This window comes from Oncorhynchus tshawytscha, linkage group LG29 (genome assembly GCF_018296145.1).
Source record: "Oncorhynchus tshawytscha isolate Ot180627B linkage group LG29, Otsh_v2.0, whole genome shotgun sequence".
Classification (NCBI taxonomy): Eukaryota; Metazoa; Chordata; class Actinopteri; order Salmoniformes; family Salmonidae; genus Oncorhynchus; species Oncorhynchus tshawytscha.
Window position 1 is genome coordinate 4,712,553 of NC_056457.1, and position 72,089 is coordinate 4,784,641.

General features: G+C 42.2%; 1 protein-coding gene across 1 annotated transcript; it reads left to right on the forward strand.

The window, feature by feature from the left end:
* The first annotated feature begins 3,097 nt into the window (after nucleotides 1-3,097).
* On the forward strand, nucleotides 3,098-38,624 carry LOC112227595 (piggyBac transposable element-derived protein 4-like). The gene is made up of 6 exons (XM_042308426.1): nucleotides 3,098-3,180; nucleotides 35,592-35,723; nucleotides 35,825-35,914; nucleotides 35,996-36,133; nucleotides 36,707-37,464; nucleotides 37,600-38,624. The coding sequence occupies exons 1-6, from the start codon at nucleotides 3,098-3,100 to the stop codon at nucleotides 38,622-38,624; spliced, it is 2,226 nt and encodes a 741-aa protein (XP_042164360.1).
* The last annotated feature ends 33,465 nt before the right edge of the window (nucleotides 38,625-72,089 follow it).

Sequence of the window (72,089 nt, forward strand, 5' to 3'; positions counted from 1 at the left end):
TTGATGACAGGCATTTTGGATAACTCACTGGGTGCTAATCCTGCATCAAAATCCCACCAAGGCCTCAGGTCAAATATGCCCTAGGTAGACCCATAGTACTGTAACCCTCTGCTGGTTTAAAATGAAGCACTGTTTTGAAATGTTTCAGTGCTGTCTTGTCCATTTAAAATATTAGCTATGTTTAATTTGGAAAACCTTGTGTTTCCAAGGGCTATTTTGATGACAAAAAATATGTTTCCACATGGCACACAGTACACTGGCTTAGGTTAATTGTAGGAGATTGAGCTCACCTGAGGACTGATAATGGTATAGTGACACACATCAATCAATACTCAGTCAGGAAGTACAGGACAGAGGTGCATGTCTAACCTCATTGAGCCTGTTCATACAAATTATTCTGACAAAGACATGTGCACAGATGGAGAGATCATATATGGTCAGACCTTCAGCTCTCCAAAGCATTACTCTTTAGAAACAAAAGCTCTGACTGTTTACGACTGCCTGATGATCTTAAACATGAAAATATGAAACATGAAAAACTATGTACTACTAAAGTGGTTTTCCTATATTAAACATTAATTATGATTACTGGCTGGATCAGACATGCATACATAAACAGCATAAATCATATATATTACCTTCATGTTGTTAGTAACATTGCATAATGCATGGCATACTTTAGAGCTTGGTGATCAACTAGCAGTTTCTTATCTTCTGTTGAGTTCTTCAGCTGTCTGTATTCAGCTCATGTAGAAGAATGAAGGTCGTTTCTTAATGCAGATAAATGTTACATGAGATAAAGAAATGACCCAAGATTAGACATTTTTTGAAAGGTCAAATTTACATTTCCCTACTTGTGGACTTTCATATGACTTTTCCTAAGAACAGCAATCCAATGCATAATTGTACATTTCCTCTCTCTCTCTCTCTCTCTCTCTCTCTCTCTCTCTCTCTCTCTCTCTCTCTCTCTCTCTCTCTCTCTCTCTCTCTCTCTCTCTCTCTCTCTCTCTCTCTCTCTCTCAAGCGTGGGCCTTGAGGACAAAGACATTATACAAGTAAACACAGTTTACACACCTTCTTTAATATGCTCAAGAATTCATCTCAGAAAAATGCATTAAAGTTAGATGGACCATTACTTTATTAACTGTCAACTGTGATTTGCATTTAACCAACCATTTTTGGACCACTACATCACTGACTATATCCTCTAAACTGGTGTATTTTACCTTTTCACAGTTGGATCCTACATTCATCAAATGCTGGAAGGAATTACTGTTTGCTTGCTGCCATTAAGCGCTCAGGCCAGAGATTCAGAGAGAGGGACCTATAAATGAAATATTTTATCTAGGTGTATGCATAATTAACGATAGGGTCATTTTACATTTGAAGCGGAGAGTTATCTTTATCATTGCCCTTGCCAATCACAGTAATGTCACTTCGGCTTCACTAAATTTACGCTCGGCCAATCATCTGGGTCTGACTGACAACGTGTTCGATGACATAAACAACCTGGCACCCTGATAATCTCCATGTATGCAGCCCAAATGGCACTCTTTTCCCTATATAATTCACTACTTTAGACCAGAGCCTTTTGGGGAATAGGTTGCCATTTGGGATGCAGACCATGATACGATGAGGGAAGTAATTTATTTCCAGTTCTATATGAGCTATCGCTCTGCAACCTCCTGGTTATTATTGACTGCATGCATTTCCATGTTCATACCAACGATCCTTTGGGGCCAGATCACATTCAGCAATAACAGGTGCCTTTTTGCGTTTATAAACCGGTTGCCAATACAGTAAGACAAAGAAAGGCACATCTAAATTGAAAAAGTTGCTTTAATAAATCAATTCAAAATAAATACATTCAGCCAGAAAAAGTAGTCGGGACAAAAGTCTTGTTGCTAGACTGGTTGCTATGCAACATAACCCCAGGCTAGCTAGAACGCTTACAATAAATGTATGCAAAAACCAAGCATTAGTGCCACATCTACAGTGACTAACATACACCACTTATTTATTAATTTTGATCTGAATGTTGGCATTTATTGTGTACGAATGAAACAATTGTCCCATGTCATTTTGTTGGCTCCACATTGCTGGAAATGGAAGCCATTCTTTTAGTTGGGGGAGCTGATGCTGTGTTGTCAGAGAGAATAGTGCGCCACCGCTTTCTTGCTTCCTGATTTGGCATCCAGTAACTTTTGAAGCGAGGTTTCTGATCTGTGTCCACTGACAGACATTATTTCTCGTGTCTCTAGTCCAGAATCCGATCATGGTAGTTCGGAGGCTACCGATTATATTGCCAGGGTTAATTAGATTTAGCTAGTTATTAACTAACAATTACATACCATATGGTATCTGTTCACTGCTTTCCATTTCAGGTAGACGTACAACGCCAGGGCGTTGGAGGGGCAGAAACTTCTTAAGGGAAGCTACCGGGCAGAAGGGGTCACCCGGCAGTTCAAACATGAATCCCTGTCCACTCTCCCTGTTCTTCTCCTGGGGGTTCTTGTGTTTTTTTGTGGGTTCGTTGAACGAGAGAGTCACATACTGTAGGCCGTTATTGTCTGTACATATTTTAAATAGGTTTCAGCAGACGGTTTCCCTCATTCCCCCTTCGCCCAAAGTTAAGTTGAACATCAAATCACACTTTGTTCACCAAACACTCAGGCGTTTCAGTGTCCAGAGCCTTGGATTGTTTCATGAGCTGCATGTTGTGGTGAATTACGGCTGCGTTGTGGGCAAACACATTGTTGCTCGTTGTGTATTCGGTGTCATTCTGTATATTCCATGCCAAACAAAGAGGGGGGTCGTTAATATGTCAGCTCAAACCAGCTCTGAGTCCAGCGTAGCTGCTAATCCCACATTCTTCACCATTCATGTTTCTGACTGAACCATAAAAGTCCCCTATTGTTTAGCTCCATTTTTGTTGTATTCTCAAACAATGTATCCCTTTTCTGCACACTGTTGAAATAAGGATGCATAAGCGGAAAAGAACCCCATACCTACAGTGAAATATGGAGATGGATCTTTGATGTTATGGGGCTATTTTGCTTACACTGGTCCGGTGGCCCTTGTTAAGGTGAACTGCATCATGAACTTTCTCCAGGACATTTTAGCCAAAAACCAGTTTGCCTCTGCCAGCAGGCTGAAACTGGGGCACAAGTGGATCTTCCAGTAAGACAATAATGGCAATTACACATCAAAATCCACAAATAAATGGTTTATTTTGCAATGGTCATCTCCGTCTCCGTACTTGAACCCCATTGAAAATCTGTGATTTGAATTGAACAGGGCAGGCCAAAAGCGCAGACGAAGGATATCAAGGATCTGGAAAGATTCGGTATGGAATGGACTAAGATCCCTCCAAATGTGTTCTCCAATCCCAATCCCCAAAAATGTTATACATCTTATCCAAGTAGTCTGCTACCTTCAGTGTATTCAGCCGTAACTTTATATCCAGCAGTCTCCTTTACAATAAGTGCTTACCTTGAAGTTCAACATAAAAACATAAATATTATGGAATAGTACAATACATTGCTATAGGCACTAAATCAACGAAAGCAACTAAAGCAATGTCCCCGTGGAAACTATTATCCATGTTTCTATTGTCTGCGCATCCGTCTCTTCTCTTGATTTATTTTACAAAAAGTTGTCATGGTTCCGTATAACTTCAAATATGAATTACTGAAAATGAGGTGGTGATTGCTGGCCATCCCATTAAGAATCTGTCATGGAAAGTTTCTAGGAGTGACAGAACCAACTGGGAGCTGTCTACTTCTATTTCTGAGCAGCACATGTCTAGAGAGAGAGAGAGAGAGAGCAGGATTGAGCATTGGGAAGGAAGCTAACAGAGCTCTGGTTTACTTCCTAAAATCTAGAATTTCTGAATCCACAGAACTAGAAGGATCCACTATTTTTCTATGTCTGAATCTGAGAATGACATACATGCAGTAATGAATCTTTTTAAATAGCCTGACAAAAAAATGCATGTTGGGACTTCTATGACAAACACACATACTCAGTGCATGAGGATCCCCACGTTCATTGTGGATCAACTGAACTGTTTTCTAACCAGTAATCCTGGCACCTTATGCAATCAATACATCACATGTTCCATTTCAGACAGTTTAAATAAAAAGCCACCACTGAAAATGATTCATATCATCTAATAATAAGACCCTGGATACTCATCAAACACGAGGAGATATTTGTGCATTTCAAAGCTAAACAGAAATATTTCATAAAGGGTTGTGTTTTATTACATCCACACTGTGCAGAATTATTATTGGGTTCTCATCGGTATCCCTAGCTCGTGTGAAATCACCAATACGATTGTGACACCATTATTTGATTTGAACGAAAAAAAAGCACCATGGGCTAAGCTTATTCTAAAAAGCCCCTCCGATTTTATTAGAGAGAGAAAGCCTGAGGAAAATGAGAGCAGTTTGTGGCTTACGCTCCAAGCATCCTTCGCTCTTGCAGGCCCTATTTCAGGGCGCCACTGCCAACCTATTCCAACAACAGCACCACCAACACTCCACCCTCTCATCTCACATTGTTGTCCAATATTACACACTGGTTATGTATTGTATGCCGAATGGGCATGATAGATTCACTAGCTGATTGGTGGTGATGATGGTCATCTTCAAGATACATTGTCCCCACTTTCAGAGAGATGAATTATGATGGCGATGATGATGGTGAAAAAAATAATAATGAAAGGGGTGATGATAAAGGATGATGATGACAATGGTGGACTGTCAACATTGTTCTGTTACTTCTGATTGGTTGGACAACAATGAAAGCTAACATAAGTGGGCAATGTTCAGGCCCTGTACATTCTAATTGTCATTTGATGACATTACCTATGTTTTTTAAAATAGGTAATGCTCCATTTAACATGTACATCCTACCATTTTAGCGTTCCCCTTCTATACCCCATCATAGACTAATTAAACTTGCCAGACCTTTTGCAAAATGACTCTAATTGGACTCATTAGAAACTAAAGTAGGTCAATTAATGGTCTGTAGAGAACAGTGGGCAAACTGTTTTTGCTGTTCGAGATGTTCCATTCTGTACTGGGGGAAAAGATATGACTTAGGCCTCTTTAAGAGCCAAACAACCTGTTTTGGTAGTAGAAGAAGCAGCCAAGAAAAACAAGAAGCAAAACATGAAAATGGTTCATAATGGGAAAGTTACTTGCGACAAAAAGTATTCCGATACCAGCCCAAACACATAAGGAATACATGCAATAGATTTTTGCAAAAAAAACGTTGTAGTTGAATGTTTTTGGCATTTTACCAAAACACCTAATGAGGTTCTTTAGGTAAAAGTGTTGCATGGTGATCCATAAAATGAAGACGGAGGATATTCTACTGATCCAGTTCCAGCCTTTAGGCTAATCGATTCCAATATAGTTATTGCTAAAGTGCTTGCATCATTGACATCATCATCTTTATAATTTCACATAACATATTCCAAAAAACAGATACCATGGGGTAATATCCGCAAATCAAATACTGTCCATCCCTCATCCCCAGCAGATGTATTTATCTGGTTGTGGAGAGACATGGAAGGCATACTGAGCTAAGGCATGAAATATGCTGACCATTAATTGTTAATTACTTTCATAGAAATTGGGATAATCAGCACTTTAAAAAATTGGACTGTCGATCATAAATAAGATGAATGCACTTCTATATTCATCATAATTGGCTATACATTAGTAAACTTAGATCCATGATATACATTACAGGCAGGCCATCCAAAAGTATCAACTAATGAGTACTGTAGACCTCAGTGGCAAAATACAATGTAGTTTAGACACTTACTGAAAAATTACATGATTTCACATATGACATTTCTCCAATTTAGTTTTGTTGTTCATGTGAACTATGTGTTTTTGGAAAACTTCAAATGTGATATTTAAATAGCATGTCGAATGTGAAGTGTTCCAAAAACACATTTTCACATGTGAAATGTCAAATGTGAAGTGTTCCACAAACACGGTTTACATGTGAAATGTCACCTATCAAGTTTTTGGAACAAATGTCATGTGAAATCATGTGCTTTTCCACATGTGAAATCATGTGGTTCAACATGTGATAACATTAAACTACTCTGTTAGCCATTGCTGTATATTTTTTACATAAAATCTCTATAGAGTAATAGTGTTTTGTTATGTATTTACTGTGAATGGCAATGCACTTAAAAGTTGCCCAGAATCAAGTCAAGTCAAGGAAATTATCTGACAACACCGAACAAAAAAGTAGCTGTGCTTAGGAACTCTTGACATTATTTTAAGCTTTCGATTCAATCAGATCAAGCATAAACACCCAATTGTCTGATCTGATAGAATCTAGCCCTAAGTATGAATAAATGCTCTCAGGTTTTGAACTTAAACCTTTTGGTCTGGAGTGCATTATTAATGTCTCACCAGTGTCACAAAAAGGTTAATTTGTTACCAAGAACATATATCACACACTCAAATATAAGAGTAACTTGGTGTACACAAAGGCCAAAGGTACATATAAGGTACCCTCAGAGGTACTCACATGTTACTGGCTACCTTTTATGGTACTTTTATGGATAGAGGATAATCTAGTATAATGATACATTTTTCTGCTGTGTATTAACCATGTGAGAGGTTGGAATTTACCAGTTGTGAAGTTATAAATACCAGTTGGATGCATTCATGTGCATTGAACTTATTGAGAAATGCCAATTGGCTAATGACCAACAAGCTGCATCAACCATAAACTAAAAGTATAGCTATCATTCTTGTTAACACATTATAGAGTTAAATAATATATATTAATGAATTGCTTTTCATAAATAATGTTTTGTTGTTAAATTTAACTGCCGGAAATGCTGTGATCGGGGTCATTGCCTTAGTGGGTGATATCAGAGGTCAGCATGTGTGAGAAGTCAGAGCTCAGGGATGATAGACACATTTCTCACTACTAATTACCAGTTGGAGAGCAATTAAAGTGGATTTTTCCTAGTCTTACATGGTAAATTCCCACTTCCCACTTGGTTATAAACGCACGATTAGGTAAAATCGTTACTGCACTTTGAAATGTAGGTCGGAGCAATGTGCTGGCGGGTCTATTAGCATATTTGGGGGCAATGTTCCAAAATGTGTTGTATTTGTGCCAATAGTCAGTGGAAATGTAATAGCAGTTTAAGTTGTTTTATCGTTATGTTTTATCGTTATGTTGCTGAGAGTTGAGCACCTCTTGACACAGTTTTGGAAACTTTAGAGTGTTTTCTATGCTAATATGTCAATTATATGCATATTCTAGCATCTGGTCCTGAGAAATAGGTAATTTACTTTGGGAACGTTATTTTTCCAAACATAAAAATAGTTCCCCCTGCTTCAAGAGGTTAATTAAGGACTACAAAGTCAAGGTATTGGAGTGTCCATCACAAAGCCCTGACCTTAATCCTAGAAAATTTGTGGGCAGAACTGAAAAATCATGTGCGAGCAAGGAGGCCTGGCCTACAAACCTGACTCAGTTACACCAGCTCTGTCAAGAGGAATGTGCCAAAATTCACCGAACTTATTTTGGGAAGCTTGTGTGAAGACTACCCAAAACGTTTGACCCAATTTAAAGGCAATGCTACCAAATACTAATTGAGTGTATGTAAACTTCTGACCCACTGGGGATGTGATGAAAGAAATCAAAGTTGAAATATATAATTCTCTCAACTATTATTCTGACATTTCAGATTCTTATCATAAAGTGGTGATCCTGACTGACCTAAAACAGGGAATTTTTACTAGGATTAAATGTCAGGAATTGTGAAAAACTGAGTTGAATTGTATTTGGCAAAGGTGTACATAAACTTCTGACTTCAACTGTAAATTAACATAAATGTAAGCTTTCTGCCCATATAATACATTTCTATGTCCCAGAAAGTTGGATGTTGTTTACAGTGTCATTCTTGTCACATTATCACATATTGAGCAACAACTGTCCTGATTTTGGGGCACCAATCTGGTTGAGGTTAATTATGTGAATTTTACATATACACACTTGAATCCAGTTGACAACAAGTTCCTGAAAATTAAACATTAACTTCATGTGAAGCAGCTGCCATTTCACTTTTAACAGAAGCACAACAACCTCTTACAGTAATTTTGAATTTTTTGTCTGCGTTGTCGTGACCGCTCTATCCAGTGGATTCCTGGGCATAACGCACCAAACTAACGGAGGTATTTGGATATAAAAATATTTTTATGGAACAAAAGGAACATTTGTTGTCTAACTGGGAGTCTCGTGAGTGAAAACATCCGAAGATCATCAAAGGTAAATTATTAATTTGATTGCTTTTCGGATTTTCGTGACCAAGTTACCTGATGCTAAGTGTACATATTGTTTTGTCGAGCGATCGATAAACTTACACAAACGCTTGTATTGCTTTCGCTGTAAAGCATGAGAGACGACAAGTGGATTAAAACCTCTTAAGGCTCTTACGCCTGCGTCTCACTTAGCCAACAGGAAATGGAAATGCGCAACGCCAAATGCTAATAGTACTCGCTAAAACTCAAACTTTCATTAAAACACACATGCAGGGTACTCAATTAAAGCTACACTCGTTGTGAATGAAGCCAACATGTCAGATTTTTAAAATGCTTTTCGGCGAAAGCATGAGAAGTTATTATCTGATAGTATGCAACCCCCCGAAATACCTGAAGGGGACGTGAACAAAAGAATTAGCGTAGCCGGCGCTACACAAAACGCAGAAATAAAATATAAAACATTCATTACATTTGACAAGCTTCTTTGTTGGCACTCCTATATGTCCCATAAACATCACAATTGGGTCTTTTTTTCGATTAAATCCGTCCATGTATACCCAAAATGTCCATTTATGAAGCCCGTCTGATCTAGGAAAAAACAGCTTTCCAAAACGCAACGCCATTTTTTAAAATTAAAAAGTTGCCTATAAACTTTGCCAAAACACTTCAAACTACTTTTGTAATCCAACTTTAGGTATTTGTAAACGTTAATAATCGATCAAATTGATCACGGGGCGATCTGTATTCAATAGCAGCAAGTCTTGAAATCATGGTCCTTATTCTCTCTTTCATAACTTCCCCCGGTGTACCCGATGACAGGAAGTGCCTATTTCTCATTTCACCAGGGATTAACTTCAACCCAATTGCCAACACTGGCGACATCGTGTGGAAGATGTAGGAACTGTAAACTGGACGCTATCTATTTTCCCTTGCCATAGACACGGGAAAGGGATAATTTTTTTTCTTTTTTGTGAACAGGTTTTTCTTGGGGTTTTCCCTGCTACACACGTTCTGTTATAGTCACAGACATTTAACCCGTTTTAGAAACTTCAGGGTGTTTTCTATCCACACATACTAATCATATGCATATACTATATTCCTGGCATGAGTAGCAGGATGTTGAAATTCTGCGCAATTTTTAACAAAATGTTGAAAAAATTCACCCGATCTTTAAGAGGATTTATTAACAAAAGGCTAAGCTGTGTTTTGCAATATTGCACTTGTGATTTCATGAATATGAATATTTTCTAGTAATATTATTTGACTGTGGCGCTATGCTATTCAGCGTTGCTGATGACAATTATACCGGATCCGGGATGGGTGGTTTAGAGAGGTTAATTAATCTGTCTGTAAATAATTGTTGACAAAATTACTTGTGTCATGCAAAAAGCATGTCCTAACCGGTTGAAAAACAAGTTTTAATGACTCTAACCTAAGTGTATGTAAACCTCCGACTTCAATTGTGTGTGTATATATATATATATATGATCTATTGATTAGAGGTTGACCGATTAATCGGAATGGCCAGTTAATTAGGGCCGATTTCAAGTTTTCAGAACAATCGGAAATCTGTATTTTTTTTACACCTTTATTTAACTAGGCAAGTCAGATAAGAACACATTCTTATTTTCAATGACGGCCTAGGAACGGTGGGTTAACTGCCTTGTTCAGGGGCAGAACGACAGATTTTTACCTTGCTCAGGGATTCAATATTGCAACCTTACGGTTAACTAGTCCAACGCTCTAACCACCTGCCTCACACGGAGCCTGCCTCACGAGGAGCCTGCCTGTTATGCGCATGCAGTAAGAAGCCAAGGTAAGTTGCTAGCTAGCATTAAACTTAACTTAGAAAAAAGAATCAATCAATCATAATCACTAGTTATAACTACACATGGTTGATGATTACTAGTTTATCTAGCGAATCCTGCGTTGCATATCATCGATGCGGTGCGCATTCGCGAAAAAGGACTGTCGTTGCTCCAACGTGTACCTAAACATAAACATAAATGCCTTTCTTAAAATCAATACACCGAAGTATATACAGTGCCTTGCGAAAGTATTCGGCCCCCTTGAACTTTGCGACCTTTTGCCACATTTCAGGCTTCAAACATAAAGATATAAAACTGTATTTTTTTGTGAAGAATCAACAACAAGTGGGACACAAACATGAAGTGGAACGACATTTATTGGATATTTCAAACTTTTTAACAAATAAAAAACTGAAAAACTGAACGTGCAAAATTATTCAGCCCCTTTGCTTTCAGTTGCAGCAAACTCTCTCCAGAAGTTCAGTGAGGATCTCTGAATGATCCAATGTTGACCTAAATGACTAATGATGATAAATACAATCCACCTGTGTGTAATCAAGTCTCCGTATAAATGCACCTGCACTGTGATAGTCTCAGAGGTCCGTTAAAAGCGCAGAGAGCATCATGAAGAACAAGGAACACACCAGGCAGGTCCGAGATACTGTTGTGAAGAAGTTTAATGCCGGATTTGGATACAAAAAGATTTCCCAAGCTTTAAACATCCCAAGGAGCACTGTGCAAGCGATAATATTGAAATGGAAGGAGTATCAGACCACTGCAAATCTACCAAGACCTGGCCGTCCCTCTAAACTTTCAGCACATACAAGGAGAAGACTGATCAGAGATGCAGCCAAGAGGCCCATGATCACTCTGGATGAACTGCAGAGATCTACAGCTGAGGTGGGAGACTCTGTCCATAGGACAACAATCAGTCGTATATTGCACAAATCTGGCCTTTATGGAAGAGTGGCAAGAAGAAAGCATTTCTTAAAGATATCCATAAAAAGTGTTGTTTAAAGTTTGCCACAAGCCACCTGGGAGACAAACCAAACATGTGGAAGAAGGTGCTCTGATCAGATGAAACCAAAATTGAACTTTTTGGCAACAATGCAAAACGTTATGTTTGGCGTAAAAGCAACACAGCGCATCACCCTGAACACACCATCCCCACTGTCAAACATGGTGGTGGCAGCATCATGGTTTGGGCCTGCTTTTCTTCAGCAGGGACAGGGAAGATGGTTAAAATTGATGGGAAGATGGATGGAGCCAAATACAGGACCATTCTGGAAGAAAACCTGATGGAGTCTGCAAAAGACCTGAGACTGGGACGGAGATTTGTCTTCCAACAAGACAATGATCCAAAACATAAAGCAAAATCTACAATGGAATGGTTCAAAAATAAACAAATTCAGGTGTTAGAATGGCCAAGTCAAAGTCCAGACCTGAATCCAATCGAGAATCTGTGGAAAGAACTGAAAACTGCTGTTCACAAATGCTCTCCATCCAACCTCACTGAGCTCGAGCTGTTTTACAAGGAGGAATGGGAAAAAATTTCAGTCTCTCGATGTGCAAAACTGATAGAGACATACCCCAAGCGACTTACAGTTGTAATCGCAGCAAAAGGTGGCGCTACAAAGTATTAACTTAAGGGGGCTGAATAATTTTGCACGCCCAATTTTTCAGTTTTTGATTTGTTAAAAAAGTTTGAAATATCCAATAAATGTCGTTCCACTTCATGATTGTGTCCCACTTGTTGTTGATTCTTCACAAAAAAATACAGTTTTATATCTTTATGTTTGAAGCCTGAAATGTGGCAAAAAGTCGCAAAGTTCAAGGGGAACGAATACTTTCGCAAGGCACTGTATTTTAAATCTGCATATTTAGCTAAAAGAAAGGTTAGCAGGCAATATTAACCGGTTGAAATTGTTTCACTTCTCTTGCGTTCATTGCAATTATGTCATAACATTGAAGGTTGTGCAATGTAACAGCAATATTTAAATACGGTTTCCGTATTTCACTGAAAGAATGAACGTTTCGTTTTCGAAATGATAGTTTCCAGATTCGACCATGTTAATGAACTAAGGCTCATATTTCTGTATGTTATTATGTTATAATTAAGTCTATGATTTGATAGAGCAGTCTGACTGAGCGATATTAGGCACCAGCAGGCTCGTAAGCATTCATTCAAACAGCACTTTTGTGCATTTTGCCAGCAGCTCTTCGCAATGCTTCATGCATTGAGCTGTTTATCACTTCAAGCCTATCAACTCCCAAAATTAGGCTGGTGTAAACGATGTGAAATGGCTAGCTAGTTAGCGGGTTGCGCGCTAATAGTGTTTCAAACGTCATTTGCTCTGAGACTTGGAGACGGTGTTCCCCTTGCTCTGCAAAGGTCGCAGCTTTTGTGGAGTGATGGGTAACGCTGCTTCGAGGGTGGCTGTTGTTGATGTGGGACGGAAGCTACTGTATAATGTTACACTGGCAATACTAAAGTGCCTATAAGAATATCCAATAGTCAAAGGTATATGAAATATAAATGGTACAACCTAAAATGGTACAACCTACTTCTTACCTGGGAATATTGAAGACTCATGTTAAAAGGAACCACCAGCTTTCATACGTTCTCATATTCTGAGCAAGGAACTTAAACATTAGCTTTCTTACATGGCACATATTGCACTTGTACTTTCTTCTCCAACACTTTGTTTTTGCATTATTTAAACCAAATTGAACATGTTTCATTATTTATTTGAGGCTAAATTGATTTTATTGATGTATTATATTGTAAGTGTTCATTCAGTATTGTTGTAATTGTCATTATTACAATTAAATAAATAAAAATTGGCCGATAAATCGGTATCTGCTTTTTTTGGTCCTCCAATAATCAGTATCAACCAACATTTATTGGGTAACTGGGAGTCCTGTGAGTGCAACCATATGAAGATAATCAAAGGTAAGTGATTAATTGTATCGCTATTTCTGACTTTTGTTACTCCTCTACTTGGCTGGTAACTGTTTAATGTTTTGAGTGCTGGGCGCTGTCCACAGATAATCACATGGTATGCTTTCGCCGCAAAGCCTTTTTGAAATCTGACACAACAGTTGAATTAACCTCTTGATGCTACCCATCCCGGATCCGGGATCGTGACTACGGCTCAAGCTCATTAGCATAACGCAAAATGCGAAAAAATATTCTTAGAAATATTTACCCTCCACACCTACACAAGTCCAATAGCTCAAATGAAAGATAAACACCTTGTTCATCTACCCAGCAAGTCAGATTTCTAAAATGTTTTACGGCGAAAACATAGCACACATTTATATTAGACCACCACCGAAACAAAAGGCAAGCGGCGGCCATTTTGTCCCAGAAAATATAAAATTTAAAAGTAGGATTAAAAAATAAATAATTCACTAACCTTTTGAAAATCTTCATCAGATGACAGTAATATTACATGTTACACAGTACATTTTTTTTTTCAATTATATGCCATTAATATCCATAAATCTCTGTTTACAATGACGACATTTCAAAAAATGCTACTCAAAATGTCCGGAGAAATTATGATAGCTCCGACAGATAACGTCAGATAACAAGCAATAAACATGACTAAATATACATGTTCTACATATAGTTACAAAGATACACTTCTTCTTAATACAACCGCTGTGTTACATTTATTTTTAACGTTACAGAATTCGTTCACTAGTCTATGCTATGAGTCGGCGCTCAGATATTAGCAGTGTCTCCTCTACGTTTGGAGTCCACAGAAACCCAAAATAACCACATAAATATTCCCTTACCTTTGATGTTCTTCGATCAGAAGACGTAGAAGGAGTCATACTTACCCAATACATCGTTTGGTTTCAAGTTGTGCGTCTTTGTATTAGCATATGCTAACAGCTTCAGCTGAAATGCACCCAAAATAACTTCTGCTCCTTCTGGTCCCGCACTCTTGCGCATCAAAACTTCAAAATTACATATTATATGTCGACTAAACTGGTCAAACTAAGTGCAGAATCGAGCAAAATGATGTTTTTATCATGTAAAACAATGATAATCGCGAACAAACGAACCGGCTTCAACTGGTGTCTATTGGAAAAGAACGTTCCCCAAATCGGCCGCGCGCAATAGAGTGCATGTATTTGAGAGTGACCCGGGCATTTTCGCCCGCCAAAGGATGAGGGAGCGCGAAATTCAAACAATGAACGTGCCAATTGAAAGCAGACATCGCGCTGAACAAATACATACTGTTCCCAGATCGGTAGCTGCCTGGGAAGGGTGGGGGCGATGACGTCAAAGTTGACCCAACTTTTCTCTTGACAAGAGAGTTTGGGAGAAAGGCTGCCCTGAGAGTTCTGCTTTACATACAGACATAATTTAAACGGTTTTAGAAACTTTAGAGTGTTTTCCATTCAATAATTATTATTATATGCATATATTAGCAATTTTGGAAAAAAATATTTTCAGTTTACTATGGGCACGCACTTCCTCCAAAGGGGGCAGTATTCAGCCATAAGCTCAAGAGGTTAACAAGAAATTAACCTGTAGTGACACCCCATCCCGTGAACGGGACCGTTGTCATCATCTGACACTAATTAGCATAACGCAATGGACATAAATCTTCCTAGAAAATATTCATATTCATGAAAATCACAAGTGAAATATACTGGAACACAGCTTAGCCTTTTGTTAATCACCCTGTCATCTCAGATTTTCAAAATATGCTTTACAGCCAACGCTAGACAAGCATGTAAGTGTGTAAGTTTATCTTAGCCTAGCATAGCATTATGCCTTGCTAGCAGCAGGCAACCTTGTCACGGAAATCAGAAAAGCAATCAAATTAAATTGTTTACCTTTGATGAACTTCGCATGTTTACACTCACGAGACTCCCAGGTAGACAGCCAAAGTTCATTTTTTCACAAAATATTATTTTGTAGGCGAAATAGCCGAAATCCGTTTGTTCTTCACGTTTGGCTGAGAAATCGCCCGGAAATTGCGGTCACCACAACACCGAAAATTATTACAAATTAGCTCCATAATATCGACAGAAACAATGCAAACGTTGTTTAGAATCCATCCTCAAGGTGTTTTTCTAATATCGATTCGATAATATATCCGTCGGGACAATTCGTTTTTCACTAGGACCGATTGGAGTAATGGCTACCTCTGTATTTTACGCGAGAATCTCTCTCGGAGCCACCATGTGACCACTTACGCAATGTGGCCGCCTACAGCTATTCTTCAACAGAAATGCATAAAACTACTTCACAATGCTGTAGACACCAAGGGGAATACGTAGAAAGTGTAAGCTCGTTGATGGTACATAGACAGCTGAATAGGGAGTCATTGGAACGCTAAGCTTTCAAAACCTGGGGCACTTCCGGATTGGATTTTTTTCTCAGGCTTTCGCCTGCAACATCAGTTCTGTTATACTCACAGACAATATCTTTACAGTTTTGGAAACGTTAGAGTGTTTTCTATCCAAAGCTGTCAATTATATGCATATTCTATCTTTTCCTGACTAAATATCCCGTTTAAAACGGGAACATTTTTTTCCCAAAAATGAAAATACTGCCCCCTAACACCAAGAGGTTGTCAATCTTTAAGCCGATGTATAACACTTGTATGTTTTTTGAATTTTTATTATGAGTATTTCTGTTTTTAAATTTGGCGCTCTGCAATTTCAACGGATGTTGGCCAGGTGGGACGGTAGCGTCCCACACCCCCTAGAGAGGTTAAAACCTCCCCCATAGTTTTATCACACACTTCTCTTCTTTACCTCCAAACAGTTCCGATAAAAATCTTTGACTACCACTTTACCTCCCTCTGAGACTGTTTTTAAAAACCCATCTTTATTTTTTAACCCTGTCATAATCCTACCCTTGCTGACTATTTTCTTTAAAAAGTACCTCTTACAATTCTCATCTTCTTCTAAATCCCTTTTTTGACTTCTTCTGTTCTGCTAAAAATGCAATTTCTTTCTTTACTTCTTTAATTTCATGGTTAAAATCAAAGCCCTGTTGAACAAGATTAAAATACCATTCCAGGCACCTCTGCAGTCCCACCATGGATCTATCTTTTTCTTAGCTTTTTTATCTCTCTAAAGAAGGTCCTCGTCTTACCCTTCACCATTTTCCATCACTATGCTCGTTTCTCAAAGAAGTCCTGTAGCATCTGCCACTGGCTGAACTGCTCCATGTACTGACTAACTACCCTATCATCTTCTAAAAGGGAGCAGATATGTTTCCAGGGTCCTCTTCATACAGTCACACCCGAATTAAGTGAGAGGGTGCACGTCAGAATTACGTGATCTGAGAAGATAGCAGGGGATATTCTAACATCAGTTGGGGGACAGTCATGGGTAGACAGATAGTCAATGCGAAAGGCTCTGGTGCCGTCATCACTGGTCCAGGTGAAGCCCTCCTCTCTTGGATGCAGGGTTTTAAAACAGGACGTAGCGTCCTACCTGGCCAACATCCGGTGAAATTGCAGAGCGTGAAATTCAAAAATACCAAATTCAAATATATAAACATTCTTGAAAATATATGTTATACATCAAAATAAAGCGTAACTTCTTGTTAATCCAGTCGCTGTGTCAGATTTCAAAAAGGCTTTCCCGCGAAAGAAAACCGTGCGATTTTCTGAGGACAGCGCCCCGCATACAAACACATGAAAAGCATACTTCAACCATGCAGGTGCGCCACAAAAATCAGAAATAGCGATATAATTCATGCCTTACCTTTGAAGATCTTCTTCTGTTGGCACTCCAGAATGTCCCAGAAACATCACAAATGGTCCTTTTGTTCGATGTCCTTCTTTATGTCCCAAAATGTCCTTCTTTATGTCCCAAAAATGTCCATTTATTTGTCGGGTTTGATTCAGAAATACACCGGTTTCAACTCGCCCATCATGCCTACAAAGTATCTAATAAGTTACCTGTAAACTTGGTCCAAACATTTCAAACAACGTTCCTAATCCAACCTCAGGTACCCTAAAACGTAAATAATCAATCAAATTTAAAACGGAATAAACTGGTTCCAATAGCGGATAAAAACAACGTGAAGCGATCTCCAGTTCACATGCATCAAGTTCACCTGGTGTGACACTTACAATGAATAGGACTACTTATTCATTTCTCAAAAGAAAACCATCAAACCATTTCTAAAGACTGTTGACATCTAGTGGAAGCCATAGGAACTGCAACCAGGTTGCTAATAATAAGGGTATCCCATAGAAAACAAATGGAATATCCTATGACCTCAATTGTTTTCCCCCTATAGGGTTTGTCCTCTGGGTTTCGCCTGCCATATCAATTCTGTTATACTCACAGACATTACTTTAACAGATTTAGAAACTTTAGAGTGGTTTCTATCCAAATCTAATCTATCTATCTAATTATATGCATTTCCTTGCTTCTGGGCCTGAGTAGCAGGCAGTTTACTTGGGACACACTTTTCATCTGGAGGTGAAAATACTGCCCCTACCCAAGAGAGGTTAAAATCCCTGCACGACCCTAGCAATAAAACACTTGACCTATCTACCTTAAAATCCTCTCCCGCCCCTTTCCTGTCTGCTCAACTTAAAAGTCCCCACCCACTACTAGAGGATCCCTCCCTAGCATTTGGGACTTCAGGTCTTCTAAAAGTGTGCACCGGTCATGTTTGTCGTTAAAACCATAAACATTTAGCACATGAAATCATTCTGGACTGCACAAATTTGAAGGTGTGTTTTTGGTGAGAGATGGAAGGAGAATGACCAAACTCATTTACATACATACTTTAGGGTTCTTATCCTTGCTGGTGTTTTCAGATCCAATGAGGAATCCACATAATCCCTGTGGGATGCAGAAACTGGCAGATAACTGTTCTGTGTAACAATATCTCTGGAAAACTTCCACCTTAGTTCCTTTGTTTGGTCTTTGTTTTAGTATGGTCAGGATGTGATTTAGGGTGGGCAGTCTATGTTCCTTTTTCTATAATTTGGGATTCTGTGTTTGGCCTGGTATGGTTCTCAATCAGAAGCAGCTGTCAATCGTTGTCCCTGATTGAGAACCACACTTAGATAGCCTGGTTTCACTTTTGAGTTGTGGGTGATTATTTTCTGTGTCTGTGTGTTTCCACAAGGAACTGTTTCGGTTTGTTATTTCACGTTGTTATTTTTGTATTTTGTCGTGTTCAGTTTGTTCTACTAAATATGGACACTTACCACGCAGCGCATTGGTCCTCCTCTTCTCCTTCATATGACAGCCGTTACAGTAACTGGCTACAGCTGCAAAATAAGAACCCTACGCTGTCCACTTCTGATATTCTTTAACATTTTAGACTTTTTGTCATACAACGCATTCATTATCTGGATGGCGTGGAAGCCAGATTAGAATGGAGGGAGTCTTTAGAAGAGACTGCTCTTTCTCAAGGAGCTGGGCAAGGCATTGGTAAGACCTCAAATCAAGAGGAGGTAACATATCCCAAGGACCCCATCTTCTGCAGCCATCGTGAGGAGGATTCATGAGGATGAACCACCAACTCCAATACCGGAAGTTAATGTGAGTGATGTTGTTGCACATGTGTGTCTGACTTTCCTACCTTGGCCTGCTGTAACTATATATGTGAATCAGGAAGAAGTTAGTACAATTCCTGAAGTGTTTTCATCATTCTAGCCGGTAGCAACAAGAAGAAGCGCTGTGATGTGTGTGTGTGTGGACAAAAGAAGGACAGGAAGACACAGCACACATGCATCAAGTGCAATAAATGCATTTACAACACACACACAGTAAAACTCTGTACCTCATGTGGTGTGTAGACTGGCCTTATATTTGTGTTCAATGGGGCTCATTTAACATTTCCATAAAATGCTGTGTAAAATTTGTCCTTCCAATTTGTTCAGTTCAAAGCATAAAACATTAATAGTGATGAAACATTGTTTGTTGAAGATAAACAATTTATTCCACCTATGTCTTGATTATAACTGAATTTTGTTTACAACAAAAACATTTTACAATAAAAAAATCTAAAAGCACTTTTATTGATAAATGTGACCTAGCACCTGTAAATGGCATGTATTAACCATGTATTGTGACTTGCGAAAGTATTCACCAACCTTGACAATTTTTCTATTTTGTTACCTTAAAACCTGGAAGTAACATGACTATTTGGGTTGGTTGTATCATTTGATTTACACAACATGTCTGCGACGTTGAAGATGCAAAATATTTTTTATTGTGAAATAAACAGGAAATAATATAAAACAAACATAAATCCTGAGTGAGCTTAACTATTCACCCCCCCAAAGTTAATACTTTTTAGAGCCACCTTTTGCAGCAACTATAGCTGCTAGTCTCTTGGGGTATGTCTCTATAATCTTGTTACATCTAGCCACTGGGATTTTTGCCCATTCTTCAAGGCAAAACTGCTCCAGTTCCTTCAAGTTGGATGGGTTTCCCTGGTGTACAGCACTCTTTAAGTCATACCATAGATTCTCAATTGGATTGAGGTCTGGACTTTGACTAGGCCATTCCAAGACATTTAAATGTTTCCCCTTATCTTCTTAGGGCTGAAATCCCGTTAACGGGATCGATATGACACACAGCCAGTGAAAGTGCAGGGCGCCAAATTCAAAACATCAAATCTCATAATTAAAATTCCTCAAATGTATTTCATACTATTTTAAAGGTTATCTTGTTAATCCCACCACAGGGTCCGATTGCAAATATGCTTTACAGCAAAAGCCCCACAAACGATTATGTTAGGTCACCACCAAATGCCAAACTCAGCCATTTTTTTCCAGCCAAAGATAGCAGTCACAAAAAGCACAAAGAGAAAATTAATCACTAACCTTTGATCTTCAACAGATGACACTCATAGGACTTCATGTTACACAATACATGTATGTTTTGTTTGATAAAGTTCATATTTATCAAAATATGAGTTTACATTGGCGCGTTACATTCACTAGTTCCAAAACATCCAGTGATTTTTGTATAGCCACATCATTCAACAGAAATACTCATAAATGTAGATGATAAAACAAGTTATAGACATGGAATTATAGATAAACCTCTCCTTAATGCAACCGCTGTGTCTGATTTTTTTTTTAAACTACGGAATAAGCAAACCATAAAATAATCTGAGACAGAGCTCAGAAGAAATAGTTACAATAGCCGCCATATTGGCGTCAACATAAACAAGAAATGACATGATAAATATTCCCTTACCTTTGATCTTCATCAGAAAGCACTCCAGGAATCTTAGGTCCACAATAAATGTTTGTTTTGTTCGATAATATCCGTTATTTATGTCCAAATACCTGATTTTGTATACATATCCAAACGCTCATTCTGGTCAGTGTTACGTCGGACAAAAACTTCAAAAAGTTATATTACAGGTCGAAGAAACATTTCAAACTATGTACAGAATCAATCATTAGGATCTTTTTTACCTATAACTTCAATAAAGCTCCAACCGGAGTATTCCGTTGTGTCTTGAAGAGCAATGGAACGCAAGTGGATACCATGAGGAATGCGCATGATCAGAAAATGGCTGACTGACTGATAGATTCTGCTCTCATTCAGTCCCACAACACAGTAGAAGTCTCATTCAAAGTTCTATTGATGGTTGATGTCTAGTGGAACCCCTAGGACGTACAATATCATTAATATCTCTAGCTAATCCAAGTTTATCATTTTAAAAATCTAATTGATCATTAGAAAACCCTTTTGCAATTATGTTAGCACAGCTGAAAACTGTTGCGCTGATTAAAGAAGCAATGAAACTGGCCTTCTTTAGTTGAGTATCTGGAGCATCAGCATTGATGAGTTCGATTACAGGCTCAAAATGGCCAGAAACAAAGTACTTTCTTCTGAAACTCGTCAGTCTATTCCTGTTCTGAGAAATGAAGGCTATTCCATGCGAAAAATTGCCTAGAATCTGAAGATCTTGTACAACGCTGTGTACTACTCCCTTCACAGAACAGCACAACTGGGCAAGAGGAGAAGTACATCAGAGTGTCTAGTTTGAGAAACAGAAACCTCACAGGTCCTCAACTGGAAGCTTCATTAAATAGTACCCACAAAACACCAATCTCTACATCAACAGCGAAGAGGCGAATCCGGGATGGTAGACTTACTCTTATCCAGATGGGATAGGGCAGTGTGCAGCGTGATGGCGATTGCCTTGTCTGTGGATCTATTGGGGGGTAAGCAAATTGAAGTGGGTCTAGGGTGGCAGGTAAGGAAGAGGTGCTATGATCTCTCAAATCACTTCATGATGACAGAGGTGAGTGCTACGGGGCGATAGTCATTAAAGTACAGTTACCTTTGCCTTCTTGGGTACAGGAACCATGGTGGCCATCTTGAAGCATGTGAGGACAGCAGACTGGGATAGGAAGAGATTGAATATACCCGTAAACACACCATCCAGCTGGTCTACGCACGCTCTGAGTACTCGGCTAGGGATCCGTCTGGACTGGCAGCCTTGAGACGGTTAACTTGTTTAAATGTTTTACTCACGTCACGAGTGACGCACCCATTGTCTTTTACCAACAATTTAGGGATGCTTGTTGCCCTTACACGGTCCAGTGGTGAATAATCAATCCTATTGATTTCCCTGTTCCGGTAAAAGAGCACAGGGGTGACTTGATACTCCGTGTGTGTGTGTGTGTGTGTGTGTGTGTCCACAGGAGGCTGCTGAGGGGAGGATGGTATACAATAATGGTTGGAACAGAGAAAATGGGATGGCATCATCAACATGGAAACCATGTCTTTGATGCATTTGAAACCCTTCCACTCATTCCTCTCCAGCCATTAGCACAAGCCAATTACCACAACTCCCCAATTAAGGTGCCTGCAACCTCCTGTGGTGCACACATATCCACATGTGGGTGAGTGTGTGTGCATGCATGTTGTGGAATAGGAAGTAAGCAATAGAGCCTGGGCTCACCAACAACACAATTGATTCCTCTTTAATATACAGTACATTTACCCCACCAGCGGAGAGACAGGAATATCCAAGTAAAATAAATAATCATTATAAAGAGCTCATCTGAGGTCTATTCCTTTTCAATGTTGTCATATCTGTGTTTCATAGTAACTGAATGATACGAATTTGTTCTCAACTGACTTGACTGGTTAAATAAATAAAATAAAGGAGATAAATAGTCATACAACCATAACACCTGCAGTGTGGACAAAGCAATGTACAGCCTCGGTCTGTGGTACCAGACGCTGAAACCCAATTGGATTCCCATTGATTTTATATGCTTTCTACCCTCCGTTGCTTACACATACTTAAAGTCATGAAAAAAGACAGACGTTCTGGAACTGTCGACCACAACTCCAGACTTTTTCACAGGTTGACAGGTTGACTGTTTATTATTGTCTTGCCCTAGAGGCAGAAATGAGCGGGTTCCGCAGAGGGGCCAGCTGCAAAGTCAAAATTGGTTATATCGTAAAAATCCTGAAAACAAACATTTGCTTTTGGTCTTAATTTAAGGTTAGGGTTAGCCATTACAGTTAGCAGTGTGGTTAAAGTAAGGGTTAAGCTTAGAATAAGGTTTCAAATCTGTTTTATTTCTTTGTGGCTATGCCAGCTAGTGAACACTGCAGAACTGCCTCCAGTACACACCAACCTAGGTTTATAAAATATGATAATCTTTATCATCCTTACAATCATTCTAAAACTTATCATGATCAAGGAAAAGAGCCAATACACTACAAGTCAGGTGACTTTTCATGACTACTTGGCAACCAAAACATTTCAGATGTTGGCTTGAATAGCTTTTCAAGCATAAACCATCAGTCTCAGTGCACAATAAATTAACTAATTCTCGTTACGAGCATACATTTATTGTCTGCTTTACACAATTATTGATTGGGCTTATTCTGATGCTGAGACAGGCGCGCCATATGTGTGTGTCTCTGTTATAAGCAGCCGACAAAGTACTAAGGCAGCAGACAGCCAATTCATCAAACAGTAATTATGGGGCCTTATCACGCTACAAAAAAGTAGAGAGAAAGCCTTGAAATAAATGATAATTCATTACACACTTTGTTTGTGGCATTAGGTTGAACTAATTTCATGGCTGTTATTCTCGGAGGGACAAACACCAGATACACCAGCCTCATATTAAGAGCACTGATATGGTCTGGATTATACTGTATCATTCTAGCAATGCCAAATCTGAAAATACAATTAAAATGTAAATGTATTTTAATTGTTAAAAACCTAGCCAGAGGTCCCACACATCTGTGTAGCCCACATGCCTCATTCTTTCTATATCCCCCTATCTTTCTCTCTCTCCTCCTATCGCACACTTCTCCTTCCTCCCTTGCTTTTCCATTGCTGGGTGAATCTGATTGAAAGTCATAGATCACCAGGGACTTTACAATAATTTATATGCAAATCTGATGCCATCTATTAGCCTTTCATAAAATCAGTTTAGATTATTGGAGAAATTGAGTAATGCCTGAGACTGACCTTCAGTACATTGGATTCCCCCAAAGATGGAAGTGTATTGGCATAAAACCCCATTTCAAACCAGCACCTGGAGATGTTTTAACAGATTACTCATGGTCCTGATGCAACATTACATCATAATCCCCATCTCCAGGGCAACTTTGATTGATGTGCCATGGGAATATTGTTTAGAAAACCCTGAATGCCATTGAAATATCTTCACGTGGAGGAGTAATACTAACTAACCCCTTGTAGTTAGTAGACAATCTATGAACTGTAATCTATATCTGTATAGATGGATATGCTATGGATGAAGGATTCACAGTCAAATCAGAAATATGATTTTAACTAACATGTGCACACATGTTCATGGATGCATGATGTACCATGGTCTAGTGGTTCTTTGCAGTTCATGAAAGGGTTTTCTCCTCTTTTAGTGATAATTTAAACACAAGGTCAGCAGCTCATTAAAATATTTTGGGGCATGGTTTGTTCACAGCTCTTTTTGTGCAGCCGTGAGTGTGTCATTCCAGTTAATCTAATGTCTTGTTTTATGGAATGTGGAATTGGAGACAAGTGGGACTGGAGTTGCTGTGAGAGAGAGAGAGAATGATGGTCAAAATATAAAAAAAGGTCAAAATAAAACATAATAAAAATACATTTGAATGACACTAAGTGGCAGTGTATTTACAACTGATGCTGGTTTGCCTGAGGCTGATGCCGTGCAGGTGTTTGTACACATGCATATACACACACTCTCATTCAAATAAACACATACAAGAGCACACACATACATGTAATAGTGCCAGACATGCACACAAACATATAAAGTAGGCATTGCTGTTATGATTTCAGTTGTCCTTGATGTCCTTTGTTTTAAATGTATTATTATTATTTATTTTTTTGCATTGTTTGCTGTTTTCTTCTGTCTTCTCCTTTTTTCTCTTCAGTTCATTCTCTTGGCTGTTGGTGCATTGAGGGGTTCTTGGGGGTGGGGAATGGAATTAATTGTATTTTTATTTATTTTTATGTGGGAGGGGTCTCGAATGGTTGAGGAACAGCTATTGGGGAACTGTGGGGGGGATCTTGGAGGGTTTGGTTTCACAAGAATGTGATCATGAAAAAGGAAACTATGATATATATCACTATCATGCACACCACGCACCCTCACACATAAGGATGCCTCTGTTGCGGAAAGACTGATACATGTTTGATAGTGTCTTGATGCTGTATTGTGTGTCCTTCATGTTCTAATACTTTAATGTTATCCCTTCCTTGTGGTTTTTGTAATAAATAATAATACTTTCTAAAAAGGTACTTTGTAAGATATCTCACAGCTAATATGATTTATACTGACATGAAAGGGTTCTCTCCTCTTTTAGTGATAATTTACACACTAAGACAGCAGCTCATTAAAATATTTTGGGGCGTGGTTAGTTCACAGCTCTTTTTGTGCAGCCGTGAGTGTGTCATTCCAGTTTATCTAATGTCTTGTTTTATGGAATTACATGTCATGTCTGACTATGCCCAGTGACAGGGTCTTGTAAAAGACTCATGTAAGGAATGGTGTCACTTGGAAACCATTGTCAAAGTCAAAGTCAAAGTCATGGCAGTTAAAACAGAATAACAAAAAATGTATGGTTCTACAAATAACCTTTGAGATTGAGAAAGGTTAAGTCAAAGAACCCTGATTTGGCACCATTTATATAGCCATTTGTTTTTAGTGTGTAATCTTTATCTCCAGTTTCAGTGCACCGGCAGAGAGATATAGCATTTGGCTCATCTGCATAGCATGGTAATTTCAGTTATAAATTATGTCAATTTTGGAGGAAGGGAGAGTAATAGCATTGTGTATAGCTTCTCTCATAATTAAATGATGGGGAATAGGCAGATGAGAGAAATGGTTTAATTTTTCAAAGATGACAAGTAACCTAGAATCATTATGAGCCAGATATCAACGTATGTATAACAGGTACAATCAAATGAATTATCATACTTAGCCGACAGGGCCTCTAATGAAAGGTTTATGGTAAAATACATCTTCTCTCTCTGTTGTCAAATTATCTACTCAAATATGAAGAACATTTCAGATCATATGTGCTTGTTGTAATTGTTTGCACTGTTGTAACCCACAAGCAGTCCTTCCAGGATTTCGCAATGTTTTTGATTTTCCTGCAGCATTACAGACATTTTTCAATGCAATTTGTAATTATTTTGGTTTGGTAATGTAGATTTCACATAAGGCAATAAAAAATCATATGTGCTCAGTTCTAGTATGATTTTAAGCAGAATACTTCTCTATGCTCCCTGCAGAATGATCTATTTTCTATTTTCTTCTGCACACACACGATACACAGTTCTCTGAACATGTCTCTGGAGCTGCAGAGCTGGAGGAGAGAATATCTATCCTTCAATGCTATTGATTAATTGTGGCCAGCAAACAAAAAACAATAATGATTCTCAAGTCAGTAAAAAGAGTAATTCAAAAAGAATGAATCATTTGCAAACTGCACATCACTACAAAAGATTTCCCTACTATTGCTTCGGTCACGGTGATCTGCTGCTGCTGTGGTGGCTGTTGTGGCATTCTTTTAACTTGCTTGCTTTGACGATTCAAAGTGACTTTCTCAACATTGCACAGAGTGCCAAAACATTTGCACTATCAGCTTCACACACTGAAAGGGGGAAACACGTTTGTTGACGTGTGGTTTGATTGGACTGTTTACCGCAGTAACAGTGGTCGAAATTGCGACCTCTCTTTTGATTGGAACCTTTTACAATGTAAAAGTGCAGTGATTGTTCAAAATTGCCAACTCATGCTAATATGCATGGTTTGGTTGATTTTGCATTGAATTATACAATAGTAGAATCACGGTATCCTGAGGGTATACTACGAAGCAATCTAAATTAGATTTTGATCCATCAATGCATGTTAAATTGACTTTTTCCTCTCCTCTTTTCTCTGTCAATCCTCCTTATTCCCTAATGAAAATCCAAATACACTACATGACCATAAAGTATGTGGACACCTGCTCATTGAACATCTCATTCTAATTGCTGCTATAACAGCCTCCACTCTTCTGGGAATGCTTTCCACTAGATATTGGAAGATTGCTGCGGGGACTTGCTTCCATTCAGCCACAATTGCATTAGTGAGGTCGGGCACTGATGTACCCGTGCACAAAGCGAGGTCCATACGGAAGAACTTGACTGGCATGCACAGAATCCAGACCTCAACCCGATTGAACACCTTTGGGATGATCTGCAAGTTGCAGTCGGCATTCCAAATCATCCCAAAGGTGTTCAATTGGGTTGAGGTCTGGATTCTGTGCATGCCAGTCAAGTTCTTCCACACCGATCTCAACAAACCATTTCTGTATGGACATCGCTTTGTGCACGGGGGCATTGTCATGCTGAAACATGAAAAGGCCTTCCCCAAACTCTTGCCACAAATTTGGAAGCACATAATCGTCTAGAATGTCATTGTATGCTGTAGCGTTAAGGTTTCCCTTCACTGGAACTAAGGGCCCTAGCCCAAACCATGAAAAACAGCCCCAGAACATTATTCCTCCTGCCCCAAATTTTACAGTTGGCACTATGCATTGGGGTTCTCCTGCCATCCGCCATACCCAGATTTGTCCGTTGGACAGCCAGATGGTGAAGTGTGATTCATCACTCTAGAGAACGTGTTTCCACTGCTCCAGAGTCCAATGGTGGCAGAGTCCAATCACTCCAGCCAATGCTTGGCATTGCGCTTGGTGATCTTAGGCTTGTATGTGGCTGCTCGGCCATGGAAACCATTTCATGAAGCCCCCAATGAACAGTTGATGAAGTTACTTCCAATGCTTCCAGAGGTAGTTGAAACTCAGTAGTGTGTGTTGCAACCGAGGACAGGCAATTTGTACGCACTCAGCGTTGAGCTTGTGTGGCATACCACTTCGTGGCAGAGCTGTTATTGCTCCCACTTCACAAAAACAGCAATTACAGTTAACTGTGCAGTTCTGGCAGGGCAGAAATTTGACTAACTGACTCTTTGGAAAGGTGCCAGGCATCCTATGATGGTGCCTCATTGAAAGTCACTGAGCTCTTAAGGCCATTCTACTGCCAATGTTTGTCTATTGAGATGTCATGGCTGTGTGCTCGATTTTTATACACCTATCAGCAACGGGTGTGGCTGAAATAGGCGAATCCACTAATTTGAAGGGGTGTCTACATAGACAATTTTGTATATATAATGTAGACACCCCTTCAAATTTGTGGAATTTCTTAAATGTCTCCTGAGATGTCGCTTTTTTTACAATGCACATTTTCTATCTATCCTTCCTACAAGAAAACTAGAAAACTGAACTATGCTGCTATGAACTATCTGCTGACAATTTAGGGAATGGAGTTCACAGTTAATAGACTATATATACACAAAACTATCAACTGTGAACTCCATTCCCTAAATTGTTAGCAGATGGTGCATAGTTCAGTTTTCTAGTGTTCTTGTAGGAAGGATGTATAGAAAATGTGCATTATACCAAAAGTGAGATCTCAGGAGAATTTTAAGAGATTCCACTAATTTGTCAACACTGACACTCGAATGACAGAGAAATATTAATTGTGGCCTTCAACTTCCGTTGTCATATTTTAAAAAGTTAGTTAATTTAATTAAAACCAATCTTTTCTCTGCTATCTTTTGCATAAAAATATGAAGGCAAGCTAACTAATTGAATGCGGGTTAACAGGTTAATAATACATTTTTTGGTGAAAGAGAAACAGTAACGAGTAACTAGCTACTTGCAGGAGCTAGCTAGCTAGCTAGCTACACATGTTTTTATCTACACAAGCAAGCTAACATTATATCATGCCAACATTGAAGCTAAACACAGTATAGGTTTTTGTTCTCAGACATATTCAAAATTGAATTCAAGCCAGATAGCCTGCATTTCTATTTGTATTTAGACATCCCCATTAGCTGCTGCCAAACACATTAACGCACTTACATTACATATAAAACCAAAGATAAAACAGTACATCACAACATTATTACACCATTATATACAGTGGGGCAAAAAAGTATTTAGTCAGCCACCAATTGTGCAAGTTCTCCAACTTAAAAAGATGAGAGAGGCCTGTAATTTTCATCATAGGTACACTTCAACTATGACAGACAAATTGAGAAAAAAAATCCAGATAATCACATTGTAGGATTTTTAATGAATTTATTTGCAAATTATGGTGGAAAAAAGTATTTGGTCAATAACAAACGTTTATCTCAATACTTTCTTATATACCCTTTGTTGGCAATGACAGAGGTCAAACGTTTTCACAAAGTGAAAACAAGGTTTTCACACACTGTTGCTGGTATTTTGGCCCATTCCTCCATGCAGATCTCCTCTAGAGCAGTGATGTTTTGGGGCTGTTGCTGGGCAACATGGACTTTCAACTCCCTCCAAAGATTTTCTGTGGGGTTGAGATCTGGAGACTGGCTAGGCCACTCCAGGACCTTGAAATGCTTCTTACGAAGCCACTCCTTCATTGCCCGGGTGTGTTTGGGATCATTGTCATGCTGAAAGACCCAGCCACGTTTCATCTTCAATGCCCTTGCTGATGGAAGGAGGTTTTCACTCAAAATCTCACGATACATGGCCCCATTCATTCTTTCCTTTACACGGATCAGTCGTCCTGGTCCCTTTGCAGAAAAACAGCCCCAAAGCATGATGTTTTCACGCCCATGCTTCACAGTAGGTATGGTGTTCTTTGGATGCAACTCAGCATTCTTTGTCCTCCAAACACGACGAGTTGAGTTTTTACCAAAAAGTTATATTTTGGTTTCATCTGACCATATGACATTCTCCCAATCTTCTTCTGGATCATCCAAATGCTCTCTAGCAAACTTCAGATGGGCCTGGACATGTACTGGCTTAAGAGGAGCCTCTGAAAGAAGAAGTTACAGGTCTGTGAGAGCCAGAAATCTTGCTTGTTTCTAGGTGATCAAATACTTATTATCCACCATAATTTTCAAATAAATTCATTAAAATCTTACAATGTGATTTTCTGGATTTTTCTCTCTCATTTTGTCTACAGGCCTCTCATCTTTTTAAGTGGGTGAACTTGCATAATTGGTGGCTGACTAAATACTTTTTTGCCCCACTTGTGTCGACAATAAAAAATGTATAATACCACCATACAACAATATTACAATGTACGTGTGTGTAGAGTGTGTGCTAGCACCTGTGTGCATATACAGGTGTCTGTACCTTCGTGTGTGTCTCTTCACAGTCCCTGCTGTTCCATAAGGTGTATTTTTTTTACCTGGATGTACTGCTTGCATCAGTTACCTGATGTGGAATAGAGTTCCATGTAGTCATGGCTCTATGTAGTACTGTGTCCCTCCCATAGTCTGTTCTGGACTTGGGGATTGTGAAGAGACCTCTGTTGGCATGGGTGTCCAAGCTGTGTGCTAGTAGTTTAAACAGACACCTCGGTACATTCAGCTTGTCAACACTTCTTACAAAAACAAGTACTGTTGAAGTCAATCTCTCTTTCACTTTGAGCCATGAGAGATGCATATCATTGACATGCATATCATTAATGTTAGCTCCCTTTGCACTTTTAAGGGCCAGGTGTGCTGGCCTGTTCTGAGCAAATTGTAATTTTCCATCTTTGTGGCACCTAACCACAGTACTGAACAGTAGTACAGGTGCGACAAAACTAGGTCCTGTAGGACATGCCTTGTTGATAGTGTTGTTAAGAAGGCAGACGCTTTATTACGGACAGACTTGTCCTCATCTTAGCTACTGTTGTGTCAATATGTTTTGACCATGACAGTTTACAATCCAGGGTTACTCCAAGCAGTTTCTTCACCTCAACTTGCTCAATTTCCACATTATTTATCACAAAGAGACCTCTGTTGGCATGGGTGTGCATGGGTGTCCGACAGCTCGGTCCATTCAACATGTAGTTGAGGTTCAGGGTTTAGTGAATGATTTGTCCAAATATAATGCTTTTAGTTTTTGAAAAATGTAAGACTACCTTATTCCTTGCCACCCATTCTGAAATGAACTGCAGCTCTTTGTTAACCTTTTCACACGAACCAACAAACAGGTGGGAACATTCTATAGTGGTCCCTGTTGCGTACGATCAAACCGGTGTGATTAGAACGCTTGATTAGAATGCTTATATAGAACGTCCATTTTCGATTGACGCAACAATCAGCATTTGAGCTGGCCACAATTTTTTTTCACAGAAACATTTTGCACAAACACAGTCATTACAAAGTTACGTGCAGGATGTGACCATTTTTTATGCAATGTTCAGACATTCACAGTAGTAGCTACAGCATAACACAATCGTGCAAAACAGAAAATTTAGGATTTTTTATTTCCTGACAGATTGAAGTAACACAAGCGATCATATTTTTGTAACTCTCAGCTGACAGAAACTACAATATGAATTAGCTAATAGCAATTACTAGTTATAATTCATGACATCATGGGTGAGCTCACCATTGATCAAAATAATTGAGTAAAACACATTCTAGAAATCGAAAGTAAGCCGACGATGGGTAGTTTGTGCACGCAGGAATGTTTTATTTTTTTCAAATCAACCAAAGATAATAAGAGGAGACAAGATGAGTTTGGTCTGTATATAGTATGCATGTTGAGGTAGGTGTGTCGTCTACGATCATCCTCTTCCCTTCCATTCACTTCCGGAAGTTTACCCAAAAGATGAGTGAACCATTCCTTCACCTCATTATAACATCTTTGGTCTGACCGATGACAAGACACCCAGAATGCATTGTATAATATCAACAAGCATGGCACCACACATAGCTGGCAAATAGCTTAGCTCATTATAATCAGCACAACCTTACAAAAACATATTTTACACACATATGTGTCCATTATAATATATGCAATAATCGGAATACATTATGTCACCACTGCTTGAAAACATGTGAATAAAACTGTAAATACATTATCTCCATACATACATACATACATACATGCATACTGTATGCGCCTACAGTAGAAACGACAATACGATATACATAAAATAAGGAACTTATTAACAATGCGCACACACAATTTGTAAGGAAAATAACAAAGAAGGCAAAGTGAGCGCCAGCAAGAACATTTTCTAACTCTTGCAAGACTGCGCAAATATATGCATAGTTGGTCTACGCAAACATGAGTAAATTGCAGAGGGCTCTTCTAGAAGAGAGAAGTTTATCCGGCTCAGTAAAGCCTCAAACATAAATTGTCCGCAATGCTGAAATGGGCTACTTCTATGTGAATTAAAGAGGAGGCGGAACACACCTCAATTCAAGCTGAAAATACAACTTGTTAGAACATAATTTGAAATTGACAAGTTGAAACAGCTTATAGACAATTAGCAGCCAGCGCGTGTTAACTGTCCTGTTGTGTAACAATCACATTTTGGAACAGTGAGTGCATTCTGACATCACGTGCATAAAACAACTCACGCATTAGAGATATTTGGAACTCAAACGTGGAAAGGTTAATTTCTTGGTGACAGGGTGGCAGTATTGAGTAGCTTGGATGAATAAGGTGCCCAGAGTAAACTGCCTGCTACTCAGTCCCAGATGTTAATATATGCATATTATAAGTAGTATTGGATAGAAAACACTCTGAAGTTTCTAAAACTGTTTGAATGATGTCTGTGAGTATAACAGAACTCATATGGCAGGCGAAAACCTGAGACAAATCCAACCAGGAAGTGGGAAATCTGAGGTTTGTAGTTTCATTTAAGTGATTGCCTATCCAATATGCTGTGTCTATGGGGCCAGATTGCACTTCCCACGGTTTCCAGCAGATGTCAACAGTCTTTAGAAAGTTGTTTGAGGCTTCTATTGTAGAAGGGTGTCAAATAAGAGCTGTTTCAACAAGTGGACTAGGCTGAGGCCAATCAGTTGTTTACTCTGCGGTCACGCGGGCGTGCTGTTCCTTCTTTTTCCTCTGTAATGAATACGCTATTGTCCGGTTGGAATATTATTGAAGATTTATTATAAAAAGACCCTAACGATTGATTGTAAACATTGTTTGACATGTTACTACAAACTGTAATGGAACTCTTTGACTTATCGTCTGGATTTTGTGCTCGCGAATTGTGCCTTTGGAATTGTGAACTAAACGCGCAAACAAAATGGAGGTATTTGGACATAAATATGGACATAATCGGAAAAAATAACATTTCTTGTGGAAGTGGGAGTCCTGGGAGTGCATTCCGACGAAGATCAGCAAAGGTAAGTGAAGATTTATAATGCTATTTATGACTTTTGTTGACTCCACAATTTGGCGGGTAACTGGTATGGCTTGCTTTTGTGGCTGAACACTGTTCTCAGATTATTGAATATTGTGCTTTTGCCGTAAACCTTTTTTGAAATCTGACGCAGCGGTTGCATTAAGAACAAGTTCATCTTTAATTCTATGGAAAACATGTATCTTTCATCAAAGTTTATGATGAGGCTCTCTGCAATTTCTCCGGATGTTTTGGAGGAATTTCTGAACATGGCGCCAATGTAAACTGAGGTTATTGGATATAAATATGAACTTGATCAAACAAAACATACATGTATTGTGTAACATTGAGTCCTGGGAGTGTCATCTGATGAAGATCGTCAAAGGTTAGTGATTCATTTAATCTATATTTCTGATTTTTGTGACTCCTCTCTTTGGTTGTAAAATGGCAGAAGCGGGAATCCCACGTGGCTTTGGCCTTAGTGAGAAGTGAACCTAGTGGTGAATGTACCCTAACATTTAAAACTACTGGTTACTTTTATGATAAATAAATAAATGTTTGTTTTGTTTGATAATGTCCATCATTTATGTCCATTTATGTCCAAATAGCTTCTTTTGTTAGGGCGTTTGGTAAACAAATCCAAAAGCGAGTTCAGGTCCAATCAGACGAAAAGTTCAAAAAGTTATATTACAGGTCGAAGAAACTTGTCAAACTAAGTATAGAATCAATCTTTAGGAGGTTTTAATCACAAATGTTTAATAATGTTGCAGCCGGAGAATTCCATTGTCTGTAGAAAAGCAATGGAACGAGAGATACCTCTCATGTGAAATGCGCTTGACTGAGAATGAGGCTGCTGGCAGACCCCTTCGTCAAACAGCTCCCATCCGGCCCCCCTTCACAGGAGAAGCCTGAAACAATGTTCTAAAGACGGTTGACATCTAGTGGAAGCCTTAAGAAGTGCAACATAACCCATATCCCACTGTGAATTCAATAGGGGCTGAGTTAAAAAACTACAAACCTCAGATTTCCCACTTCCTGTTTGGATTTTTCTCAGGTTTTTGCCTGGTTTTTGCCTGCCTAATGAGTTCTGTTATACTAACAGACATCATTCAAACAGTTTTAGAAACTTGTGTTTTCTATCCAATACTATTATTATTATGCATATATTAGCATCTGGGACTGAGTAGGAGGCAGTTCACTCTGGGCACACTATCCATCCAAAAGTGAAAATGCTGCCCCCTATACCAAAGAAGTTATGTTGCTCCTAAGTATTTTACTATAATTCTTTATATAATTTATTTTTGTTTCATAGTATAGATTATTTTGAATTAGTTTAGTCACATGATTTCTCGATTTGCAGTATGTTTGTCAAATCGGTTGGGCTGCCAGACTTATTATAAAGACATTATTTTACTTCATATTCACTGGATCACAATTCCAGTGGGTCAGAAGTTTACATACACTAAGTTGACTGTGCCTTTAAACAGCTTGGAATGTTCCAGAAAAAAATGTCACGGCTTTAGAAGTTTCTGATAGGCTAATTGAATCAGTTGGAGGTGTACCTGTGGATGTATTCCAAGGCCTACCTTCAAACTCAGTGCCTCTTTGCTTGACATCATGGGAAAATCAAAATAAATCAGCCAAGACCTCAGAAAATAAATGTAGACCTCCACAAGTCTGGTTCATCCTTCGGAAAAATTGAAAACACCTGAAGGTACCACATTCATCTGTACAAACAATAGTACCCAAGTATAAGCACCATGGGACCATGCAGCCGTAACACCGCTCAGGAAGGAGATGTATTCTGTCTCCTAGAGAGGAACATACTTTGGTGCAAACAGTGCAAATCAATCCCAGAACAACAGCAAAGGACCTTCTGAAGATGCTGTAGGAAACAGGCACAAAACTATCTATGTCCACAGTAAAACGAGTACTATATCGAAATAACCCGAAAGGCTGCTCAGCAAGGAAGAAGCCACTGGTCCAAAACCACCATTAAAAAAAGCCAGACTATGGTTTGCAACTGCACGTGGGGACAAAGATCGTACTTTTTGGAGAAATTTCCTCTGGTCTGATGAAACAAAAATAGAACTGTTAATCACGATCATAATCACTATCGTTATGTTTGGAGGAAAAAGGGGGAGGCTTGCAAGCAGAAGATCACCATCCCAACCGTGAAGAACGGGGGTGGCAGCATCATGTTGTGGGGGTACCTTGCTGCAGGAAGGACTGGTGAACTTCACAAAATAGATGGCATCATGAGAAACTAAAATTATGTGGATATATTGAAGCAACATCTCAAGACATCAGTCAGGAAGTTAAAGCTTGGTCGCACATGGTCTTCCAAATGGGTAATGACCCCAAGCATTACCTCCAAAGTGGTGGAAAAATGGCTTAAGGACAATAAAGGACAACATATTGAAGTGGCCATCACAAATCCCTGACCTTAATCCTGTAGCAAATTTTTGGGCAGAACTGAAAAAGCGTGTGCGAGTAAGGAGGTGTAACCTGACTCAGTTACACCAGCTCTGTCAGTAGGAATGGGCCAAAATACACCCAACTTATTGTGGGAAGCTTGTGGGAGGATACCCAAAACATTTGCCCAAGTTAAACAATTTAAAGGCAATGCTGCCAAATACTAATTGAGTGTATGTAAACTTCTGACCTACTGGGAATGTGATGAAAGAAATTAAAGCTGAAATAATTTATTCTCTCTACTGTTATTCGGAAATGTCACATTCTTTAACCCTCCCGTGGTCCTGGGGTCAGGGTGACCCAGGTCCTGTGTGTGGAGGGCTCCCCTTTCTGCGCTCTGCGCTCGCGGGTCAGAGCGACCCAGACCCTGTGTTTCCAGGGCTCTCGCTCTGTGCTGGCGGGTCAGAGCGACCGTGCCAGCCACTGGCGAGGCGTGTGCCTTTGAGCGTAGTAGAGTGTCTGCGAGTGTGGCGAGTGTGGCGAGGTTGTGCCCGGCTCCCCGCTCTGTGCTATGTGCTCTGTCCTAGCCGCTCTGCGCTCTTGGGTCAGAGCGACCCAGCCAGCCGCTGCACAGGTCCGGACGTGCCTCGCAGTGTGCTAGAGAGCAGCCGAGTGTTGTAGTTGCGCTCTGGGCTCGCGGGTCAGAGCGACCCAGGCCCTGTGTTTCCAGGGCTCTGCGCTTTGCTCTCCCGAGTCAGAGCGACCGTGCCAGCCACTGGCGAGGCGTGTGCCTCTGAGCGTAGTAGAGAGTCTGCGAGTGTGGCGAGTGTGGCGAGGCTGTGCCGGGCTCCCCGCTCTGCGCTCTGTGCTCTGTCCTCTGTGCTCTGCGCTCTTGGGTCAGAGCGACCCTGCCAGCCACTGGCGAGGCGTGTGCCGTCGAGCGTAGTAGAGTGTCTGCGAGTGTGGCGAGGCTGTGCTCTGGGCTCAAGGCTCTGCGCTCTGCGCTCTGGGCTCTGCGCTCATGGGTCAGAGCGACCCAGCCAGCCGCTGCACAGGTCCGGACGTGCTCCGCTGTGTGCTAGAGAGCAGCCGAGTGTTCTTGTTGCTCGGCTGGGGTTTGGGTCGACTGCACAGGGCTACACAGGTGCGCGCAAGCGAGCCTCGAGCATTTTCGGGTCTCGGTATCCCGCGTAAGCCGTCCGGCCGGCCCTACGTAGAGAGGATACTAATATTGTCAGCGGCGCCCACCCACCACACACACACACACACACACACACACACACACACACACACACACACACACACACACAAAGTGACCGGCGCCCCACCCGTGCCAAGTGCGCTCTTCCCCGCAGCTCAGCGGACCCGCTCGGCTCCACCGATCGGCCATGGCCACGCATTTTACGGCCGCGCAGGTTCTAGAACAGATCTTGTCCAGCGTGGACCAAGAAGACTACTCGGATTGCCAGGAGGAGGAAGAGGAAGAGGTTTCGGAAGACAAAGACGGAGGAATACAACCCCGAGCGCCGCGAGGTCGACGATGCCTCTTCTCCCTCTTCTGAGGAAGAGCAGCCCGAGGAAGAGCCGCCCGAGGACGAGCACGAGGACGAGCACGAGGACCGCGACGAGGAAGAGATCTCCTCGGCCCCGGACCGACGGGAGCCGCCGTTGCTGTCGAAGACTGGCAAAATCGAGTGGTCCCCCGTGGCTTACGGCCGCCACCGCGGGCCCCTGGCGATCTGCCACGCCGGGCCGGACCAGACTCCGGGCCCCACGGCCTATGCCGCGACACAGGCCCGCGACATCGCATCCGCCTTCCACCTGTTTGTCACACCGGCGATAGAAAGGATAATTGTGGAAATGACGAACCTGCACGGGGCCAGAAAATACGGCGACGGCTGGCGACCCATGGACGCCACGGACCTGCGCGCCTACCTAGGGCTGCTGATCCTAGCGGGCGTCTACAGGTCCCGGGGCGAGGCTGCGGCAAGCCTGTGGGACGCCGAGAGCGGCAGGACCGTGTTCCGAGCCACCATGTCGCTCAAGGTCTTTCACAGGTACTCGAGGCTGCTGCGATTCGACGACCGCCAGTCGAGACCCGCCAGACTCGCCACGGACAAACTCGCAGCCATACGGAAGGTCTGGGACCTGTGGGAGGCGCGGCTGCCGGCCCTCTACAACCCGGGGCCCGACGTGACGGTGGACGAGCAACTGGTCCCGTTCAGAGGTACTGTGCTTGCGCTTGTGCGTGCGCGTGTGCTTACATGTCTATACAGAGCGTGTGTAACACAACGGTTGGCCCTTTTTGTCTACCCCGTTGCACACAATAACCACACTAATGTCTTGTCCCCTTTCCAAAAAGGCCGCTGTCCTTTCCGTCAGTACATCCCCAGCAAGCCGGCCAAATACGGCATCAAGTCTTGGGTGGCCTGCGACGCCAAGTCCAGCTACGCTTGGAAGATGCAAGTGTACACCGGCAAGGCGGCCGGCGGAGGCCCCGAGAAGAACCAGGGGATGCGCGTCGTCCTCGATCTGACAACGGGCCTGAGCGGTCGCAACGTCACCTGCGACAACTTCTTCACCTCCTACGACCTGGGCCAGCGGCTCCTCGAGAGGAACCTCACCATGGTGGGCACGGTGAGAAAGAACAAGGCCGAGCTCCCGCCCGCGCTGCTCGAGTCCAGGGGCAGACAGGTCCTGTCCTCCAGGTTCACCTTCACGCCCACCGCCACTCTGGTGTCCTACCTGGCAAAGAGAAACAAGAACGTGCTACTCTTGAGCACGCTGCACACAGAGGGCCACATCAGCGATCGCCGCGACAAGAAGCCGGACCTCATCCTAGACTACAACTGCAACAAGGGCGGCGTGGACAACCTAGACAAGGTGGTGGGCACCTACAGCTGCAGACGGATGACTGCCCGCTGGCCCCTGGTCGTCTTCCACAACATCCTCGACGTGTCCTCCTACAACGCCATTGTCATATGGCGAGAGATCAAGCCTGACTGGATGCCTGGCAAGCGGAACAAGTGCAGGGTGTTCCTCGAGCAGCTGGGAAAGGCACTCGTGAAGCCGCTGATCCAAAGAAGGCAGCATTTGCCCCGCACCGAAGCGGTGTCAGCCCTTGTCAAAGTCCTACAGAGTGCTACGGCGGCACCTCCTGATCAACAGCGCCAGGGCCCCGCCGCTGGCACGGCCGCTGCCCCGCTCGTTGCCCCGGCCACCACCGGGGCAAGTAAGAGGAAGAGGTGTCAGCTCTGCCCACCCAAGAAGGACTCCAAGACACACACGGTGTGCTGCAGGTGTAAGAAATACATCTGCAAAGGCTGTTCACACGCCTACTGTCACACTTGCGCACATTGGGCCTTTAGCCAGGACGGGACAGGGTGACCCGGAGGACGCGGGGACTAGACACAGTACCAGGACCACGGGAGGGATAAATAAAGTGGTGATCCTAACTGACCCAAAACAGGGAATTTTTACTTGGATTCAATATCAGGAAATGTGAAAAACTGAGTTTAAATGTATTTGGCTAGGGTGTATGGAAACCTCCGACTTTAATTGTATAATATCTGTAGGATCAACAGAGGTATTCAGGGCAGTTAGAGAGAGAATGCACATTTGATGCAGAGTTATGGCAACTCAGCGTCACAATGGTAGGGATTAACTGAGCTGGTCATGGGCCATCGATAAGTCATTGTCTCAACGCAGCCTTGAAATAAGCGGACAGTAGCCAAGATGATTTGCTTGGACTTCGTCATTCCTGTAGAGTTCCTGGATCTTCGGTTTCCAGAAGGTGTCAAAACGATCTTTAAAAGTGCTTCCAACCGAGCAACAGTAACATTTTAGCCAGGTATGGAATGGCATTAGCCTGCTGAATCTTTCACACCCGCGGCTCAATGATGGCACCGGACCTGAAATTATTGGCAGCTTTGTGGAATCTTTCAATACTATAATCAGTTCTTTAAAATCAAGTTCCCGAGATAGCCCATTTGACCCAAATGGTTTGCCTAGTCAACTTACACAAAACTCTGACACACACACTTACCCCACCAGACATGCCAACAGGGGTATTTTCATAGTCCCCAAATCCAGAACATATTCATTGAAGCGTACAGTATTTTACAGAGCCATTATTGCACGGAACTACGTTCCATCTCAAATTGCTCAAATGAACAGCAAACCTGGTTTAAAAAAACAGATAAAGCAACACTACACGGCACAACGCCTCTCCCCAATTATATCTAGATATTTTGTGTATTGGTTTTGATATGGAGGCTACGTGTATCTTTTTTAAATTGTATTTTTTTTTATGTAGTTCTGTCCTTGAGCTATTTTTGCATATTATTAATGTTCTGTATTATGTCATGTTTTGTGTTGACCCCAGAAAATGTAGCTGCTGCTTTTGCAACAGCTAATGGGCATCCAAATAAAATACCAAATATATGACTCACTGCCTCGATTCGGTCTTATGTAGCAACATTTGAAATGGTGGTTTTTACATTAAATACAATTTGAGACTCAGAGTTAGAAAATGGTATATCAAACTGCATTTGATGATCAATGGGAATGTAATTCTTCTTTGAATGTTGATAAACCTGTAACCCCACTCTTGAGAAAATGGCACTTGAATATTTGGTATACCTACTGGGTAGATCCTCTTTGTCTACACCCATTCAGCATCGTTCACACCCTATCAAGCCGTAGCCCCAACCATCTCTATAAGTATTCACATGTGGATAAATAAAGGTGAAAAAAACAGAGTGAATAGTGTCGTAAACAACCAAAGCTTTCAAGACTAAAAGTGGCAAAAGTAGTAGCCTACAATAAGGAAAAGCTCCAGGTAAAAATACACTTTATCTAGTCATTGGCCTATATCCTAATCAGACTTTGTAAGGCTTGACGCTGGAGACAGGAAGCAGGTACAGGGAGTAGACCTTTCATTTAACCAACGGACATGGAACAGGACAGCATCAGGACAGGAACACACAATGACATTAATGCAGACACAGGGGAACACAGAGGCAACAGACAGATAAAGGGGAGGATATCAAATAATGATGGGGTTCAGGTGAGTCCAATGATGCGCAGCTGCGCGTGACGGTGACCGGTGATGAAGCGCAGGTGTGTGTAACGATGGTGACAGGTGAAGTGTTACGCGGTACTGTGAAATGGTTACTTGCATAGGTGCAATATCAAAAACCAAAAGTGTCCAGATACAAATATTCTCATAAATATTAGATGACCCTTACCCAGACACATTTGTCTAAATTGATGGGTCATGTGAAAAAAATGCTATAACCACCAGCCACATCTTGGTAAGTGGATGGGTCTCTACAGAAGTTCTAAAATGTACAGTGAAATGGTTAGTTGCCTGTTTGCATAGTAGCAATATAAAATAGTGTCAATATAAAAAGAAGAACTAAAAGCATCAATGCCAGTAGATAAAGAACAAAATAATGTACAGTATGTACAAGAACCTGTAATGGGTCCTATGTGTAGCTGGTGTAGAGAGTCAGGCGCAAGGACAGCAGATATGAGTTAAATAATTAACAAGTAATTGTGGGATTGAAATCAGGTGTGTAAAACAAAGACAAAACAAATGGAAAGTGAAAAGTGGATCGGCGGTGGATAGAAAGCTCCCCCCCCCGCCCCTTGACGCGCGACTCCAGCAGCACGCCGTCACAGACCTCGGGGACAACCCGGAGGACGAAGCGCAGGGCGCAGAGAAGGTGGAAATCCGGCAGCAACGAAGGGTCCAGGACGTCCTCCACCGGCACCCAGCATCTCTCCTCCGGACCGTACTCCTCCCACTCCATGAGGTACTGAAGGCCCTCGCCTGACGCCTCAAGTCCAGGATAGCTCGAACAGCATACGCTGGGGCCCCCTTGATGTCCAGAGGGGGCGAAGGAACCTCCCGCACCTCAGCTTCCTGGAGTGGACCAGCCGTCACCGGCCTGAGGAGAGACACATGGAACGAGAGATGAATTACCTCAATCATCTAACTTTTTAATTGAACCATTATAATTAACAACAATCTGTTCAAGTGGTGTATAATGTCTTCTGCTTAAGTCTATGTCTCCGCAGTTACAGGCACCATGTCTGCAGCATGAAAGACGGTTGTGTTCTGGTAAAGGAGGTCTCACCGAAATTCCGATGTTAAAGTATGGATCCAGAGGGGCGTCGGAAAGTGCCACCCATCTGTTCACCGCGAGAAAACTATTTTTCCTTCATGTTTTAAATAGCAAAGTACCTTTCATACATTGATATTTTACACTGTACACAGCAAAATCAATGGTGTACATTTAATTTGGAAAGTGTTAAATGTACACTATTTTCAGGGAACATATGAGTCCCACTGTACTGGTGTTAAAACGATTTTGAAAGTGTTAAAGATCTGTTGCAGTGTTCCCCATTCAAGTCGTAAAGTGTTCAATTAACTTGATTGTGGTGTTTGCATAGCTCTACTGTGGAGTAATATGCAACACCTACAGTGTAAAACAACACTTGATTTAAAGGAAACTCAACTCACTTTGCTTAGTGCTGAAGCTGTTACACTTTATCAGTGTAAGAAATTAACACTTGTAATGTTACAGTAAATCATTTTTGTGTGTTGTTTTAAAGTGGAACTGACAGGGCTTTAGCAACATTAAATCTTATCACAATCTGTTTATAGACAGTACATCCCCAGGAACAATATGACACCTTTTTTTTATATATGGCACCTAACATTTCCTGACAAGAGAGCATTTAGATATGGTCATTTTCACATTTTCATAAATTTATAGAATGTTTGGTAATAACGCAGAGTAATGCATTTCTGAAAGTTCAATAGCAGTATGGGGCCGTGTGTTTGGACAATTATTATAAATGGACACTGCAGGTAATAAAACATAATAAAAACATCTGTCTCATTCAGAACCGGAGTCTACACAGACAGGTGCCCCATAGCCAATCAGAGCTACAGTAGGCCTTAATGCAAGTAAGCCACAAAGGTCAGCAATAATTCACACTGAACTGCACTGTGTGTTTACAGGCAGTAGCAACAGAGCGACTTTAGATCATTCGAAAACATTCGCCAAAAGCCACAAAATACACAAAAATGTATTTCTGTAAATAGGTAAATACCAGTCCTCTTACATTTGGGAACTTTTACAGTCCTATTGAAAAAACAACCATGAAAAGGTAGGCCCTCTCTCCCTCAGTTATGCACATCATAATCAACAGCAATAATATCATCAACTAATGCTAGCCAGAGAGACATGAGCTAAAATCTAACCAAGGAACATTAGATATACCCTCTCAAACTTTTTCAGCTACTGGCCATCTTAATTACTTCTTCAGGCTCTTATTTTCCTGTCTGACTGCCGTGCCCAAAATAAACTGCTGTGTTACCCACGCCCAGAAGTCAAGATATGCATATCATTGGTAGCATTATAGAAAACACTTTGAAGTTTGTAGAAATGTTAAAACAATGCATGAGACTATAACACAATTGATATGCTCGGAGAAAATCAAAAGAAAAACCAAACAGATCCCATGCTCTTCCATCAGAACGTATAGGGTCAGTGTTAAATTCGGCTCCCAGATTGCAATTCCTATGGCTTCCACTAGATGTCAAAAGTCTTTGTCCAAGGTTTCAGGCTTGTTTCTTCCCAAACGAGGAAGAATTTTGATTTTGGCACCGGGAGTCACAGTTGGAAATCAGTCTTGCTAATTTGACTTTTCTATTGAACATACTTCTTTCCATATCAAATATTATAGTTTATTTACATTTTAGGGTACCTGAGGGTGAAAAAGAAACATAGTTTGACTTGTTTTAACAAAGTTTAGCTGTAGCTTTTTGGATTCCTTTGTCTGCATGTTGAACAAGTGGATTACTGAAATCGATGGCGCCAACTAAACAGATTTTGGGGGATATAAAGGATTTTATCTAACAACACCCAACCATGCATGTTCTAGCTGGGACCCTTTGGATTGCAAACAGAGGAAGATTTTCAAAAAGTAAGTGATTATTTAATCGCTATTTTTGATTTTATGAAGCCTGTGCTTGTTGAAAAATATGTTGATGTGGGGCGCCATCCTCAAACCATTGTATGGTATGCTTTCACTGTAAAGCCGATTGTAAATCAGACAATGCATTTAGATTAACAATAATTTAAGCTTTTAACAAATATAAGATACTTGTATGTACCAAAATGTTTATGATTATTTATGTGAATTGCTCGCCCTCCAATTTTACTGGAAGTTGTCGACAGGTGTCCTGCTAGCGGGACGCCTATCCCAGAGCATTGCACTGATAAACAATGGGGAATAGCAGGCAGCTCATTCTTCTGCAGCTTGCCTGCAAATGCCTACTTGTCACCACCCACATTTTGACAACTGAATGGGAACTTGTCTGCCAAACCATTTGATCGATGCCAAATACATTTGATTGAAAACCAAGGGTGCTTTTGTAAATTGCCTCCAGTTTGTTAGAGTACATTCTGGGTCGTTCATAAATTCAGAGCGTTTTGCTCTCTAAACGTTCAGAACGTACACTGCACTATTGAACTATTAAACTGGGCGCGTTGGCCAAGGAGTAGGGTTGAGCCGAGCATTCCTCACAATGGAAGTCAAGCACCCAAGCAAACTGCCTAAAGTTGGCGAGCTTGCTAGCTACTTCTAGACAGAAATGAGAGAGAACCTCACTCTGACCATTTTAGTGGCCCTAACAGAGCTGGTTAGGCTGTTTACATTTTATCTAGATAGTTAGTGACTAACTGTGCTGCTGGCAACAATTGAATAACTTTTTTGCCGATATTTACTGACACCGGTCATATTCAGCGGGTGTTAGGTATTCGTAAATTCCTCAGTTATTCTGCGCTCTGGCACACTCAAGATGAGTGTTCTGAAGTCAGAATAGAAAGCCAGATTGAAATTAAGTGAGTTCGCAATTTATTTAAAAAAATTTAAGTGTTCAGGCTGTTTTGTATGACACTCGAAATTGAGCTTAGGTGCATCCTATCCATTGATAATCCATGAGATGTTTCTACAACTTAATTGGAGAACACCTGTGGCAAATTCAATTGATTGGACATGATTTGGAAAGGCACACACCTGTCTATATAAGGTTCCACAGTTGACAGTGCATGTTAGAGCAGAAACCAAGCCATGAGGTTGAAGGAATTGCCTGTAGAGCGCTGAGAAAGGATTGTGTTACGGAACAGATTTGGGGTAGGGTACCAAAAAATGCATGCAGCATTGAAGGTCCCCAAAAAACACAGTGGCCTCCATAATTCTTAAATGGAAGAAGTTTGGAACCACCAAGACTCTTCCAAGAGCTGTCTGCCTGCCCAAACTGAACAATCGAAGGGGAAGGGCCCTGATCAGGGAGATGACCAAGAACCCAATGGTCACTTTGACAGAGCTCCAGAGTTCTTCTGTGGAGATAGGGGAACCTTCCAGAAGGACAACCATCTCTGCAGCACTCCACCAATCAGGCCTTTATGGTATACTGGCCAGACAGAAGACACTCCTTAGCAAAATACACGACAGCCCGCTTGGAGTTTGACAAAAGACACCTAAAGACTCTGACCATGAGAAACAAGATTCTCTGGTCTGAGAAACAAAGGTTGAACTCCTAGACCTGAATGCCAAGCATCACATCTGGAGGAAACCTGGTACCTATCCCTACGGTGAAGCATGGTGGTGGTGGCAGCATCATGCTGTGCGGATGTTTATCAGTGGCAGGGATTGGGAGACTAGTCAGAATCAAGGGAACGATGAACCGCGCAAATTACAGAGAGATCCTTCTTGACCTCAGACTGGGGCGAAGGTTCACCTTCCAACAGGACAACGACCCTAAGCACACAGCCAAGATACTAGGAGTGGCTTCGGGACAACTCTCTGAATGTCCTCGAGTGGCCCAGCCAGAGCCCAGACTTGAACATGATCGAACATCTCTGGAGAGAACTGAAAATAGCTGTGCATCAATGCTCACCATCCAACCTGACAGAGCTTGAGAGTATATGCAGAGAAGAATGGAATAAACTGCCCAAATACAGTGCCAAGCTTGTAGCGTCATATCCAAGAAGACTCAGGTCTGTAATTACTGCCAAAGGTGCTTCAACAAAGTACTGAAAAAAGAGTCTGAATACTTATGTAAGTCTTGTGTGTAGATTGAGGAAAATAGGCTGTAACGTAACAAAATGTGAATATTTCCTGAATGCTTTGTATGTTAAAACCAGTGCTTCCCAAAGTCGATCCAGAGGGTCACCATGGAGGGAGCAGCTCCTACGCTATGCCATTGGCCTCAGAAGAGCCACCAAGGACGTGGTCAGTGTCTGGGGCCGTCCACTTTTGCTCCTGTCATTTGGCCTACTGATCCTGCCTCACATCACGTGACAACTGCATCTCAAGGTCCTGAACAGGAGGGCCAATTCCTCCAATGAGGTCATATCCATAATCCCTGGTATGGGCTCTCTCTTCCTTCAGCCATGACTTCAGCCCCAACTTCCACGTGGAGAGGTGGTGCAAGTTTTGCTTTGTCTTTGTCCTTTTTCGGTCCAATGTGGTGGTTCTCTTGTTTTGTCAAAAATGAAAAGGGGTGATTTTATTCTCCAAAATTGCAAAAAAATACAACCAGTGTTTTACAATATTCAAGTAGAAACTGAATTGAAATTAAACTGATCTAATACCGTTAATTTAAAAAGAACTGAGGTCTAAGGTGCAGGAACAGACTTCAACTGACAAGAGGGGCCTAACTACACAGAGAGAATATATGGGATTGGCCAGTTCAATTCTCTTGAATTAATGTAAAATATTAATATACCTGACAAATATGAAGACACAAGATACTGATCAGATTTTCAAATAAAATAAGTTGTTTTCGCAGTACACTAGTGTTGCACATTATCCCAAACTGCATTACTTTTTCAATTCAAAATGTGTCTCACAGATCCACTCTGTCTATCAGCACGAAAGCACCGTTCATGCTCCACTAAGTCTACACTGGGCGTCTGGGCTGTATCATGTTAGCTCCCCAATCATGCTGCACAGAAGTCAACACACTTGAATAATGCGACATGGCATGTAGAAATGTTGAACCTGTTAATAACTGTTCACAAAATGTCAATACAGGCTAGAACACCTTAGAATCCAAGAAGATATTGGTAATTTCTATCTTTGTAAGCTAACTTTTCTTGCTAGTTTACAGCTGAAGCTAACTTCAATTCAATACACTGTTACTTTGAGATCATAAGTAAAACATAACACAAAATATACTGATTTTCAAGCTGATTGCCACCAAAAGTTTATTAATTCACGGTCTCTCTCTCACGTCTCGCCCATAGATTATCTAGCCTCAGGAAACGGACTCCGGCCACCCCCATCTTGCCTCTTGAATGATATCATTACTGGTTAAAGAGGCAGCACACACTTTTATAAAATTAGCTACACTTCATGACCAAAGGTACAGTATGTGGACACCTGTTTGTTGAACATCTCATTCCAAAATAATGAGCGTTAATATGGAGGGGGTCCCCCTTTCCTGCTATACCAGCGTTCCTGAGAAGGCGTTCCACTAGATATTGGAAAATTGCTGCGGGGACTTGCTTCCATTCAGCCACAAGAGCAATAGGGCAATGATGTTGGGCAATTAGTGAGTGTGCGTATGTTCAGGGCAAGATGGAGTCAATGCAGTTTGGTTATTGGCTAATTAGCACTCTTATGGCTTGGGGGTAACGGTAGCAGAGTGAACAGTCTATGGCTTGGGTGGCTGGAGTCTTTGACAATTTTTCTGGCCTACCTCTGACACTGCCTGATATTGATGTCATGAATGGCAGGGAGCTTGGCCCCAGTAATGTACTGGGCTGTCCGCACCACCATAGCGCTTTGCAATCAAGGGTGGTTTATTTGCCATACCAAGCAGTGATGCAGGCAGTCAAGATGCTCTCAATGGTGCAGCTGTCAAACTTTTTGAGGATCCAAGGGCCCATTAAAATCTTTTCAGCCTCCTGAGGGGAAAGAGGCACTGCAGTGCCCTCTTCATGACTGTGCTGTGTGTGTGGACAATTTTAAATCCTTAGTGATATGGATGCCAAGAAACTTGAAGCTCTCAATGGGCTCCACGACCCTGCTGATGTGATGGGGGCGTGCTCCCCGCCCATTCTCCTATAGTCCACAATCAGCTCCTTGGTCTTACTGACGTTGAGGGAGTGGTTGTTGTCCTGGCACCACACTGTTATGTAACTGACCTCTACCCTATAGGTTGTATCATCGCCATCGGTGATCAGGCCTACGACCGTCATGTCGTCAGCAAACTTGATAATGGTGCTGCATTTTGTCCGTGGTCACGCAGTCATGGGTGAACAGGAAGTAAAGGAGGGGACTGAGCACACACCCCTTGAGGGGCCCACCTGTTGAGGGTCTGCGTGGTGGAGCTGTTGTTGGCTACCCTTGTCTAGGTGGGAGAGAGCCGTGTGAAGTGCAATTGAGATTGTATAGATCTGTTGGGTCAGTATGCGAATTGGAGTGAGTCTAAGGTGTCTGGGGGGATGGTGTTGATGTGTGTCATGACCAGCCTTTCAAAGCCCTTCATATTTACAGATTTGAGTGGTACAGGGGGGTAGTCATTAGGGCAGATTACATTGGAGCTTTTGGGAACAGGGACAATGGTGGTCAGCTTGAAACATGTTGTGATTACAGACTGTGACAAGGAGAGATTGAACATTTCCGTGAAGACACTTGCTAGCTGGTCTGTGCATGCTTTGAGAATTCACCCTCGTATTCAGTGATTGTTAACCTGTTAAAATATTTTGCTCACATTGGCCACAGAGAGCGAGATCTCACAGTCATCCGTGAAAAACAAGGGCTTTCACGCAAGGCACAGTGTTATAGTAAAAAAGGCATTTAGCTCGTTTGGGAGTTCTTCATCACGGCTGGGTTTCCCTTTGTAATCCGTTATCATCTAAAAGCCCTGCCACATACGACGAGCGTCAGAGCCGCTATAATAGGATTTGACCTTCCTCCTACATTGTCCCTTTTCATGTTTAATGTCTCATCGGAGGTCGTAGCAGGCTTTCTTGTATGCATCCATGTCTGTGTCCTATTCCTTGTAAGCGGTAGCTCTAGCCTTTAGTCCAGCGTGGAAATTCCCTTTGATACATGGTGTTTGGTTTGGTCACGTTCTTTTTGTCACTGTGGGGACTACATTATTGTTTATGCCCATGACTGTTGTGGTAAACTCCTCAATGCTATCGATGAATCCCAAATTATATCCCAGTCTGTATTAGAATAACAGTCTTGTTGCTTCATCCGACCACTTCCGTATTGAGCGCATCATTGGTACTTCCTGTTTGAGCTTTTGTTTTTAAACAGGAAGAAAGAAAATTAAGTTCTAGTCAGATTTGTCAATGGGAAGACGAGGGGGGACAGTTGCTATTAAGCAGATGATTGATTGCAGGCGTTCTATTTTTTATGGTCTTAATAATAAAGACATCAATAAAACTGTAAAAATGCATTACCTTGTAATGTGGAATTAACACAACCAGTCATGATATTTTAATCTAATTGTCAAACAATCACTTCAGTGCATGGTTGTCCACTCCAAAATAATTCCATATACATGTACTGTAAACGTGCGCCATTTGATGAATGGAAATAGACAACTGTTACAAAACACTAAACAGTGTGCCTAATGACATTCGGCGTTTGCCATTGATTAGGCCTACATTAATTGATGCGTCTTGCTGACAAATTGACCTTGTTTGTAGCCTGAAAAGTCGGGAAACCTGAAATGGGTCTGAAACTGTCCCAGGCAAAACGGGATGGTCAACCTACCACACAGTCATTTTACTAGTCTAGGCTACAGTATGCTTTACCATCAACCCTGATTGCCGGTTGCGTTGAAAAAAAGTAATGCTCCCTATACTGTCAATGCATTATTGTTTTTAAGGTGGATAAACAGTGTTTACTTGTGTTTACCCTCCACTAGGCCTAGAGCACTGCCGATAGCCTACCATCTTTGGCAAGGGCAATTTTAAACACATGAACACACACAGAATGGGTAGCCAACATTCAATATAATACATGACTTGAATAAAAACATGTTCATGAGTTGTCCATAATTCATGAGTTAATGCTTGGAGCCTACGCAGATCGTGTGACATGAAACTTTACCTTTCTTTCCTTACATTAATTACATTCATGGCACTTATTTGTCATTATTTGTATTTATTATGGATCCCCGTTAGCTGCTGCCAAGGCAGCAGATACTCTTTCTGGGGTCCAGCAAAATTAAGGCAGTTCATACAATGAAGAATTTTAGAATTTAACAATTGAATTAGAACATTGAACTTAAACCCTATACAAATCATGGATCTTGTAGATCTCAGAAAATGCAGTGTAAGTGTAACTATGCATACATAACTATGAATACACAATTTCAATATGTTTCGCTGTGAAAACAGTTCTCATGGGCACACAAATCCAATGTAATGTAGGATTATGCCATTGTGACGAAAAAGGTCAACTATGGGCCTATTGTCATTAACATATACTTGTTGCATGGTTCAGATGCACATCGGTGTCTAGCTGTTAGCTAGCTGTCTAGGGAAATTTTTGACCATCTGCGGATCCAGGAAAGGAAAAAAATATTGATAGAAAATAATCAAGCTAAATACTGTAAATGGTCTACTACATCTGGCAAGGGATGGCACGGAGAACACCAGTACCCGCACTCACCTGAAAAACAAAGCAATGAGCGCTCTAAACATCTGACTGACAAAAGCAAACAATGATAAATCTAATACATTGGATTAAAGGACATTTTTTTCAAGGGCGCATGGCAAACAAATGGCGAAAATTAGGAAGTACAAAGGAAAATCTATGCATAGAAGGTCAGCTGAAGGCAAAATTTTGCCCTACTGGATGGACAGCGCCTTCACATTAAAATAGATGGTTTAAACCATGACAGAGTGATGGGGATGTTTGTTTTATTGAAGATTTTTTAAAATGTTTACCTGTAAAATGTATTAACCACTGCATTTTAATAAATAGGATAATGGTTAGATTAGCATTGTTTAGAGCCCCCCCCAAAGTTTGACTTGCATTTAGGGAAACTAACGTCTCATTCAGGGGATCTGAGCCCCCCTGGCTCCCTTGTAATTCACACAATGTAAAAAAGGCTACATGGCCATCAGTGTTTGGAGTAGCAGTCCCCATGAACACGGTTCTAATGCTTCTGGAAGCCCGTATAAGTGCAACAAAAAGACAACGACCTTCCTGGGTACAAACCATGATGAAACTTCAAGGGCTCTATTTTAACAAACTTAATGCAATGGTAAATATAAGCGATGGCAGTAGCACTATAGGTCTGGTGGTTTATAAGAAATATTTTTGTTTTTTTCACAACCAGAATTAGGGTCGCAGTAGCTGGCGGTGGTACGGAAAGGGCTGGGTATTGATGAATACATTGACTGTAGGTGTGTTGAAGGTGGGCCTTCATGATGGCCAATCAGATTGCCTGTGACATTTATTTTAAAAAGAGTTAACACAATGGTTGTAACAATTTCAACATTAGTGAAGAGGAACAGACAAATGTGCCCAGAGAGTGACAGAAACAGGAGTGATTTTCTCCAGAAGAGATTTCAGGGGAAGTGCAGGTGAGAGCTGTTGCTATTTATGGCACCTCAACCAGGTCTCCCAAAAATTATCAGGGCCCGGTTTCCTGATAACAATATAACTTAGGTTTACAAGTGTTTTAACAATGCATCATAAAAATAAACGCCGAAGAGGTCAAACCCGTTTCCTAAAACACCACGCATTGCACTCGTTACAAAGTTAAACGTAACTATAGCATTACAGGAGCTGATCTATGGGCTGTAGATCTTAAATGACTTTTGGCAAATCAAAGTCAACTTTTTATTGGTTAGGGTACAGTGAAATGTGTAAGATTGTTTTGAGATAATAGTAAACTATAGGCTTAATTCGGAATATTGAAACATAATAGTGATGTCTCGTAGCAGGCTTATTTAATGATTTGAGGTGAAGGGCAAAAAAGAAGTAGGTGGACAACAGCCTGCGAGCAAGGGGGACTGAAGGTGAGCCATCCTCAAGCCATCCACTGTCACCAGCTGAGGAGGTGTGCTCCAATACCCTGGTATTGCAGAGTGTGGAAGGGTTCGGAGTAGGGCTCTTATGGTGACTGTATTACCGAGTCATGATGGCAGTCAAATTCCACATGACCATTTAGTCATGGTAATTAATCTTCTCCAAACTCTGATGGTGCTGATGATCATTAGTAGCCTACCAAACTTGCTAACTGCCTGGTACTCCCCACTCTATTGTCCATCTAATCACTCAATGCAAATTTAATCGAAAATCTAATCAAACGCTTTGTGTGAGCCCATGAGCTCATGTTGCACAACATTTCTATAGGTTATGCAAACTGAAAACAGTTTTGATGGCCTCTATTAAAAAGAAGAGGATCCCATCAGGCTTCTATAGGTTAGCCCTACTATTTTTATTGCTTCTCTTTAAAACATGAATATAGCCTACCTGGCTGGCATAAAAATTAACCACATTCGCTATTTAAGTGCATAGATGACATGCATTTTTTTCCGCTGCTTCGAGACAGATGCATGATAAACGTCCATTCTAAATCGAAATACATATATTATTATTAATATATTCACACATATATTATTTAGTATATGTAAAGACAATATTAAATCAAGAATAGTGTGATGGGTGACAACATTAACCAATCACTTGTGAATGATGCACAATTTAAAGCAAACAGCATGTTTTTTTGTGACTTTTTGAAATCATAGTCTCACACCTTATGTAGCCTAGCCCATAGGCCTATATATTTTGCATCACAACTAAAGTGGCCAAATAACTTCTTAAAATTAAGCACATTATTCCGCTTTACAAAGGGTGTAGAGCCTAACTGGTATACAGCGGAATGCCTTTACAGCGGAATGTTGTTGAGGGGTTCCTCTAGCAGAACCCTAGAAAGATTAGAAAGGTTAAAATGCTAGAAAGGTTAAAACAGTTTTTTTTTATGCTAGTGGCTGTATTATTTTCAGATCTATCGCATCCCACAACTGTCCCAGACTATGTTTGGAATATTTATTTCTCACCCAGAATAGGTCCAATTTTGTACTATGGTGGATAGTAGATTGACATAGGCTAGTGCTTTTGCTGTTTTTTAGGCCTACTCATCTTGTTGGCTGTCAAAAAGTACATCAACATCTGTCCTAAATTGCTAATATATGCATATGCATATTATTATTATTATTGGATAGAAAACACTCTGAAGCTTCTAAAACCATTTGAATTATGTCTGTGAGTATAACAGAACTCACAGGGCAGGCAATCTTCCAAACTAGTTTTGGAATCCTGAAAGTTGGGGCAACTTTGATGTCATCGCCCCCTCCCTTCCCAACAAGTTATGGATCTGGAAACACTTCCTATGTCTTCCACTAGATGTCATCATTGAGTAGAAAGTGCAATGGAGCATTTGCTGTGAACTTTGACCTAATGGGAAGCAAATTACTACAGTGTCGCAAAAGATTCATGTGCTTGAAAGCGCATATGCGTTTGGAGTGCTTCGTCTGTTCCAATCAGCCTGAGATGAACTAGGATTGCCCGGTTGGAATGCCATTCGTTTTGTACATTTATAACATCCTGAAGATTGATTCTGCACTTAGTTTGACCAGTTTCGTCAACCTGTAATATGTAATTTGGAAGTTTTGATGCAAAATTATCCTGGACCAGAAGTCATTTTTTGGGCATTTGAGCTGAAAGTGGTAGCAGATGCTGCTACATTGACACTAGAATTGAACATTATGAAACAAAACGATTTATTGTTGAAGTAGGACTCCTTGCACTACATTCTGATCAAAGACCATCAAAGGTAAAGGAATATTTATGTTGTAATTTTGTATTTCTGTTGACTCCAACATAGCGGAGAAATATTGTTACGTCTGAGCGCCGTCTCAGATTATTGCAATGTTAGGCTTTTTCCGTAACGTTAAAAAAAAATGTGACACGGCGGTTGCATTAAGAACCAGTGTATCTTTTTAATTATATGTAGAACATGTATCTTTAGTCAAAGTTTATGATGAGTATTTCTGTTATCTGGCGTAGCTTTCTATAATCCCTCCGGACATTTTGGAGAATTTTCTGAACATGGCGTCAATGTAAACTGAGATTTATGGATATAAAATGCATATTATTGAACAAAACATAAATGTACTGTGTCATATGACTGTCATCTGATGAAGATTTTCAAGAGGAGCCCAAGAGGAGCCCAAGAGGTTAAATATTTCTAAGAATATTTTTGCATTCCCTGCACCACCGTTTCAGCTGAACGGGGGGGTGTAGTTCCTGTAGGGGAACCCATAGTCTCAACAGTTCTTTCAATATCTTCAAAATGCGCCTCGGAATTGGATAAGGACGTTTACAGTTGTGTCCCGGATGTGTCTGTCTTCACTTGTAGCCTGTGAGAAAGTCCTGATCACATGACTGAGAGCCATGTAAGTGAGAGGTGCTTTGGCCCGCAGCAGGAAGAAGGAAATTATAATTTTTATATTCATCCCAAAGGCACAACCGCCGCTGGCCGAAAATGGCATGGATTGTTTTAATGGTATTATGGCCACACAAAGGGGATGCAGCCGAAAAAATGGATGCATTATCAAGTGCTTGTCAAATTGTGAAAGAGAGACTGATGAAGTGTGTCCAGTGGCTCCACTGCACGTCAAATGTGGCAGGGCTTGCAAACTACTACAGACTACAAAGAGAAGCACAGCTGAGAGCTGCCCAGTGACACAAGCCTACCAGACAAGCTAAATAACTTCTGTGCTCGCTTCGAAGCAAGTAACACTGAAACATGCATGAGAGCATCAGCTGTTCCGGACAACTGTTTGATCACGCTCTCCACAGCCGATGTGAGTAAGACTATCAAACAGGTCAACATTCACAAGTCCGCAGGGCAAGACGGATTACCAGGCCATGTACTCCAAGCATGCACTGACCAACTGGCAAGTGTCTTCACTGACATTTTCAACGTCTCCCTGTCTGAGTCTGTAATACGAATATGTTACAAGCAGACCAACATAGTCTCTGTGCCCAAGAACACTAAGGTAACCTGCCTAAATGACTACAGACCCTTAGCACTCACGTCTGTAGCCATGCAATGCTTTGAAAGGCTGGTCATGGCTAACATCAACACCATTATCCCAGAATCCCTAGACCCACTCCAATTTGCATATGGCCCAAACAGATCCACAGATGATGCAATCTCTATTGCACTCCACAGTGTCCTTTCACACCTGGACAAAAGGAACATCTGTGAGAATGCTATTCATTGACTACAGGTCAGCGTTCAACACCATAGTGCCCTCAATGCTCATCACTAAGCTAAGGACCCTGGGACTAAACGCCTACCTTTGCAATTGGATCATGGATGCTGGATGCTTATCCTCAACACGGGGGCCCATCAGCGGGTTGCCATTGACAACAGCGGTAGGATCACCGACAACGATGAGACAGCCTATAGGGAGGAGGTCAGAGACCTGACCGTGTGGTGCAAGGACAACAACTTCTCCCTCAACGTAGTCAAGACAAAGGATAAGATTGTGGACTTGAGGAAAAGGAGGACCAAGCATGTATTCTCATCGACAGGGCTGTAGTGGAGCAGGTTGAGAGCTTCAAATTCCTTGGCGTCCACATCAACAACAAACAAACATGGTCCAAGCGCACCAAGACAGTCGTGAAGAGGGCACGACAAAACCTATTCCACCTAAGGAGACTGAAAAGATTTGGAGTCCTCAGATCCTCAAAAGGTTTTACAGCTGCACCATAAAGAGCATCCTGACGGGTTGCATCACTGCCTGGTATTGCAACTGCTCGGCCTCCGACCCCAAGGCACTATAGAGGGTAGTCGTGAAGAGGGCACGACAAAACCTATTCCACCTAAGGAGACTGAAAAGATTTGGAGTCCTCAGATCCTCAAAAGGTTTTACAGCTGCACCATAAAGAGCATCCTGACGGGTTGCATCACTGCCTGGTATTGCAACTGCTCGGCCTCCGACCCCAAGGCACTATAGAGGGTAGTGCGTACGGCCCAGTACATCACTGGGGCCAAGCTTCCTGCCATCCAGGACCTCTATAGCAGGCGGTGTCAGAGGAAGGCCCTAAAAATTGTCAGTCTTCAGCCACCCTAGTCAAAACTGTGTTCTCTGCTACCGCACGGCAAGCGGTACCAGAGCGCGAAGTCTAGGTCCAAGAGGCTTCTCAGCAGCTTATACCTCGCTTATGCCTCCAAGCCATAAGAATCATGAACATCTAATCAAATGGCTACCCAGACTATTTGCATTGCCCCCCCCCCACTCAGCTACGCTGCTGCTACTCTCTGTTATTATCTATGCATAGTCTCTTTAATAACTCTACCTACATGTACATATTACCTTAATTACCTTGACACCGGTGCCCCCGCACATTGACTCTACCAGTACCTCCTTTATATCACCCCGCCAGTGTTATTTTACTGCTGCTCTAATTATTTGTTTTTGTTATCACTTACTTATTTTAGTTATTTTCTTAAAACTGCATTGTTGGTTAAGGGCTTGTAAGAAAGCATTTCACTGATTTGAGCTCATGCCTTTCATTCAACTTCTTTCAAATCAACATTAATCGCCTCATGCAGCATTAGAAGACATTAATGTCAATGGTGATGCGGCCAAGTATGTTGAGTTTATCCACACGGACTGAAAGTAAATATCTTGAGAGACTGAGTGAAAATCAATAATATTGAAAAACCTAATATAGCTGCTCAATCACAGGCTTGATTCAAAGGAAAATAAACATGTAATTGTTTTCATAAGACGATTGGTTTGGTTAGGCTATTCATTAGTCTGATTAATCAGGCTGTAATATTACAATTAAATGGTATATACAGCCTGAAACTAATGGCTGCAAAATCGTGTAAATGTTCCTTACAAGCCAGAATGTTGAATAAAATGACATTTAAACTTACTCTCACAGTTGTCTGTGCAGTTTGTCCTTCAGCTGCTCTAGAATTTTGACAAATTATCCACAGGAAAGTACTGTTTAACCGAATTTGTAGAGAGCCGGTCGGTGCAGTATATGGTTTGGTGCAGCACCAAGGTAAAATTAGTTTTGTTTTGTTTTTTCTCATCATTGGCTATTGAACCAAACATGTCATGACAATGACAATTGTATATTCTGAATCAGGAGAGGTTGGAGAACAATCAACACCTTTTTTGTAGGTGATTTCATTTATTCATTGTTTGGGGGGGGGATTTCAATCTTCGAAAGCATCTGAACTTCACACAAAAAAGTATTGATTGTCCTCCATCCTCATTGCTTCAAGTCACACCCTGCCACACCAAATTATATTATGAATACAGTTTGAGGAGTTAGCAAGGTAACTTTGGTCAACTCTGAGTTAACTGTTACCACGAAAATGGCTCACCTTTCAGCCAGGTAAATTTATATGCCAACAAATCGTTCAGAGACAGGTTCACGCAGGGCTACATTTAACCTGAATGTGTCTCGCAAACTTCATTTTTGTGTGTTACTTTTTTTTCAATGCTAAAACACTTAAACATGTAATAGTAACAAATGCATTTGAAACTTCATGCACAGTAAAACTTTTGTATGACCTCGGAGTGGGAAAAAGGTCTTTGTGCATTGATAACCACACAAAAGTACACCAAAGTATAAAAATAAAGACGGGACACTAAAAGCCTATTTCACACAATGGCCTGCAGACTTTCCAAGATACAGGTGAAGTCGGATGTTTACATACACCTTACCCAAATACATTTCACAATTTTTCACAATTCCTGCCATTTAATCCTAGTAAACATTCCCTGTGTTAGGTAAGTTAGGATCACCAGTTTTATAAGAATGTGAAATTTCAGATTAGCTCTTATTTCTTTCATCACATTCCCAGTGGGTCAGAAGTTAACGTACACTCAATTAGTATTTATGTTACGGTTTTCTAGGTGTGAAGGATAGTCGGACCAAAATGCAGCATGTAGATTGCGATCCATGTTTAATGAACAACGTGAAACACGAATAAACACAAAACACTACAAAACAAAGAACGTAACGAAAACCGAAACAGCCTATACTTGTGTAAATAAATAAAGATTTTTTTGAAAAAATAATTTATTACCATCTATACCATTCATACTTTACAAAATCATAATTCTCATTCATTCTTAATTAATTCTATTTACAAAAACATCAAACAAAAACAAACCTCAGGGGAGCATCGTCCCTCCCCGTCATACCTAACCAATACCTAACCCTTTCCCTATCTCCCTTTCCCTAATCTATCCCCTTACAAATCTCACTCTAACACTCCCATCCCTAATCCCCCCTTCCACCTCTCCCGTGCCGCATGCTGCCCCCACTTCCTCTCCTCCCTCTTCATCCTCCCCCTCAAATCACCTTCCACCCTCCTCACTATCCCTTCCACCCCCCAATCTCTCCCTGTCTTGCCTAAATTCTGCCTAGCTTCCCACAGTCCCCTTTTAAAGAGACTCATGAGAAGCCAGAGCAGAAACCTGTCCTATCCGTTCCCCTCACTCTCCCTACGCCTCTCTCTAGCCTAGCCCATGTCAACACAAAGTCACTCCTAACCACACCTAGCAACACCCGTGCCCTAGCCCATACTAGTCCGGCAAAGGCACAGTCCCAGAAGGCATGGCGCACAGTCTCCTCCCTGCCACAAGCAGATCTTGGACAGGTGGGGGATCGCGACAAACTATGCCGGTACATGATGGAACATACCGGCAAGCACTTGTGGAGGCTCAACCAATTCAGGTCCTTGAGCCTGTTGTCCAGGCCCCGCGCCTGCACTCCCTCCCAGACCACTGACGAGATGCCCGCTACAGGTGCAGGACTCCCTGCCTGCCTGACCTCCTCGTACAGGTGCCTGTGGTCTAAACCTACTCGGGCAACTTCAACCTCGGGGTGCGCACGCAGCCACTTGGCCGCATGGCCAAAGTGCCACGGCAGCTGTTCCGCCCGAAGACCCGCGTTAGACCACACCATTACGCTTCTCGCCTGATACGAGAAGAACACCCGCAGGAAGTAACCGGACAGGTGTATAACCGGATGAGCAAGCTCCGTCAACAAGAAAGAAACAAAAATCGCGTCCAGCTTGAGGGGGAGATGTGGTACCCCCCTACCTCCCTCCCCGATGGGACAGAGCATGCGCACCCTGGCGACCCACTCGTACCTGCCACCCCACATGAACTGAAACACAAGCCTCACTAGAGACCTTCTCAGACAAGTCGGCAATGGGTAGATGTATGCCAAATACAAAAGAGATGGCAATACATCCACCTTTAGTACCAGGACCTTGCCCATAAAAGACAAATACCTAGCCTTCCACATTGCTAGCTTCTTCTGTACCACTGCGATACCCATGTTCCAGTTCAGCGTCGCTGAGCCAGAGGTCTCAAAATGGACCCCGAGAATCCTCAGGGCCCCCTCACAGAGAGAGAACCCCCCGGGCACATCCGTCCTACCGCGCCATCTTCCGAAATACTTAACGGAAGACTTTGCATGATTCAGAACCGCCCCCGACTCTTGGGTGAAATCCCCAATGATGGCAAGAGACCTTGTCAGGCACGAGTCCTTGCACAACAGCAAGGAAGTGTTGTCGGCGTACTGCGTCATCTTAACACGCAGCCCACTGCTCCCAGGGATCAACAAGCCCTCCACCCCTGTGTCTGCCCTAATGGCAGCCCCCAGAGGCTCCATGTACAGAACGAAGAGGAGAGCCGAGAGTGGGCATCCCTGCCTGACCCCAGACGAGAGGTCAAAAACGTCACCTAAGTGACTATTTACACTAACTCGACACCCCGCTCCGACATATAATGTACGAATCCATCCTATAAACTTCTCCCCAAATCCTAATCTACCTAACACCCTGAATAGAAAAGATCTATTCACGCGATCAAAAGCTTTCGCCTGATCTAGCGCTGCTACCATTAAAGGCAGCCCTCTATCTTCAACCCAAGCGATGGAATCCCTGATCAACTGTAGGTTCCATCTTATAGTGCGGCCCTCTACCCCGCACGTCTGATCCTCGTGGACGACGTAGGGAAGGGCTGTGCGCAACCGGTCTACTAAAACCTTTGCAAGAATCTTGTAATCTACGCACAGCATGGTCAATGGCCGCCAGTTGCCAAGGTCAGTTGCTTCCCCCTTCTTATAAAGAAGTGACAGCACACCAACAGCCATTGATCCCCCCGGGACCCCCGTCTCAAGGATGTCCTTCAAGACTTCGAGAACCACTGGTCCAAGTATACCCCAAAACTTGAGATAAAACTCAGCCGGCAGCCCATCCATCCCAGGCACCTTCCCTTTTCCCATCCTCCTAAGAGCGCTCTCAACCTCTTCTAGTGAGATCTGGGCCTCCATCACGTCTCTAATGTCCTCTGGCAACCGCCGGGACAAGTGTTCTAAAAACACGTTTCCCTGCTCTACATCTATTTCCCTTTCCTTAAATAAACCTTGGAAATGATCAGTTGTCACCCTGACCATTTCCTCTGGTTTACTTACTATACTACCATTTTCTTCCCTTACTCCATGCATTACCTTCCTACTCTGCCTGGCCCTAACCGACTTAAAGAACATAGCGGAACAAGTCTCATTATGTTCTAGAAAGCCACTATGCGCACGCTCCAGGAAAGCTCGAGCCTTCTGCCCCTGCAGCTCCCTGAGCTGCGCCTTTAGGGCTGCGAATCTCTCCCAGTCAATCGACCCGCCGAGGTTGCCTGCCTCGTACTCGAGTTCAATTAACCTTTGGATACGATCCACCTCCCTCCTTTCCTCCCTTTTTTCCTTATACAATATCCTATTATAAAAGCCCTAATCCTCACCTTAACTAAATCCCACCACTCTAACACCCCCTCGCACATGGACCGGAGGCCGTCAAGCCTCCGAAATAAACAAAAAAATGCGTCAACGAAAGCCTGCTCCTCCAGTATATCCCTATCTAACTTCCAGTACCCCCTACCGAAGAGTCAACTGGCGACCCTACCTGCAGGAACACCCCGTCGTGATCCGTGAAGAAAACAGGCACCAGCCGCCCAGACAACTGACCCAAAGACCTGGATACAAAAATGTAGTCGAGCCTCCGCGCAACCCCTCTGGAGTTGCGCCATGTAGGACCGACCATTGCCGGAGTAGTGTGCAGACCACCATCAACCAGACCATGGCAAGCCATTAGCCCAGTGATGGCGCCTGCACTGCTATCACCACCTACCCCTAAATCTATATTAAAATCCCCTCCTATCACCAAGTGCCTGTTTGTAACACACAGGGGCGCCAGGCAGTCCACCATCTCCCTCCTGTCTGCCGCCACCTGTGGCCCATACACCCCAATTAACCTATATCTAGCTTCTCTATACTTTACATCTATCCCCAATACTCTACCCTGCATTATAACAAAAGTGCTCTCTACCTTAACCTCTCTATTCCCACACAGAATCCCTACTCCTGTTGAGTGCACCCCTACCATTCCCCAAAAAGATTCCCCCTTATCCCACTCCCTCCTAAATCTACACACATCCCCACCATCCCTCAGGTGAACCTCCTGTAAAAAACAGAAATCAAACCCCACACCCTCTAAATAACAAAAAACCGCCCTCCTTTTAACATTATCCCTTAACCCCCTAACATTTAGACTAAAAAAAGAAACAGAAATATTCATTTAATTATTTACAACAAATAAACCCCAAAAACCAAAGAAAAACCAGGAGACTCACCCGATGCTCCCCTGGTCCATCTCCACCGGCGGGGACGTTCCATCTCTCCACTCCTGACGCCCCCCACCCACCCTCCCCCTCCTCCTCCATCTCTCCAACCCAGGATGCAGGCAGTGTGTTAGGCAGGGTGCCCTGCACCCTGGGTTTCTCACCACCACCCACCCTCCCCCCTCCCCTGTTTGCCTCGGGGCCGTCCATGTCTCGGGGACCCCAACTCCTCACACAGGACAATCCGTCACAATCCGCACGCGTTCCCACCTTCTTCTTTCCTCCCCCCATCCCCCGCTCCCCCCAGCTGCAGACGCGTATGACCTGTGACGAGCCGGGCAATCACGCCACAGGTGTGCTCTCGAGCCACACCCGTGGCAAGCCTTGGGCTCGTCACATTCCTTGGCCTCGTGCTCTTCCGACCCACAAAACGACATTTCTTGGAGCTGCACGAGGCCAGGATATGGCCGTAGGCCATACAACGCCTGCAGAACGGGGGCTGACGGGCATAATACAGCGTCCCCCTGTCAGCCCCCAGGGAGAACATCGCCGAAGGATGGAGGTAGCCATCCACACTCTTCTGGGACTCCTGAGTAACGCCTGGAAACCTCTTCTCCCGTTCCAGAAACCCAGGAGTCCCTGAGGTACCTCGCTGAGGAGACATTGTCCATGTACCTCCCCAGAAAGGCCCTCACTTCTTCATCCTTCACGTGCGGATTGTACATGGTTACGTTGACCACCCTGAAGCTGTTCCTTGCCAGGCTGGTCACCGTGTAATGGCACAGGGGTTTCGCTCCTTTTCCTTCTCTCACCTTCTTCATAACTTCGTCGTGTTTTTCTTCCACTTGTAACCTCACATCATATCCTTTCTCGATGGGATTCCCTTGAAGGCATAGTACATCTTTTACTTCCAGCTGTAGGCATCCCATCAGAACATTTCTCCCGAAGGTCTCTCTCCCCCAGGGCTCCTTCTCCTTATCTGTCCAAGAGAACCTCACGGTATTAACCAGACCAATCCCAGGTACCCCTATGTGGGGATTTTTCTGTGCCATCTTCACAAAAAAAACTCTCTTTTACACAGAAGCCAATAGAAACAAAAAATGAAAAATCTGATAAAAATCAGATTTTTAGAATGGAAAAACTCTCCCTCCTATCCTACCTTCGACCTGAAATGAATACATCTTCTTTAATAAGACGAAGAACATATACTAGAACAATACTTATGTAAATAAACAAAGAGATAGGAACAACAACACTAAGGACAATCACCCACGACAAACTCAAAGAACATGGCTGCCTAAATATGGTTCCCAATCAGAGACAACGATAAACACCTGCCTCTGATTGAGAACCACTCCAGACAGCCATAGACTTTGCTAGATAACCCCACTAGCTACAATCCCAATACATACACACCAAAACCCCAAGACAAAACACACCACAATACAAAACCCCATGCCACACCCTGGCCTGACCCAATACATGAAGAAAAACACAAAATACTTAGACCAGGGAGTGACAGAACCCCCCCTAAGGTGCGGACTCCCGAACGCACCTCAAAACAATAGGGAGGGTCCGGGTGGGCGTCTGTCCGTGGTGGCGGCTTAGTCCCCTCTCCTCGCGTCCCTGGATAGTCCACCCTCGCCGCCGACCATGGCCTAGTAGTCCTCACCCAGAAACCCACTGGACTGAGGAGCAGATCGGGACTGAAGGACAGCTCGGGACTGAGGCAGCTCGGGACTGAGGGGAAGCTCGGGAGTGAGAGAAAGCTCGGGAGTGAGAGAAAGCTCGGGAGTGAGAGAGAGCTCGGGAGTGAGAGAAAGCTCGGGAGTGAGAGGAAGCTCAGGAGTGAGAGGAAGCTCAGGAGTGAGAGGAACCTCAGGCAGGTAGGTAGATCTACCAGATCCTGGCTGGCTGGTGGTTTCAGCAGATCCTGGCTGACTGGCAGATCCTGGCTGACTGGCAGATCCTGGCCGACTGGCGGATCTGGCGGATCCTGGCTGACTGGCGGATCCTGGCCGACTGGCGGATCCTGGCCGACTGGCGGATCCTGGCCGACTGGCGGATCCTGGCCGACTGGCGGATCCTGGCCGACTGGCGGATCCTGGCCGACTGGCAGTTCTGGCAGATCCCGGCTGACTGGCGGATCTGGAAGAGTCTGGTTGACTGGCAGATCTGGAAGAGTCTGGCCGACTGGCGGATCCTGGCAGACTGAAAGATCTGGCTGCTCCATGCTGACTGGCGGCTCTGGCTGCTCCACGCTGACTGGCGGCTCTGGCTGCTCCATGTAGGCTGACAGCTCTGGCGGCTTCTTACAGACTGGCAGCTCTGGCGGCTCTGTGCAGACTGGCAGCTCCTTGCAGACTGGCAGCTCCTTGCAGACTGACAGCTCCGTGCAGACTGACAGCTCCGTGCAGACTGACAGCTCCGTGCAGACTGGCAGCTCCGTGCAGACTGGCAGCTCCTTGCAGACTGGCAGCTCCTTGCAGACTGACAGCTCCGTGCAGACTGGCAGCTCCCTGCAGACTGACAGCTCTGGCTGCTCCATGCAGACTGACAGCTCTGGCTGCTCCATGCAGGCTGGCAGCTCTGGCTGCGCTGAACAGGCGGGAGACTCCGGCAGCGCAGGAGAAGAGAGAGGCTCTGGCTGCTCTGAACAGGGGGAGACTCCGGCAGCGCAGGAGAGGAGAAAGGCTCCTGCAGCGCTGGAGAGGCGAGGTGCACTGTAGGCCTGATGCGTGGTGCTGGTACTGGTGGTACTGAACCGAGAACACGCACAGGAAGCCTGGTGCGGGGAGCTGCTACTGGAGGGCTGGAGTGTGGAGGTGGCACAGGATGGGCTAGACCGTGAAGGCGTACTGGAGATCTTGAGAGCAGTGCTGGCACAGGACGTGCAAGGCTAGGGATGTGCACAGGAGGCCTGGTACGTGAGGCTGGCACCAATTTCACCAGCCGACTAACACGCACCTCAGGACGAGTATGGAGCGCTAACCCAGGTGCCATCAAATCCCTGACACGTTCCGTCGGGCAAATTCCATGCAAAAAGCACCAACACAGCAACTCCCTCATTTCTCTCTCCTCCAATTTCCCCATTAACTCCTTCACAGTCTCTGTTTCGCTCACCTCCAACACCGGCTCTGGTTCTGGTCTCTTCCTTGGCTCCTCACGATAAACAGGGAGAGTTGGCTCAGGTCTGACTCCTGACTCTGCCACACTCTCCCTGAGTCCCCCCCCCCCAAGAAAATTTTGGGGCTGACTCTCAGGCTTCCTTCCGAGTCGCCGTGCTGCCTCCTCATACCGGCGCCTCTCCGCCTCCAGTTCTTCTTTGGGGCGGCGATATTCTCCAGGCTGAGCCGAGGGTCCTTCTCCGTTTAGGATTTCCTCCCATGTCCAGAAATCCTTGTAGCGCATCTCCTCTTTGGGCTGCTCCTGCCTGTTGACACACTGCTTGGTCCGTTGGTGGTGGGTGATTCTGTTACGGTTTTCTAGGTGTGAAGGATAGTCGGACCAAAATGCAGCGTGTAGATTGCGATCCATGTTTAATGAACAATGTGAAACACGAATAAACACAAAACACTACAAAACAAAGAACGTAACGAAAACCGAAACAGCCTATACTTGTGTAAATAAATAAAGAGATAGGAACAACGACACTAAGGACAATCACCCACAACAAACTCAAAGAATATGGCTGCCTAAATATGGTTCCCAATCAGAGACAACGATAAACACCTGCCTCTGACTGAGAACCACTCCAGACAGCCATAGACTTTGCTAGATAACCCCACTAGCTACAATCCCAATACAAACACACCAAAACCCCAAGACAAAACACACCACAATACAAAAACCCCATGCCACACCCTGGCCTGACCCAATACATGAAGAAAAACACAAAATACTTAGACCAGGGCGTGACAATTTAGTAGCATTGCTTATAAATTGCTTAACTTGGGTCAAACGTTTCGGGTAGTCTCCCTCAAGCTTCCCACAATAATTTGGGTGAATTTTGGCCCATTCCTCCTAACAGAGCTTGTGTAACTTGAGTCGGGTTTTAGGCCTCCTTTCTCACACACGCTTTTTCTGTTCTGCCCACAAATGATCTATATGCTTGAGGTCAGGGCTTTGTGATGGCCACTCCAATACCTTGACTTTGTTGTCCTTAACTTCTTGGATATAGGGGGCGCTCTTTTAATTTATGGATAAAATAACGTTCCCATTTTAAACCAGATATTTTGTCACGAAAAGATGCTCGACTATGCATATAACTGACAGCTTTAGAAAGAAAACACTCTGACGTTTCCAAAACTGCAAAGATATTGTCTGTGAGTGCCACAGAACTAATGCTACAGGCGAAACCAAGATGAAACTTCAAACAGGAAGTGAGCCAGATTTGAGGCGCTATGTTCCAATGTCTCCTTATATGGCTGTGAATGCACCAGGAACGAGCCTACACTTTCTGTCGTTTCCCCAAGGTGTCTGCAGCATTGTGACGTATTTGTAGGCATATCATTGGAAGATTGACCATAAGAGACTACATTTACCAGGTGTCCGCCTGGTGTCCTCCGTCGAAATTGGTGCGTAATCTCCAGCTGCATGTATTTTCCCATGTGATTCAGAGGAGAAACCAAACTGCCACGAATGACTTATCATCGAATAGATATGTGAAAAACACCTTGAGGATTGATTCTAAACAACGTTTGCCATGTTTCTGTCGATATTATGGAGTTAATTTGGAAAAAAGTTTGGCGTTTTGATGACTGAATTTTTGGGTTTTTTTCTCAGCCAAACGTGATGAACAAAACGGAGCGATTTCTCCTACACAAATAATCTTTTTGGAAAAACGGAACATTTGCTATCTAACTGAGAGTCTCCTCATTGAAAACATCCGAAGTTCTTCAAAGGTAAATGATTTTATTTGAATGCTTTTCTTGTTTTTGTGAAAATGTTGCCTGCTGAATGCTAGGCTTAATGCTATGCTAGCGATCAATACTCTTACACAAATGCTTGTTTTGCTATGGTTGAAAAGCATATTTTGAAAATCTGAGATGACAGTGTTGTTAACAAAAGGCTAAGCTTGAGAGCCAATATATTTATTTCATTTCATTTGCGATTTTCATGAATAGTTAACGTTGCGTTATGGTAATGAGCTTGAGGCTATAATTATGATCCCGGATACGGCATTGCTCGTCGCAACAGGTTAAGCCATTTTGTGAGACCAATTTGCCACCAAGCTTTAATTTCCTGACTGATGTCTTGAGATGTTGCTTCAATATATCCACATTATTTTCGTTCCTCATGATGCCGTCTATTTTTTGAAGTGCACCAGTCCCTCTTGCAGCCAAGAACCCCCACAACATGATGCTGTCACCCCCGTGCTTCACGGCTGGGATAGTGTTCTTCGGCTTGCAAGCCACCCCCTTTTCCTCCAAATATAGCGATGGTCATTATTGCCAAACAGCTATATTTTAGTTTCATCAGACCAGATGACATTTCTCCAAAAAGTACGATATTTGACCCCATGTGCAGTGGTTTCTAGTCTGGATTTTTTTATGGAGGTTTTGGAGCAGTGGCTTCTTCCTTGCTGAGTGGCGTTTCAGGTTATGTCAATATTGTACTCATTTTACTGTGGAAATAGATACTTTTCTACCTGTTTCCTCCAGCATCATCAGAAGGTCCTTTGCTGTTGTTCTGAGATTGATTTGCACTTTTCACACCAAAGTATGTTCATCTCTAGGAGATAGAGCACATCTCCTTCCTGAGCGGTATGACGGCCGCTTTGGGCAATGGTGTTTTTACTTGCATACTATTGTTTGTACAGATGAATGTGGTACCTTCAGGCATTTGGAAATTGTTCCCAAGGATGAACCAGACTTATGGAGGTCTAAAAAAAAAATTCTGACGTCTTGGCTAATTTCTGTTGATTTGCCCATGATTTCCCGCACAAAGAGGCACTGAGTTTGAAGGTAGGCCTTGAAATACATCCACAAGTACACCTCCAGTTGACTCAAATGATGTGGAACGAAATGTCATCGAGCGGACGTTACGCACAAAGCCTACCCCCCTGTCTATGCATTTTGAAGGAAGTTGCTAACTAGTGCTAGCACAATTGCTAACTATGCTAGCAGATACCCATCGACTTCCAGTCATTGTGCAAATGCTAGTTAGCGTTGGCTTGCAAAACTACCCTTAACTACCTTCATACTGGACACAGAGACATAAAAATGGTATTCACGAGATCCAAAATCACAGTGTCCCTTTAAATTATACCAGTGACTGTAACAACAAACTATGAAGTGTGCACTCAACATAGAGAAAAGATAACAACACAATTTTAAGTAAAACTATTTCTGCAATAAAGTTATGTGTCACGTCGTCTTTTATATATTATGTGTATTACCATGTGCATAGTGAAAGGTGATCTGTGTGAGAGATGGTAAAATTCCTAAGAAATCTCCACGTGTTATTACGAAAAGAAACTGGAAGCAGTTTGATATTCAAGGTTTTTTACATGATGTATCTAGCATTGAATGGAATAGAATGGAATTAATCCCTGATGTTAAACTATTGTCACGTTCTGACCTTTATTTCCTTTGTTTTGTATTCATTATTTAGTATGGTCAGGGCGTGAGTTGGGGTGGGCAGTCTATGTTTGATTTTCTATGATTTGGGGATTTCTATGTTGTTTCGGCCTAGTATGGTTCTCAATCAGAGGCAGGTGTCATTAGTTGTCTCTGATTGAGAATCATACTTAGGTGGCCTGGGTTGCACTGTTTGTTTGTGGGTGATTGTCTATGTTAGTTGCTTGTGTCAGCACAGTCCTTATGATAGCGTCACGGTCTTTATTTGTTCATTGTTTTTGTATTCAGTGTTCAGTTCTTTCTTTAATTAAACATTCATCAGGAACACATACCACGCCGCATTTTGGTCCTCTGATCCTTCTCGCCTCTCCTCTTCAGATGAAGAGGAGGAAGATCGTGACAACTATCCTTTTCTTACTTCCACAATGCATTCCAGTATGTATGCAATAGGCATGCCCCTTTTTAAAAAATCAGGATTAAGGGCAGAGAAAATCCTTGATTTATTAAGGAACTTACAAAAATCATAAGGGAACAAAATGCTATGTGGGCTAAAGAAATAGGGACTGGTTTGGCAGATGATTGGATGGCTTTTAAACATCTTCAAAATATGGATGTGGCTATGATGCGTAAATTGAAAGCAGACCACTACCTGAAATCTACTTCACAACATTTAAATAATCCATCCACATTTCGGCAAGAAGTGAAGGGTTTGGAGTGCAAAAAAGATACACAGCTTCCCAAACAAGTGTTGGTCGATACACAGATTGTAACTGAGAGAACCTCCTTTCTGAAAGTCTTGAATATGCATTTTTTAGATGCAGGCAGTTTATTTGAAAAGGTCAAAGGTATAATTGAGCCCCCTATGAAATTACCTGACACCCCTGTGCACTCCTTCACCAGGTTCTCCTTTTCATCCTTCTCTGTTTCAGAAGTGTGTAAAGCCCTGAAAGAAATTGATTTAAAAAATCCCCTGGCCCTGATGAACTATACCCCCACCTCCTACACCTAGCTGCAGACATCATTACTCCCCCTTAACATGTATTTTTAACATCACGCTTTATGTTAAAGAAATCGCCAAGTTATGGAAATCTGCTTTTGTACTGCCTCTCCTGAAAGGTGGAGATCCTTCGCTGCTTTACAACTATCGACCCATATCGAAATTGTCTGTACTGTCAAAGGTACTGGAGTCCTTAGTTAGTAGGCAGCTAAAGGTCTACTTCCAAGAAAACAATATCTTAAATGGAATGCAATCAGGTTTAAGATCTGGCCACAGCACTGTTTCAGCAACATTGAAGGTTTTAAATGACATCCACTGTGCTCTTGATAAGAAGTTACATTGTGTGTCTGTTTTTATTGATTTTATCGAAGGCTTTTGACACCGTGGACCATGCTATGTTAGTGCAAAGGTTGTGGAATTACTGGTCATGCTCTAGATTGGTTTATAAATTACCTATCAAATCGTACAAAATGTGTAATGGAGGATGGTTGTAAATCTGAGTCCGTAGAGGTGTGCTCAGGTGTTCCGCAATGTTCTATTTTGGGCCCACTGTTGTTCATTTTGTATATCAACAACATTGGGGATCTTATTGAAACAGCGTATGTTAATTTTTATGCAGATGATACTGTTCTTTATTCAAGTGGTAGTAGTTGATTTTTAGCTTTTGAAAATGCCCAACGAGCATGTTAAAGATAGGGCAGAATACTGCCCCCTTTGGAGGAATTGCGTGCCCATAGTAAACAGGAAAAAAATCTGTCAAAAATTGCTAATATATGCATATAATAATAGTTATTGAATAGAAAACACTCTAAAGCTTCTAAAACCGTTCAAATTATGTCTGTATGTAAAGCAGAACTCTCAGGGCAGCCATTCTCCCACTCTCTCTTGTCAACAGAAAAGTTGGGCCAACTTTGACGTCATCGCCCCCACCCTTCCCAACCAGCTACGGATCTGGGAACAGTTTCTATCTCTTCAGCGCGATGTCTCCTTTCAATGGGGCGTTTCATTGTGAGAATCGCGCGCTCCCTCGCCCTTTGGCGGGCTAAAACCTTCGGGTCACGCGAAAATACATGCACTTCCATGCACGCGTCTCGTCTGGAGCTCTCTTTGTTCCAGGTTTCACCAAACGATGTCAGTTTATCTGTTCGAGCTGATAATTGTTTTGCACTTTTAGAACATCCTAAAGCTTGATTCTGCACTTAGTTTGACCAGTTTAGTTGACATATAATATGTAATTTTGAAGTTTTGATGCGCATCCACTAGAATTTTGGCTGCATTTCAGCCAGAATTTGTCGCGTTTGATAACCCAAAGACACAGACTTGAAAACCAAACGCAGTTTTTGGTAAGTATGACTCCTTCCATGGCTTCTGATCGAAGAACATCAAAGGTAAGGGAATCTTTATGTGGTAATTTTGTGTTTCTGTGGACTCAAACATAGAGGAGACATAATGCTAATTTCTGAGCGCCGTCTCATATTATAGCCTAGTGAACGAACTCTGTACCGTTAAAAATAAATGTAACACAGCGGTTGCATTAACATCATACAACAGAATCTGTATGATTTAAAGCTGATTCTAAATTCGGGTAAAACAAAATGCATGGTATTTTCAAATGCCAGGCATGTTACAAATCATGCCATTGCTACATTGGCTGGACATAGTATAGAGCAAGTTTTAAAGTGTACAAATATTTGGGTGTGTGGGTTGATGATAAGCTGAGCTTCACTGTGCATGTAGAGAACTTGATAAGGAAGCTCAAGCTGAAAATAGGGTTTACTACCAGCATAAGGCTTGTTTTTCTTTTGAGGCCAGGAAGGAGCAGGTATGATGTACATTAATATTGGTTTTAGATTTGAGTGATGTTGTTATATATATATATATATATGGAGGCCTCAGCCACTACCCTGATAGCATTTGATTCAGTGTATCGTGCAGCTATCATGACTGTCCTGATCAGGTCAGGTTACAGGAGACCACAACCCTACAGATTATCTCTCAACCCTAACAGAGGAGGAGAGATCTAGGGGTCTGAAGATGTGGGGGTTTTATGACCCCTCACGCCCCTGGTAAATCTGAGGCCACAGACAAATTCCTTTGTCCTGTTACTGAGAACCATCCTCAGAACATTAAAAAATAAATAAAGGGACTTTGGAACAATGGTTTTCGTCAGCCACAATGGTGGTCATGATGATAGATGGAATATGAAAATGTATGTTAAAAGTTAACAGATGACATTATTACGAAAACATTGTAACGTGAAGAGTTTTCCTAGTATATGTTTGATGTTTATACATTGTATGGAAATTGTCCAAATCAAAGGGAATGTTTTGGTAAAGATGAAATGTTCAGTTAGTTGTCTAAAATTGGATTTGAGAAAAACCTAGACCTTGCTCTTAACTTGGTATGCCCAGAGAATTGCCCTAAAGGCTGTTACGCCCACTTCTGAACCAAGGGTATAAAACCTGTGAGTAAAGAATTTACAGAGAAGACTACGTGATCCAAGCTGCAGCCAAGGTCTAAAAAGTCAGCAAACCCAGAAGGCAACACAAGTTTGAAGACAAATAAATATTTTCTACCCAAGCTACGGATGAGTAGCTCTGTCTAAGCGGGTGAATTCAACCCCCTAGCATCCCCTAGAATTCAACCCCCTATAGCATCCAATCCCAGTGAATCGTGCTATCTAAACGGTTTCATTCCTATGCTGTGAGCTCTGAGCTACAGAGCTGTCTGTCCTCAGAAGACCCCTTCCAGAGCAAGGGTGAGGGAACGGACTCCTATGCCAAAAGTACACAGACATCGTGAGGACGACCAGAAAGGTGCGCCGGAGAAGTGCGTCATAGAGCAGCCTGAACAGCATGAACGGTCCATGCAGGGAATCCTCGGAGACCTTCCCCACGTAATTACATCATTATATTCTGACCCATAAGAGCGGCAGTTTGGGGCAAGACTAGGGTTAGAAAAGCATAACTGACAAATTCACCCAAATGTATATTTCTCTCGTGTACTTTATTTTTTCTCTCTCTCTTTGAAAACCCCGTTTTGGGTAACACATGCCATAATGTGTTGGCCCGTTATGCTAAGTTCTAATCAATAGCCTATAATGTGTATCTTTTATCATCATTTTAGCTTTCTTGTAAATAAATATTCAACTAAGATTGGTGTGGTATGAACTCATTGGTGAGACCCGGGTCCGTGCAGATTCACGGACTATACGACGTTCAGAACGAGATTGTAGAGGTAACTGGTTAATTAGCGGCTGTTGTAAAATTTATATTCTTTGAGTTAATTTGGGAAATAGAAACTCAATAAAAACTAGTTTTCCCATGGTGCCCCAGGTTAATGGGTTAATAATTGCTTGATTCAGTTAATCACGCAATTAGAAACTTTTAATCATTCGATGAACAACAGTCGTCACATTAACTAATACAACGTCACGACACAGCCCTCGGGTTGATTTCAAATCAGAAACGTCTAACACATCATTGTG

Coding starts and splice junctions, on each gene's coding strand:
- LOC112227595 (XM_042308426.1), top strand. CDS start 3,098: ATGAACTTTCTCCAGGACATTTTAGCCAAAAACCAGTTTGCCTCTGCC. Junction 35,724..35,824: donor AGCGACCGTGCCAGCCACTG/GCGAGGCGTGTG, acceptor GCTCTGTCCTAG/CCGCTCTGCGCTCTTGGGTC. Junction 36,134..36,706: donor TCTGTGCTCTGCGCTCTTGG/GTCAGAGCGACC, acceptor TCGGATTGCCAG/GAGGAGGAAGAGGAAGAGGT.